General features: G+C 40.2%; 5 protein-coding genes across 10 annotated transcripts; 2 read left to right on the top strand and 3 right to left on the bottom strand.

Annotated features, from left to right (window-relative positions):
• Nucleotides 1-2,055: 2,055 nt before the first annotated feature.
• Nucleotides 2,056-15,063, top strand: LOC115798895 (protein phosphatase 1 regulatory subunit 1B-like). Of its 4 annotated transcripts, none has more exons than XM_030755893.1 (5): nt 2,056-2,368; nt 8,809-8,940; nt 9,754-9,832; nt 11,616-11,739; nt 11,841-15,063. In XM_030755893.1, exons 1-5 carry the CDS (start codon nt 2,273-2,275, stop codon nt 12,052-12,054), a joined length of 645 nt encoding a protein of 214 aa, XP_030611753.1. In that variant the 5' UTR covers nt 2,056-2,272; the 3' UTR covers nt 12,055-15,063. The 4 variants fall into 4 exon arrangements, with proteins under 4 accessions (XP_030611753.1, XP_030611754.1, XP_030611755.1 ...); XM_030755894.1 differs by having other exon boundaries at nt 8,809-8,892; XM_030755895.1 differs by having other exon boundaries at nt 11,616-11,735; nt 11,841-11,981.
• A 2,092-nt stretch (nt 15,064-17,155) lies between these two features.
• On the bottom strand, nt 17,156-18,846 carry pnmt (phenylethanolamine N-methyltransferase). The gene is made up of 3 exons (XM_030755808.1): nt 18,672-18,846; nt 18,031-18,241; nt 17,156-17,591 (listed from the first exon to the last, which is right to left on the bottom strand). Exons 1-3 carry the CDS (start codon nt 18,844-18,846, stop codon nt 17,156-17,158), a joined length of 822 nt encoding a protein of 273 aa, XP_030611668.1.
• Nucleotides 18,847-22,851: 4,005 nt separating this feature from the next.
• On the top strand, nt 22,852-33,261 carry aldh18a1 (aldehyde dehydrogenase 18 family, member A1). Of its 3 annotated transcripts, none has more exons than XM_030755497.1 (17): nt 22,852-22,922; nt 24,528-24,679; nt 25,101-25,250; nt 25,797-25,901; nt 25,985-26,143; nt 27,642-27,732; nt 28,361-28,485; nt 28,728-28,872; nt 28,962-29,035; nt 29,148-29,247; nt 29,594-29,814; nt 30,211-30,348; nt 30,467-30,662; nt 30,770-30,891; nt 31,083-31,269; nt 32,321-32,416; nt 32,571-33,261. In XM_030755497.1, exons 3-17 carry the CDS (start codon nt 25,107-25,109, stop codon nt 32,765-32,767), a joined length of 2,100 nt encoding a protein of 699 aa, XP_030611357.1. In that variant the 5' UTR covers nt 22,852-22,922; nt 24,528-24,679; nt 25,101-25,106; the 3' UTR covers nt 32,768-33,261. The 3 variants fall into 3 exon arrangements, with proteins under 3 accessions (XP_030611357.1, XP_030611358.1, XP_030611359.1); XM_030755498.1 differs by having other exon boundaries at nt 25,985-26,137; XM_030755499.1 differs by lacking the exon at nt 22,852-22,922 and adding an exon at nt 23,148-23,273 and having other exon boundaries at nt 24,536-24,679.
• A 5,489-nt stretch (nt 33,262-38,750) lies between these two features.
• Nucleotides 38,751-41,042, bottom strand: crygmx (crystallin, gamma MX). Its single transcript, XM_030754719.1, has 3 exons — nt 41,014-41,042; nt 39,517-39,759; nt 38,751-39,330 (listed from the first exon to the last, which is right to left on the bottom strand). The coding sequence occupies exons 1-3, from the start codon at nt 41,020-41,022 to the stop codon at nt 39,055-39,057; spliced, it is 528 nt and encodes a 175-aa protein (XP_030610579.1). The 5' UTR covers nt 41,023-41,042; the 3' UTR covers nt 38,751-39,054.
• A 517-nt stretch (nt 41,043-41,559) lies between these two features.
• Nucleotides 41,560-43,115, bottom strand: crygmxl2 (crystallin, gamma MX, like 2). Its single transcript, XM_030754977.1, has 3 exons — nt 42,999-43,115; nt 42,360-42,602; nt 41,560-41,884 (listed from the first exon to the last, which is right to left on the bottom strand). The coding sequence occupies exons 1-3, from the start codon at nt 43,005-43,007 to the stop codon at nt 41,609-41,611; spliced, it is 528 nt and encodes a 175-aa protein (XP_030610837.1). The 5' UTR covers nt 43,008-43,115; the 3' UTR covers nt 41,560-41,608.
• Between the last annotated feature and the right edge of the window lie 27,877 nt (nt 43,116-70,992).

Consider the following 70,992-nt stretch of genomic DNA (forward strand, 5'->3'; position numbering starts at 1 on the left):
AAATAGAAAGCAAGTACATGATGGTCTCGGCAAGAAGAAATAAAATAATGCCTTTTAGCCTTTCTAAAACAGGATGGAGCGACGTTTTTATTTCGCAGTGTGTGGTAAAAATATAGCTAAATGTTTTTCTTGCTTAGCAGAAGAGAAGACATCAGCCTTCTCCAGAAATTTACAGCTCTATTATTGCATTGAGGGTTCGTAAAATATATTAAAATGCTCGTATTTGTCTTCATTCCAATTAAACGTTGTTGTTATTTTATTATTTTCAACTGCAAATGGAAAACGCAATAGTTTAAATCTTGCTCTGGGGAAACCTCAGTCATAAAAAATTAGAAATACCTGCTTTTAGCAGTTTGTCGCCGCCTCCTGGTGGTTTCAGGAAATACACAGTGACACAGTAACGCTCATATTCTTAATCTGCAGTAATCTCGTGGATGATTCTTTGCATTTATCACAACACAATACTCTTATAAATAATTGATCTTCAGACGTGCTCATTTTTGTGTTGCTGGATTTTATTGTGACATGGACTATTGCATATTGACTTGCATGCAAACCTCTCTCCTCAATGAAATTATTTTTTCAGTTTTGGACATTAGATGGTGCTAACCTCTCATCCCACTGTTGTCTGGTGTGGTGCCACGTGTTTTTGAAAGTGCTTGCAAACATATATTATATTTTCAAGGACAGGAGATGAACTGAAATTGAACTGAGCTGCAGATGGGCTGCTTTAACAGTCCAAGGTGGAAAGGTCTTTTATCTGAAGACCTTTCCCAGCATGCCTGTGTTTGCTGTCATTAGCAACTCTTCCTGGAGCTGGCAGAAACCCAGAGCTTTTTCAAATCCACTACTTCAGTAGAGGGTGAACCCTTGGACTTGTGGCAATTGGGATCAAGCAAGAGGCCCTCTGCTTACAGGACAGTCTGGTTATTTTCCAAAATATACAACAAAATGACAGGACATAGTTTAGACTTCCTTGCCTTCATAAAGATTGTTTTTCACTCTCCCTTAGGATATATTTCACCAAATCTAGACTGCTTCTTTAGGTTTAGGAAAAGATCCCAGTTTGGGATAAAACAGACCTTTTTTCCCCACAACGCTTAGAGTCCCATCAGAGGACAGTCTTAAGAAATAGCTAGTACAGGTATAAAAGATAAATGCTTCCAACTGAAATAGCCTAGATCACTTTCAGTCGGGCTCTGTGTCACGACAAAAAGGGGGGAGAAAAATCGTGTCCACGACAGTTCGTGACTATTTCACCGACCGCCACTCATTGTGTTACGCGCAGGCAAATGCATTTGTCCTCTCTTACCCTGCCTTCCCTCTTCTCGAACTTATGCTGAAGCACACACTCCAACACACTTACTGCACTGCCAGCACGCTAAGAAAAAATGTTGTCATGGCAACTGACTGCCTCATATATTTGCAGTGTATATAGTAAAGCCAAGGTGGGCATAGACGAAAACAGAGGTTAATCTTTGACTCTGCCTCTGGGGGAAATGTTTAGATCTTCATTTTATGACCAAAAGAGTGATGTTTCCAGCTTGTAGCACTTTCCGTCCTCATCGCAAAGTGAACGCGCAAATTTGCACATTGTCCGTGCATAAAGTAGCCTACCTTATGTGCCCACCTAAGAAAACAAACAAACAAACAAAAAAAAAAACACAAAAAAAAAAACGTGTTGGCATTATATCAACATTCCCAATCTAGATTCGGTTCAGTTGTGCCAAGATAGCCATCAATATCCATGAGTAGCATGTTCCTAATATTTCTTCTCTTTTAGTTCAGTATGACTTAATGCTGACTTCAGCTGTTTATCTATTTGTGATATTCAAGCATCCCATGTTTCTGAAATTCTTTAACGTTCTGTTAAATTGTGTTTAAATTTTCCATTTTATCAGTCGATGAGGGAGATGTCTTTATGCGGTACTTTCAAATTGCAGATGCTCAAAGTTTCTTCTTTCCCCGTCACGCATTAAGGTCAGTGAACACAGTTTGTGAGGGAGGGAGGGACGGAGGGGAGACTGTCAGGGAGGCGGGGAAGAGCGGGCGGCCACTGCTGTTAAACGGAACTCCACAGACCAGAGGATCGTTGGGACAGAAAGATGCCACTGGTCACTCAGTAACGCTGCATTTTTATCAAGTATAAGCACCTCGCTGCGGTTTTCACAGGCAGTTGCACTGAAGCTGATTTCGTCTGGATTTTAAGTTTGTTGCGCTCGGCTTTGGAGGTGACAGGCTGGACCCGCCGCTGCCCGCAGAGACGGAGGTGATGGACCGAGATGCAGACGCGGATGCGAGGAGGAAGATACAGTTCTCCGTGCCTTCCTCCGTGCCCACCCAGCTGGACCCGCGACAGGTGGAGATGGTGAGAGCGAGGGAGTGTGGCTGTAGCCTACACAGACGATGACAATGGTTGTGGAGTTGTAGTGAGTGTGTGGAAGGAGGTCAACCCTCAGTTATATACCAAACCTGTTTTGTTGTATGGTTGGTGATTGGACTGATAAACTCAGGCTGGATAACTGCATCTGTATATTTTTAAATTAATGGCAAACATCTAAGATATGCTTCTGAGGCATCAGTGCTGAGGTTGGCAGACAGTTATGTAACTACTCTAGCAAGACTTTGCAAAACTGTTTTGATGTTATATATCACTCTAGGCAGCGGGGTATGGGCAGTGCTGGGATTAAGCTGAGCTCTGCAGCTTCATTTTTTTTTGGAGCCCTTAAAAGTGATGAGACATATTTGCCTTTCAGAAGGAGTGGAGGAGGAAGAAGAGGAAGAAGTAAGAGATAAAGCACCATTTGTAACATTAAAAATTAGATGCGCCTGAGTCATAGATCTTTTACCACACACATGAAACAAAATGTAGAAGGTATTACTCATATACTCGTGGAGGTGGTGAGTGTATTATGTAAAGTTAGATCAGTTATCTGTTTCTTATGCTGAATCATCCCAGAGCGAGCGCTGGTCATGTGCTGGGATGTCAGGGAAACAGTGCAGTGTGAGGAGGGAAAGTATTAGGCTGTGCAGTGTGAACACAGACGTGCATTTTGTTGTGGTGTTAATGACAAGAGCCCATAAAGGTCGTGGAGTTAACAATGAGGTCATATTTGGACAAGGAAAGCAGCAAATGACAGGCTTATCCATTCCTTCTGCTTTTAAGACAGGCGATGTTCATAGCTTAATCACAGGCCGCTCCCTCGAGGGAAATTTTGCTGGAGACCAGGTGCAGTGTCAGGAATTTTTTTTTTTTTCCTGATAGGAGATTTGGAAACTTTCAAATGGCATCTGTTTGGAAAGCTTGTTTCAAGCTAATAAATCAATAAGTTCTGGGCACAGAGATATTTTCCCCCCACATCTGCTGTTTACAGCCCACTTGCAGTTTTTTTTTTTTTTTTTTTTTTTTTTGGGTGATGGTGCTGGTGCTGGTGGTGGTGTCTTAGTCTGTTCAGTGAAAAAGGGGTATTTCATTTGATTCTCTAAGCAATCCCAAGATACTGATTGGGATGACACAATTCTAAGTCATATGTTATTTTAAATACAATTAGTTGCTAATTAGTTGCTATACTTTACCTAATTTCCATGGAATTGTTCACATTAATGCACTTCACTTCTTCAGTCTTTGGTTATTATGACTCTTTCTCATATGATTTCAACAAATGCTCACTGAAAACATCATGAGCTAAATCACTTTTCTCTATATCAGCTCAGATCCAAGTAAGATTACTGCAAAGCTTCCTCCACAGACTAAATGCAAAGGCAAGAAGTCAGAGACATTAAATATTAGGGGGGCCTTGAAGAAGGGCATTTCCTTTAAAGTAGGGGGCTACAAAAGGTTACACGGCTTTATTTTTTGTTTTGTACGTGCTTCTGAAACCAGCAAGCCACCAAAATGACCAGAGCTAATGTTTGGTGGAACAGCATACAAAAATAATAATGCTCAATCAAACCTGTTGCTGAAAATCAGAATGATCAAACTGAGGAATTCCTGCAATAAATAAGATGCAAGGAAACCAGCTGAGGGGATAAACACTCATCCACCTGCAAAAAGGACTTTGTAATCCATAGTTCAGAAACCTGCATGATGATTTTCCACTTTCTTTTTCCAATGTACCAAAAATGCCCAGTGGTCACTCCATGTGCAATGAGACTCATACCCACAACTCTCATGGGTAACTGAACCCAACATATTGCAAGTCCTTCTGGGAATGGGTTCGTAGTTTGAAAGACTTTGACAGAGCCTCATCAGCTGAATTCCTTGTTCACATCATCATCAGCACACGCACATAAAAGGAAATCATTTAAAATCCACACACACAGTAACAGTGGTGATGCAAAAGGTTATGAAGAGGAGATTCAAATCCTGTGAGGCAGATCTCAGTAATGACTTATATTCAGCAAATTTTATCTATAAGGAAGTCTTGCACCCTGGCAGCCATCCTAGTAATGACTCAGATATTTTTTTAAGCTCCCATGAGTGAAAGAAGAGAACAGCAATAATGTTAAATTCAATAGTCCCTGGCACATAAAAATTGCAAGTGCATAATAAGTAGTCAGAGCTCATTAAAAATTCTTACAAACTGTGGTTACTTTGCCTCAAAACAAGATTTTAAATGCATTTTGCTTGTAAGTTATAGCACAACCACACATGCACAAAGTCAGGTGACACTCTGTCATCATTAACAGCTGCAGAACCAGGACTGAAGTTTATTTTTTCTTGCCTTTTCTTGATTTCTGTTTACTGCAGCTTAAGTTGCCAAGAAGGTCCTTGCTTTCACTTTCAATAGCTACCATCCCCTACAGTCTTGTCTTTTCATGGCCCTTGTGAAAGGCTAACCCTGATGCCCACTGATAGTGACTGAAATGTCTAGAAATGAATAGAAATAAAGGCAGGAATAAACCGAACAAATTGAGCTGAAAAACAGGGGAGGAAAAGAAGCGACGGTAGCTGACAGAAGCTGAGCAAGAAACGCAAAAGGGGAAAAATCATCAGCCAAGGAGACGACTGATTAAAAAGAAAGAGATTAGCTGTGGATGACTGAGGAGTGAATCAAGGGCAAGGACAGCTCATGCCAAGAAAGCACCACAGCACAAATAAAAAGCTCTCAAGTCTAATAGAGTCTTATTCAACAAACCCACCGAACTCTCCTCTGTTCTTGTTAAGTCATTAATGCTATTTAAAGAGTGGGCGGATGGATTGATATTGGTTTGATTGTAAATCATCAAACCTAGATACAGTGACTATAGTTAACAACAGAAGATGATAGCAGGAAACATTCAACAAGACAGTAACTCCAGTCTCCCACTAGGAAGTTTTCATTTCCACCAGTATGTGTGTGGGTTCAGCTCCCAGTCTCCACTATCCAGGCCACTGCTACAACAAGATTACACAATTTAGAGGTTATTTAAAAAAAAAAATTTAAAAAGCCAAAAAACCAATTTAAAAAAAAAAAAAAAACAGGTCAAAAGTCATCAGTCATGTTGTGGTCAATTCATGTTCTCCAAATGATTATTCCCTGAAAAGCATCCTGTGAACACAGAAAGAGCTTTATGCTTTTATTGCATGGTCTTAATTGTGAAGTAGGTAAGTTATTTTTGTGTGAAAGGCTTTTTAGGTCACTGCCCCCACCTAGCACTGTCACTGCTCATTTAGACACCCGGTATGACGCATTGGGGTCGAATGTTATGCAACTAGAGGTCATCCTACCTACCAAAACTGAGGTGTGGGATTAATGATTTACTACATGACCACTATACTTAGAAGCCATGCGGCTTAAAGTCTTCTTTCTAGAAGTGTCTGTGTTTTGTTAATAGCTGCAAAATAAAGAGCTCTTTATCATGGCTTGGTATAAATTTGGTAAATGCACAGATAAAGTGTGCATTTAATAATGCAGCATGTATCAGTGAGCTCCAGTATCAGTGAGTTCCAGTAACATTTAAACTTTAATATCAAACATACCTTTTCTGGATATGGAAAAGGACGGAGTAAAGAGTTATTTAAGGAGATGTCAGACATCATTCATTTTCTAAAATACCTAAAGAGGTTTCTATGATGTTTTCAACTGCAGCCCAAACTTCTTTAAAGCAGTCTTCATCATATTGTTTGCCAAATTTATTTTCATATCAGATGCCTCAATCAGCCTTTGTGTGTTGTTATCCTTTATTGTCCCTGTAGTCTCAGTATCCTAATCCCCATCCTTGACCCTTTGCTATCAGAACATCCCAGAGGGACTTTGTCCCTTGAAAATTGTTCTCAAAACTCTCAAATGGCAATGAACAGACAAAAAATAAATATAATAAAACCAGCAACTGACGTCAGAAACTAACCTTATATTTTTTAGGGTTATCGTTACTTCTAATCATTGAGGACAACTTAGACCTCACAGGGTTAAAATATTATTGGACCAATAAAATAGATTTTAAAAAAGCTTTTTTTCACAAAATAGGATCCAGTAAGTATCATAATACCATATTATAAAAATATTTAAGGAATCTAGTCTTCTAAAATAACAAAACAAAAGGTAATAAGTCCAGCATGAGCTATCTGCATGGGAGGTGAAACATAAAACTATGAATCTGTTACCAATAAAATCAGACTTCCAGTGCAGCCACGCTGAGCTACCAGTGGTATTTACAGGCATTTCAGACACACACAACAAGGACCTGATGAAAATAAAATATGTTCCCTGTAGGTGCTTGACCTTCTGGTTACAGTGTTAACAAAACGTAGGTCGCTATGTCTGAAGAGGCTCTCAGACAGGTGCTCAAATTGTCTTTTGGTCCTTTGGCCCCACATGCTTCTTTTTTTTTTCCTGAGAGCTGCATGAGCATGTTTTATGTGAAACTGCCTGTGTTTATTAGATTGCCACACTCATATTTTCATGTTAATACATTTTTAACCTCTAATAGGATGCCTTGTGATTCATATTTAAATTTGTTCCCCAAAAAGGGCTGCATATTTAATTCTAGTGTGTGAGTAATGAATATGTATGAATGCCACACACAAAGGGAAGCAGAAGCTGTAAGAGTTACTCCAGAGTGAAAGCTGCCCACACATTTCAATGCCTACACTCTTTGCTGTGATTGGTTTGGCGGCCGCTTGTATTTCGCAACAATTGTATCACCATAACACATTACAAAATAGAGATGGTGGTGACTATATTGCACGTTTTCCATAAATAACAAGTTATAAATGTAACCAATCTAATAAAAGTAAAAATGCTCCAAAAGCACACAGTAAGAATCCTGAAAGCGTTATATTACTGGATATTTATATTTCTGTAATATGAGTTCTTTTTTGTACCTACTTTATTTAGTATGGAGCCAGTTTAATCATGTTCCAGTGGAACTGGTTTGCTTTTCCCTTTCTCCTGTGGTGTTCATACTCTTTCTCACTGAGGATGTTTATGCTGTCCAGTGTCATATTCTAGATCACATGGATTAATTTGTGAATCTAGAATAAGTAATTATTTCACCCAGTTGAACCTTCTCACCATCATGAGGTTTCCAAAAGGCCAGCAAGCCATTTGGCATGGTGGGGGTCCCAAAGAGGGGCAGCGTAAGGGCCAGGATAAGCTTTATTTTTTAAACTGTGAACTGTGAACCTAATAAATCTCCTTTAAATAAATCTAATAAATCTCCTTTATTGCAAAATGTTGTCCTGTGGCCTCAAATTGCATCTATGTGCATGAATGATTTAATTTTGTAAGTCATATTACTGGCAAGCTTACTTTTGTAATGTTCTTCTTTTAGAGGAATGTGATAGTTTAGTATATACTGTGGATATACACTCACCAGGCACTTGCTAGTACCAAGTTAGCCCCCCTTCCACCTTCAGAACTGACTTAATTCTTCCAGGCATAAATTAAATAAGGTGCTGGAAACATTCCTCAGAGATTTTGGTGCATATAGACATGATATATTTTTTTTACCCTACTATCCAAATGTTGCAACAAAAATGAAGACTTCTCAGATCAGAACAGGTAATAATTTTCCAAACTTTTATTGTCCAATCATGGTGAGCCAGTGCAAATTGTAGACTCAGTTTCTTGTTCTTAGCTGCTGTAGTCCATCTGCTTCAAGGTTTGATGTGTTGTGCATTCAGAGATGCTCTTCTGCATATCTTAATTGTAATGAGTGCTTATTTGAGGTACTGCTACCTTCCTTTCAGCTTGAAGCAGTCTGGCTATTCTCCTCTTACCTCTGACATCAACAAGGCCTATTTTCTGTTTTTCTGACCAATCTCTGTAAACTTGAGAAAGAGTTCTGTGGGAAAATCCCAGTAGATCAGCAGTCCTGAAATATCAGCCTGTCTGGGACCAACAACTGTGCTGCATTCAAAGTCCGTTAAATCACCTTTCTTCAAGAAAGGTGAGGAAAGGCGTGGACTTCATCTATGCCTTCATTCCTAAATGCACTGAGTTGCTGTCGTGTGACTAGCTGATAAGATATTTGCATTAACAAGTATTTGAACAGATGTATCAAGTTGCTTTGTATAATGACGAGATAAGCACATGACAAAAGAGCAGAAAAATCAAAGAGATTTAATTTAAGAGAGAGGAACATGTAGCAGAAGAAGAAAAACATTTAAATAATCCATCTACCTTCTATGATAAGATGTAATCCTCATTCACAAGTTGGACAGTCTCGTTCATGTTGTTATGTAATGATATACATGCATAGTTTTCAAAGAACAAATTTTCATATATGGCATATGTGACATCAAGCTCCACAAACTCAAATAAATTATTTAACCAACAAAAGCCCTAAAGAAAAAAACTTTTCTCTCTCTCTCTCTCTGCTAAGATTCGACGTCGGAGGCCGACACCTGCCACACTGTTCAGACTGACAGACCCACCATCACCAGAGGAAGAAAGCAGCCCACATCAGGTAGATGTGCACGTGAGCATTCACTCTATGAGAGCTAAAAATCCACTGGTAAGGGATCTGCATCAAATTTTCTCCATATTCACAAGTCCCAATACCCCACAATACAATGCAATCATGGCTACTGAAATCATTGGAAAGATTTGTGTTTTGATTTTAGTGTGTATTCTGTATGTGTGTGTGTGTTTTTCTCCATCATTAAGACCTCACTTCTGCTATCAAGCTCTATAAGTAAATGCAGTAAACTGAGGCCTATATGGAAGCTGGTTTCCAACACTTGAATAAAACAAGTCAAAATTTCAGGTTATTATCACAAATTTCAAGTTAAATTGAAGTTTTTTGATAATAACTTGAAATTTTGACTTATGGATTACAATATATATATATATATATATATATATATATATATATATATATATATATATATATATATATATATATATATATATATATATATATATATATATATATATATATTTTTTTTTTTTTTTTTTTTTTTTCAGTGGTGGAAAAAAGCTTCCATGCTCTCAGGCTGCATGAAAGTCTTCATGAGAAATGTTAAATTACATTTACATTACGTTTTGTAAATTACATTTACATTTTCCTTGATTTACATCATAAGTTGCTTGTTACAAGTATGAAAGTATTTTTATATCTTGACTTAACTTTTCATTGGCTTTTGCTGACAAACCTGTACATTTTTCCCCTCTTCTCTTTGAAAACAGTTGCTGCTATAATCCCAGCAACTGAAAAAGAACAATTATTAAATTTATGATATCATGTTATTTTTTGAGACTATAATAAGACAAAATAGTGTTGCATACTCCATTAGCTGTAAACTCTGGTTTGCATTTTTTATGTCAGCAGTGGGCTCTTGGGGAAAATGGAGCTTTGAAAGCCAAACTGGTTCACATGTCAACCTACCAGCCGCCATCTCTTAAAGGTAAATGAACACTGACTTAAATCATTTTGTGTGTGTTTTTCCACTTGTACTCACACACTGTTTATATAACAAATGACACCAAATGAAAGAATTTGGGAGACCTAATTCCGCTGTGGCAGCCACCATGTGGTCTCTATCTGTCGGGACTACGCGCATATCCAAAAACCACAATGAGAGTGTGTGTGTGTCATGTAAGATTAGGAGCAGTGGCAGCTGTGAGTCTGTTCTGGATCATCCTGGATTATAGAATGGGCGCACAGCTGTAACATGGTCTCACACACCCACGAGCACATGCAAACACACTATCAGATATAACTGGAGTCACACAAATGTAAACACGCACAAAAATATGACTATGTTGTTATAAATATTTATAGAGTATAGGGTTTTTAGACATCTTCTGTTTTGTGGAAATCGTGGCTTGACACTTGCCACTCATAATATTAACTGGGTTTTATTGGTGTGATGTATAGCATTTACATTTCTACATAAGAACAGTTTCTTCATTTCATAAATCGTGCATACATTTAAAAAAACCCAAATCTAAAGTGAAAAAAATCATTAAAAAAAATTTTTTTTTTTTTTTTTTTTTTTTTTTTAGTTGAAAAATGTGTCACCTAAGTCATATCAACAACTTTTTGAAGTTAGGTATATTCTCATTGCTTTGTAGAATGTTGTCTTTATAGTTCTTTATCTTGGCATTAAATTTTAGAGGCTGCTTCTGGCCTTTAATAGGCATAGCAAGGGTCTGCTTGTCCCTATATACAGATGATATTGTCCTTTTTAAAAAAAATGTAATTTAACTTTCCTGTATATATTATTTATTAGACAGATGATCAGACAAGTGATCCGTAACACGACTCCAAATTGATTACACCGCCCTGCATCAAAAACTAAATTTCAGCTGCTTTCCAGAACATACTTGATATTACCTAATACAATAATGCCGAATTCAAAAATGCCCATAAAAATATTCAGTTGTATACAGTTTTGTCACAAAATGTAAATCAATTTTTTTCACATATGGTCCATTTGTGCTCATTCTATTTCAGCTTTTCCAACACAATTTGCATATTTTTCATGGGTTTCTTTTAACTGGACAGAATGACTAACTGACACTGATGCAAAGTAACTGCCATTATGCAGTAGGACACATTTTAGGCTGGTTTTTTAGCTATCAAGGAACTGCCTCCTCACACATGCATCAAACTCACAACCAATTGCACCCAAAAGACCTTCAACATTAACAAACTAGACAACCAGACAAAGGAGGTTTCATCTCACTAAGCCTACACCCAAGCAACTGAGGACCTTCCTTCGGCAGAGGTTTTCGACACACCCAGCAATCCAAATCAGGTGCCTATGGTTTGTCTGAGTCACCCAATTTCATACCAAATAAGCAAAGTATGCCTTTTTACACAAAATGTGATATGTTTTGTCACTGTTTGGTTGTAGTGTAGCGGCCACAGATAAAGCAAAAAATGTCTGGATCATGCTTAATTGACACTCATGAAATAATGTAATGTGATAGAGCAAAATGGATATGATGCAGTATTATTAATGGTGGGAACTATTGATGTGTAACGTTACAAGTTTAGATACAAGTTTGGATCCAAACTTGTAACGTTACAAGTTTAGATACAAACACAATATTCTTTCTTATCCACTGGTTTTTTATCCTCTAGAAGACAATGGACAGATGAATGGAAGAATAGGTGTTTTTTTAATCTGTAAAAATTTTTGCAGTGCAACTTCATGCGTCACCATTGATTTGTATTTTCAGCTGTCCAGAAGATGGCACAGGCCCATTTGTCCTCCCTTGACATGAGGTCTGTAGACATAGAGTCGTCTTCAGGGGAAGAAGAGGAGCAACATGACGAGGAGAGGCAGCAGAAAACCTCAGGTGGGTAAGATAGGATAGCCTTTTAACTTATTCACTTTTTAACATTTTTACCGGCACCTATACCAAGCATGGACACTTACACTTTTGAAATTCCTTTCGTGTCAGATCCAAAAGAAGAAAGCAAACCACAGAGGGAACGTTGTGGTCGTCTGGACAGTCCAACAGAAAGTCTCTGTCATCACCACAAAGACAAAGAGGAGGCCAAAGAAAGACAGGAAGAAAAGGGAGAATGACAAAAGAAGAGGGCTGTGATGGAGACAGAATTAGTGAGAAATCTATATGCATAGCACGTGTATGTACCATACATATGTGTGCATGAAAAAGTGTGTAAGTGTGTAGTATTTGGGTCTGTGGGTAAAAGTGTAAAAGAAGAATGTAGAAAAAAGAAAAGCACAACAGAGATTCTTTGACAAAGGTCAGACTGTTATTGAGCTGACTGAGGAAACATTTAGCCTGAGACTTGTGAAGTAAATCGCATCTCCATGAGCCAAAGAAGCGAGGGTGAAATTCCAATCAGAGAACGACACTGCACAAGACATATGAGAATAGCTAAGAACTGTTGTATTTTCATAAAGCATTCATAACATTTTCAAAAATGTGTTTTTTTATTCTGTTGTGTGAAGGTGTGTGAAGACTGTGAGACTCATTTCATCTGTATTTGAAGAATTAGAATTTACATTGCCTTTACTGACATCACGTTTAAAGGGGCATGAACCAAAGTGACACGGGTGCTAAATCTACATTTCACGTCCAATTAAAAGATGGCAAATGAAGTGCGCAATTTACGAAAAAGCCAAATGTCACAGCAGGTAGTGAACACAGATTTGCAGCAAACACGTTTTCCTGTGTGTATTGTACAAATGCACAAGATTACATTTTGTATGTAGTATCACTGAAAACAGTAACAGGCTGTTATTTTAAGGAGTATCATGCAATGTGGCTTGTGGTAGATGATGTGGTTGACAGACATGATACTTTGTGTTAAATAAAAGTCTCCAGTGCAGTAAACATAGCCAGTCCCTGCTGAAATTTAGCTCAGAAATTGTGGGACTTCTTCCAAAGTCATATGCAACTCTGAAGTTTGCTTTTCAGTTTGCTTTCCTCAGTCTTTCACATATTTGTCTGCAAGGTCAAGAAATCAAAAGACTGAGGATTACAGACGAATTCAGCACAATCACAGCCACAGTAGACCAGATTATATCCTAACAGATTAATCCAACTAATCACGATAATGCAGCAGTGTTTCTGGCTAGATATTTTGAACAGTTTTTTTTTTTTGTAAAATGGAGATTAGCAGACATGATATGTTTGGGATGGCACACGTGTCAGCTTGATCCTGCAAGAAGACTTACCTGATTTTCAGAAACATCACATATAACAGTTTATTCATGACCCTGTACATAAACACTGTTTTGTGGTGATTGATATTAAATCATTTATAATAGGCTGTGTTTGTATATTTTGGTCATATATTCTGAGTTCTGAGTTCATATGTTCTGCTGTTCTGAGTTTTTATTATCTGAGAGCTCTAAAACATTTTTTAAATGTTTGCAGACAGCCTTGGATTTAACCAAGGATATTTGTGTTCTTTATCATAGGTATACACTCACCTGCCACTTTATTAGGCACACCCATTCAACTGGTTTTGCAGTGACTCAACTTAGCTCAAATTTAGCCATGCATATGTGTTCAAGAAAACCTGCTGAGGTTCAAATTGAGATTTGTAATGGGGAAGAAAGATGATTTTAAGTGAACATGGCATGGTTGTTGGTGCCAGACAGGCTGGTCTGAGTATTTCACAAATGCTGATCTACTGGGATTTTCCCACACAACCATCTCTAGGGTTTACAGAGAATGGTCTGAAAAAGGAAAAAATATCTTGTGAACGGAGCTCCTCTGTGTGAAAATGTCTTGTTGATGCAAGAGGAGAATGGCCAGACTGCTTCAAACTGATAGGGAGACAAACCAAGGTTTATTGAATGCACAACACGTAGAATGGGCTACAACAGCAGAAGGCCACACCAAGTGCCACCATTGTCAGCTAATAAACAAGAAACTGGGTGTACAGTTCGCACTGGCTCACCATGATTGGTCAACAGAAGATTGGAAAAATGTTGTCTGGCCTGATGAGGCTGGATATCTGATGCAACATTCAGAGGGTAGTGTCAGAATTTAGCATAAAGGCATGGATCCATCCTGCCTTGTATCAGTTGTTCATGCTGGTGGGGGTGGTGTCATGGTGTGGGGCACACTTCCTTGGCACACTTTGGGCCCCTTACTACCAACTGAGCATCATTTAAATGCCACAGCCTACATGAGTATTGTTGCTGACCACGTCCGTCCTTCTATGATGACAGTGCACCCATCTTTTGATGGCTGCTTCCAGCAGGATAACACACCATGTCACAACCAAAGTTCAAATCCTCAAAACAGCTATTTTAATCCAGAATTTCAAACACTGGATACATTTCTAAGGTTTTATTTCAAGTCAAATTTCCAACTTAAAAACATGACAATGCAATGACACAAAGATTTGATGACACTTGCAGCTACACAGTGCTGTGCAAGTCGACGGATTACTCTTTTGTCCTTTTAGCATATGACGCAAACAGCAAAGTTCAGACATTTAACATTCATTCATGCCAACTGTTTCCTATGCAATTCAATGTGTGAAGACTCCTTTAATCCTTGGCTCAGCTCTCTCATCCTTGCACACTCTGTCATTAATCTTTATTTTTATTAGTAATAGTAGTATTAACAGACTAACTCAGAGACACAGAGATGCATTTACAGCCACTTTCGAATCACTGATTAACCTGAGAAGCAGGTCTTTGGAAAGGTTAAAAACTTTCTTGCTGGGAGGCAACTGATGCACCACTACTGGCTAACTCGTGTAACTAATCTGACTGCACTAAGTTTTAAGGTTAGTTAGTCTTCTCCCCTCACCTAGTTTAGTCCACTGTAACTTAACTGAAGTTTATATAAGGTGTTTTTCATTTCATTTAGCACTTAAAGCACTTTTTATAGTCCAGCTGTCTGCAAACAGATTTTTTAATGCTTACACACACATGCAAACCTAGATGGATGCATCAGGTGATGCGTGGGGTTCATTATCTTGCTCAACAACACTTCAACATACAGATGAAAGAAGGAGACAAACCCTTCTAAATCCTGAGCCACCATAAACTACATTTTTGGGGCCATCGTTCCGAATTGTGAAACCAGTGAGGAGTGTAAGGGGAGATGTGATAGAAACAAACAACATACAAATGATCTGAATGTAAGATTGCATGTTGGACCAGTGGTTCCCAGTGTGCCGTGAAATATGTGAACAAGACATTCTGAATAAACCAGTGTGTTCAGGCTTGTGAAATAGTATTTTAAAATATCACAACACTGTTACTTAATTTAAAAATAAAAGAACAAAAAACAGGCGTGCATGTAGTTACTTATACAGGGATGAGTGCATTTATTTAGCTTTTGTAGCACACCAACATACCTGTGTACATTCTTGCAAATGGTTTCATGTATTACTAAATCATCCAGGATCCACAAGACTGTCAGACTACTGTATATAACACTGCCATATCCCTTTTGTCCTTTTTGACTCATAGATTATAGTGTTTTAGGGTAAGTGCTGCAGTATCATCTATTATTACCACTAACACACACACACACACACACACACACACACACACACACACACACACACACACACACACACACACACACACACACACACCGGGGGAGTGTTATAGCTCCAGTTTTATTTACTTTGAATAATAATGAATGTAGAACTAACTCATCTGATGAGCTTAATGTTAAATTTGCTGATGATACAGATATGCAGATCCATATCACACAAGTGTCATTTACAAGAAAGGGTTCAGAAGATTATACTTCAAGCTGTGACAGTTTGATGTGGAGAGATACGTTCTGGTTCTTTTCTTTGATTGGTACTAATATACGAAACTTCTCACAAAGTTTTGCAAATTTTTCATGCCCAGAAATCTTTTATTGAACAAATCCAGTTAATATGATATCACACGGTTGTCACTTGCACATAGCTTTGATTTTGGGTGATTTTGGTTGTTGTTAATGTCTGTAGTGTTTGTAATTGTGACGTGTTTATAGGCACAAATGGAATCTCCAAAAGGACGATGAACATGACTGCTGCTACTGTATGACAGTTTGTGTTTGTGTTTGATAACACTGAACACTGACAGAAAATAGCTATTATATTAAAAAAATAATAACAATAATTTAATGTAAGACATTTTAAAATACTGCTATTAGGCGTATTCAACCAAGTTACTGTAATTTTAGTGTTATAGTTTCAGAAAACAGAAATGCCATATACAGTTGTTGGATCAATTACTTGTTCCAAAAAAAAAAAAAGAGAAGATGTGTGAGAGATACAGATTAATAAAGGAAGATCCACAGAGATTGCTTATGTATAGGACCCAGAATTCTGTGCTACTGCCTCTGGGATGTGGTAAAACCAACCCAGTAATAGCAAAGTGGCCAGTGAATGTAATATTTACAAAAACAACAGAAAATCCTCAAAGATCAAATAAAGTTAGTTTTATTAGGCTTTGTTTAATGTTAGTAAAACACAAAAGAAAGTACCGTTTTGCAGTGCTAATAATATATCTTTACTGAAGAGATGCCAAGAATGAGATTTGAGAAGCAGTTCAAGATGGCCAGATAGCGACACCTAGTGTTCACGTCTTCTAATTGCATAATGATTCCATAAAATTGCACATAGTACCAACATTAAAGTTAAACTATGGAATGACGTGGAAAGATTTTTTTTTTTTTTCCTCAGGTTCCCTCGCCTGCAGCCAGAATATATCAGCTATATGTGAAAACAACATGATGAAATAAGCGTTGCATTTTTCATTCATATGATCATGATCAAAAATCAGTTCAACATTTTGGGTAATTAGCAGCTGAATGAAAATGATTTTATGTGATATGCATATACACAGTAGCACTAATATTTACAGTCTTGATGCCGTAGGAAGTGCGTTTGAACTGCGGGAGGCGGCTAAATTTACAAAACCAGCAAGTGCTTTTGCAGCAAACACTGTCACTTTTAGAAAGAAAAAAATGTGATGGAATAAAGTGAAAGATGCCATTCATGTGTTTGTGTTTTAGCATTATGTTCCTTGAGAGTCAACTGGAATACTTAAAAATGAGTAAAGATCAAAATTGATGCAGTCTCTCGCGCAAAACAAAAACATGCGTCTGTTTTATTCTTAGCATCATCAGCAATCCACTTTTTAATTTAATTGCTAAACCATGTGTTTACCGAGGATTAATTTATATTATTTCAATTTGAACAGTGCCTTTTTTAATTTCTTCTTTGAGATTTTTTTAAACTGCCCTCTTTGCTTTTGTCTCACTTGTTTACTTTCTCACTTTCTTGCCTTTACAAAAAACACTCCAGTCACATCATCAACGCCCACCCTCATATCCTGAGTCAGTGTGTAAACCTCCAGCCGGATCAGAGTGTATCCACTCTCATTTAAACTAGCACAGACCTGGGCCTCATTCAGTGGGACCACCGGGATCCTCACCCCAGGCCCCGCAAAATAATAACTCTCCCCCAGGGCACCAATGAGCAGGAGGTGGCCACCAGGGCGTAGGAGCTTTCCGATGTGGCCGAGGGCCCTGGTGAAGGTAGCGAGGTCGGGGCTGACACTTTCCAGGCAGAAGCAGGACACCAGACAGTCGGCCCCTGCTGAAGGAAGGGTGTCAGGAGCCAGGGGCTGAGAGCAGTGCACGTCAATGGGGAGGATGTCTGCGATGGCCCGACGTAGCTTGGCGGCTTTCTCAGTCCATGCTGAGGGCCTATTGGAGTGAATCGTCAAGCTATATCAAAACTGCTCTGTCAGTTTTGGACCATATTCCTAATGTGTGCATGTGTTTTTCTCAGCAAACATCTGCTAGATTATCGTTCTATTTGAGTCACTTTTTACTTCTCTTGCTATTAAGAAGAAATGCACTATGACAAGGCCAAAATGAATTGTTAGGAAAGAGAAGATAACTTCCTTCTTAGGACTGTGCAACAAAAGTGTCTCACCTCAAGAAAACTGAAAAGAAAAAAGGAAATCTGAAATAATCTAAATGTTGTTTTTTTTCTTTGAAATGCCATAAATTACAAATATAAATAATTTGATGATTACACAGATCTAACAATCATCGAATGTGAAAAAGTGACCCTCTCAGTAACAAAAATTTTAAGCTGTAAAAAGTCTTCAATCGTAGTGCAAATTAATCTTTTCCATACCGTCGCCCCTCCAGCTCACAGACGTGCTGCAGGTACGGTGTCCAGTCAAGACTGCATCCTCCCTCATCCTGCAGCCAGCGCCTCAGCTCCTGCCGGTTCACCTCCAGGAAGTCTGTCAGGAGCACTTTACTGAAAACCTCACATCCGCTCATCACCTGGTAGAGGGTGGGACCTGAACCTATGTCCACAAGGAGCTCACCACTCACATCACCTGGGTAAAGAGGAGAAAAGGGAGGAAAGTGAGACCCTAAAAGAAGCGACTGTTTGATTAAAACGCGTCCACATGACTTGTAAGGATAATTTGGATTAAACTGTTTTATCTTAAACTGGTGTCATTTCAGAGCAAGCACAGAAATTGGCTTGATGTTGTGTATGCTATGTATGCTCCATCCATTCTCACTCCTAACACTAACTGACTGTCAGTGTCAGCAAAATGAATGTGACCCTTGACAATTAAGAAACTAAACAACCTCCTAGTATTAAAAAAAAAAAAGGTTCTATTTCCAGGCCCACCCAAGGCTCTATTTCTGTTTTCAGCTACAAACTAAAAGAAAGAAAAATAAGGAGTTGTTAAAGCAAGTTTTTATTGCATTTCAGAAAGATAAGTTTTTGCTTTGTAAAACACAACAGAACCTCCTCACCTTCAGTTAAAGCTCTGTGCAGGCATGCCAGTTTCCAGGGCACGATGCTGTCTTTTCTTGTGAAATCAGCCCGTGGTGGAGTGTAGTTGTACTGCAGATAAGCTGCAGGATCAAATCTCCGGTAACAGGCTTTCATGGCCGCTACTCCGTTCTCTCTTCCCTTTTCTTCCATCATGCTGCTTTCTCTGCCGCAGTACCTTGCACTTCTGTTTTGGCTGGTCAGTCTTCAGGTAAGCTGCTGACACCCCCTGAGCTGAATTATATACCTGTGTGTGTGTGTATATGTGTGTGTAGGTGGGTGTATCTGTGGTATTATACAAGTGCTTTTGCTTTAGGCTACCCTGAGTTTCATGGAGCGATAGTGATCCTCTTTTTCAGACGATGCTGCCTGATAGCATTTGTTCTGTTCACTTTCCCTGCCCTAAGGCACTGATACCATCAGATCAGGGGGCTTCCTCCAACACTAGACACAATAATGGACTCCTCATATGGCTTTTAGCTCCTTTGCCGACCTTTCAAAGGCCTCTCATATCTACACAATCATTCCAAAGGGCCTTTTGCAGTTAAATGGTGCAGAGCAGGTTTGTCTCAGGCAACCCCTTTTGAAGATACAAACAGGCCTATCTTAAAGACAAACAAGTTTGTCTCTGGCTTCGATGGCCATTTCACCTGGTGATTTTGGTACTGAGTTGCAGAGATAATGAATGGTAAGTGGTCACAGGGTAAAGGTGCAGGAGTCTCCCTGCCTACGTTTGCCTCCCATAGCAAGTCAGAGATTCAAAAAGTTTCCTTTTTCCTTTCAAAGATAATGTCATTATAATGCTTTTCCAACATCTTTAAATATAGACAGTCGTTCTCTCTCGAGCTGACCTCAAAGGACACCCTTGCCCTGGGTTTTATTAGATCTTCCTGTTTAAGGACAGTTGTTACTTTCAGCCCCCTGATTGTTCACAGATATTTCCCACTCTTGAGACAATATGGATTGTTATTGGCACTAAACAGGTAATTAACTGTAAAGCTCTATTATTGTTGTTAGTTATGCTGAGTATGTGATTCCATAGTGTAGCGGTTTACACATTCACTTAACATGTATAAGAGCCTCATTCCAGACTGGGAGGAGATGCAAATTCCTGGAAGGGTCATGTCAGGAAGGGCATCTGCCAAGTTGAACATGTGGTGCTACCTGCTGTAGCAACCTCTTGTGAATAAGGGAGCAGATAAAAGTGTCCTTAGTTATGCTCCTACTTTTTAAATGTTTATTTTCCATGTTAATAAAACAACTACTAGAGCCTAAAAGGCCACACTCCCCAAACCTCTGTGAGCATTAATCAGTAATCCATACATTTTCTTCCACTTATTCAGTTTGGGACAGGAGTCTATTCCAGTCCCAACTGCTCACAAGAACACAGGGAGAACATGCCCCTCTACACCAAAGGAGGGGCAGCCAGCTGGTGGATTCAAACCCAGGACCTTCTTGATGTGGTGCTAACCACTGTGCTATATTAATCAAGTTAGTTAAGTTTGTGGGTATTAGTCAGTAATGTAATGAAAACATTTAATAAAATGCTATTACTCTGTATTCTGAACATGAGAGGATTCAGCCATGTTCGTGTGCACCCATACTCAAGCTGTACTCAGTGTTTAGAGGTAAATGTGAATATCTGTGAGCTGCTAACAGCTCAAATAAAATCATGTTGATATTAAGCAGAGATAATGTGACCTTTGCTTAGAAGCATTAAATATTTCAGTATGCCAGGTTCAGTATGATAGGAATGTCCTTAGTGCTGTAGTCATAAACTAAAGTATCAAATCTACTCAATAATGGCACTATATTAAAAAAAACAAAAAAAACAGCATCATCAACATCCCTAATCTTTGTCGTGAGGGAGGCCTGAATGTGTGTTTCATCATAATCCATAAAATAGGTGTGAAGAAACTTCACACTACGCCGCATATGTAGCGGAGGAAAAGTTAAAAAGAGCCAAAAATAAACAGAATTAAAATGTTGCACAGATGCACACACACTCACAAACAAACACGTGTTTGTGGATCAGTGCAGGCAGGAGTACGGTAAGGGTCAGTTCCTTCCCCTGAGTCAGATAGACAGATAAAAGAGCAAAGAAGAGGAGGAACATGGAAGAACAGATAAAGGGCAAAAGCAGACAACAGAGAAAAGAACAGGACAGGTATAATGGAATAACACACACTTAGCCGGAGCAACAGGAGTCAATTTAGTTATCTATAGTCCCAGGGGCAGTGGGGGTTCAACGGTGTGACTCAAGTCTGCTGTGGGTCACTCTTCATTTTGTCCCAGCAGGATAGTGTAGATACCAAAATACTCTTCTGCAGCGCTTTGATTGTTTTTCAATCACACTGAGTAATTGAAATGTAGGCAACAAGGTAATACTACAGGGCATGATTTCTACACCCACTGCTTCCGGTTAGTTTTAAATTGATCAACTGAGAATAATGAAGGAAGAATTGAATGGAAACTATTTGGGTTTTAAACAGTTCTGTATGCTCTAATGGCTTGAAAATGCATTTAGAATCTATTGTTGCTGTAAGTAACCATCAACACTCAAGTCAAGATTTTTATTAAACAATAAACTGCTTGCTACAAAAGTACTAAGTTATTTTAAAAATTTTTATAAAAAAGAAAATCATGGAGGGAAAAATTGGCTTGTAGTTAGTTAGTTTTATGTTTTATGATCTTTTGTTTTCCTAAAAACCTTTAAACCTACACCAGCAGAGGCACGAGTGGTTTGAATGGGTTTGCACCAGCCCTCCCACCCCCTGAGATGTGATTGTTCCTCACCTCTGGTGCCTCTCCACCAGTGCCACTGGGGTAGAGTATTGTTAATATTACAATGCCCAACATCATTGTATGAGAGCATGGTGAGTGTGGTGGAATTTAACTTACTACATTCAGTCAGGTGAGGTCTCCAGTAAAGAACCATGCTATGTTGTTTTCTGTTTCAAACTCCACTATATTTTGGCTGCAAATGTTATAATTTCTACTCCATATTTTAAGATTTATTTACTTATCAGTTTGCAGAATTTAGAAATATTATTTTAGGTAAGTTATTATATATATATATATATATATATATATATATATATATATATATATATATATATATATATATATATATATATATATATATATATATATATATATATATATATATATATATATATATTAATAAAAACATTAATCTAATAACATGTGATGCTGTATGTAATTAAAATCTACTCATGGGTGTTCTTGGTTTGCCCTGTCCCACCCCATTAAAACATCCTGAAAATGTTCACCCTTTGGAAGCTTGTTTCCGCCATTGAAAGGGGGGGGGGGGGGGGGGGGGGGGGGGTAAGTTGAAATGTCAAGTTAATAACTTGAAATTAATTTGACCTACTCAGAAGTAACTCTAAATTTAGAGATATTTAGCTGGTAAATCGAAATTTTGAGATAATAACCCGAAGATTTTAGATAATAACTTCAAATTTCTGGAAACTTTTTCATTTCAGTGGAGGAAGCAAGCTTCCATACACACAAATACATTCCACGTGTTGCAAATCCTAGTTGTTTGGCAAACATTGAGCTTGTAGAGCATTATTTCTCATTCTATTTCTCAATAACAGGCTAGTAAACATGTCAGGCTGCACTTATGAGAAAATATAAAGCATTTAAATAGGTTTAATCTATTTAAGGTAATGTGTTTTTAAGTTACTTGTATTAATGGTGGTTGCACAGTTTTACTTTGGTGCATTTTATATTTCCAAATTCTGCAGAATAGAAATGTTAACACTGTTATATGTATCGTTAACTTTATGAATTCAACTTGGTAGTTGAGTAAAATAAAATAAAATTTTTTTTACATTAGGCGAGGTTTTATTTTGAAAAAATGAATATGCAACGGTCTTCCGCTCTTTTTCCGCATTTCGCCGGCCGGCTTGACGTCAGTTCCTGCCACTTCACCATCAATTTATAAGTCAAAGCTTTATAATTTAATATCAGCCTACCAAGTAAGAGTTAGTCATGTATTGTAATTATTAGTGGGATTTTTAAAAGATTTTTGTAAACGGCAGCTCCGTTGTCCTCCTGTTTTGCTGTAAGCTGCAGTTTCATCAGGGAGGGGAGGAGTTCAGAGTTCTGCGGCTGCGATAAATGAAAGAATGAAAGGTTGAAGAAGATGAGCAAGACTTAACAGATAACAGGGGCACACAGGACAGCATATGCTGAGACTTCAGGAGGTAAAATAAGAAGAAACACTTTGATATGCAGGGAGCCGGAAGCTTATTTATATTTTGACTGTACACGTGGATGCAAGGGATCAGGTTTCATTTTGCATATTTAGAAGACTTACATCTTACGTGAATAGCAAAACTAGATGTTTTTTGTTTTTTGTCGTACTGTGCATTTGTTTTTGTTTTTTTCCTTCCCCCGCGGTTTGCATTTCTCTGCCTTGTATTAAACACTATAAAATGACCATGCTGCTGCAGAGGCTCGCCCTGTGTTCAAAGATCCCCTTGGATTCACCAAGACCCTTAAGCCAGCTGCTCTCCAGTCCACTGACACAAGGCAAGCAATCCAGCGCTTTATCTGTTATTATAATCATGCAGCAGTCTGGATTACAGGCAAGTAAATCTCATATGCCAAATAATGAAAATTAATTAACTGCTTTACGTAATCCCGGAATGGAAACCTTTTGAGATGTGATAAATCACTTCAAAATAATAACTTTTCATGAAGATGTGATATGTTTTATTTATTTATTTATTTTCATAAAATTGTCTGACAAAACAGGCTTTAGTGAACTGCGGTTGCTTTTTCCAGTATTCGCATTTCTGTAGACCCAGGCATTGATCTGTAATTGAAGAAATAATCACAAAACATCTTCAACATCTTCAAAAAATGAAATAATGTGCTTTTTGTACATTTAATATCACTATATTTGTAATTGTCTAATGAGCAATCACCCCCCAAGTTGGGTTTCTCACTGACTTCTAAATGACTAAATCTAATGTGTGTGGGCGCAAGGCACATGTGGTGAAAACTGCTGCAGTAACATGCTGTGAAAACTTTGTGCCTGCAGGGAGGATTCTGACCTGCTCTACTCTGTAAAAGATGTCACAGCTCTTTTTTTTCTTTTTTGTGCTTTCTCTGCCCACCTCTCTCATGTGCCTCATTGCTCCACAGAGATGTGTAATGTCAGCACAGGCTTTCTCTGAGTGGCCCTGCTGATTTGGCAGTTTGAAGGCTGTGATTATCTGTTTCCCAGGTTGCAGATGGATGTGGCGAAGGGCCTCATGCTTTTTGCCTCGTTCATGCAATCAATGAAACGAAAGCCCAGCAAAACATGCTGGTTGTTAAAAGTGTTCAGTTAAAGAAAATGCATTTATCCAAATAATGATTCATAAGCAAATGTGGAAGGGTGAGATTTTTAAACTGGATCCAGAATGCAACTGGGATCTAGTGAAGAGACCTACACTCACTTGCCACTTATTAGGTGGATCTTGCTAGTATCTGTTCCACCACATTTCTGCTGGATTGAGATCTGGTGACTGTGGAGGCCATTTGAGCACACTGAACTCATTGCCATGTTCAAGAAACCTGTTTGCGATGATTTGAGGATGGTGAGTGTATCAGTGTAATCAGGTGTTTGACTTAGTATGTAGTCTAGCGAGCAGAATTATGAACAATCTGAGCAGCTTATTAAGTGAAAAGAACTGAAGAGTGCAAATAAACGCTTATATAAACATCTCTCTTTTTCCTCTATTGAACCTATACATCTCAGATTAAATGTTCCTTTCTAATGTTAGGCTTGATTAATAATCAGAAAAAAAAATATTTTCCAGTTCTCCAGGGCAGGGCCCACAGCAGCTCCTTTGCACACCGCAGTGAACTGCGTCAGGCCAAGAGGATCGTAGTCAAGCTCGGCAGTGCCGTTGTCACACGTGGCGATGAGTGTGGCTTGGCTCTTGGGAGGCTGGCCTCAATTGTGGAGCAGGTGAGAAGCCAAATAAAAACAAACATTTTATACACTGTGCTTTGTGTATAGGCATCTTTGTAGGGCAGTGGAAATGATAATCAAACTGAATAATTTACAAAACATAGGGCAAATTGTTGTAGGGACGAGGATTGTGCCTTTGGTGTAAAGTGGTTCCAATGAAACCCATTTGTGTTCTTTTTAACTAAAAATACAGATTTAGAAGTAGCCTTTCTCGCTTTGACTGTCACAAGTGTGATTCCAGTCACTCCAGACCACAACAAATAAAACAAAATATCAAAATGGACATTTACCACCAAGTGGCAAAATGTATGGTTTTGTAATTTGGTTAAACTGACCTATATACATCAAAACCATGAATGAGTCTGAAGAGGGGAAAAAAAAAATATGGGCCCAGTTATGTGTCTAATTGGTTGTGCAGGTGGCTATGCTACAGAATCAAGGCAGGGAGATGATGATTGTCACCAGTGGAGCTGTGGCCTTTGGCAAGCAAAGACTGAGACATGAGATCCTGCTGTCCCAGAGTGTTCGGCAGGCCCTGCACTCCGGACACAATCAACTCAAAGACATGGTAAGAAAAGATGGGGCTTAAGGGAACACTGAAGTTTACATAAACGTGGTGATGTTGAAAACTTTGCCATTTTCTTGCTGTAGTAAATCACAAAAATTATCACCAAATGCTTTTTTTTTTCTTGAATATATAGTGGATAGACTCAGCACCTGTGATACCTGTCCAGTATAATAAAATATAATATCTCACAATAACTTCTAATATTGTGAAGCTCATTGTTTAGAGTTTAGTAAAACTTCAGGTTTATTTAGATAGTGCCAAAGCACAACAACAGTCACTTCAAGATGCTTTATACTGTGAGTTAAAGACCCTACAGCATTTAAAACCTTTGTATACTTATGTAAGGGGGTACAGATAATTTTGTCAAACAGCTCACGCGAACAAATGTGATAGACTTCAATAAAATTTCTTTCATATTGTAAAGAGTGTGTAGATCACACTTTTCTGACTTGCTTATTACTGATAACTTGCACAGCAGTGGTATGGTGTACATGAAATATGTCCCTGAGGATGAAATATTTAACCTGATGTCTATTTGTATTGCAGTCTTTGCCAGTGCTAGAGGCCCGAGCCTGTGCCGCAGCTGGACAGAGTGGCCTGATGGCCCTGTATGAGGCCATGTTTACCCAGTACAGCACTTGTACTGCACAGGTGCTTGGCAAAATTATTTATTTTTATTAATTATTACTATTTCAATTTCTCTCTCGCTACATTTTCTGCTTTTGTGCCATCAGGTCCTGGTGACAAATCTGGATTTCCACGATGACCAAAAGAGGCAGAACCTGAACAGCACACTGCAGGAGCTCTTGCGCATGAACATTGTGCCAATCATCAACACCAATGATGCCGTGGTGCCCCCTCCGGAGCCCAACAGCGACCTGCAGGGGGTAAATGTGGGTACAGACAGCATGGGGGCGCCGCTGGTCGTGGTGATGGTGGCAGCAGGGGTGCTGAAGGGGTTGGCAGAGACAGTGTTTATATGATCTTTTACATGTACTGTTCATTAACTACACTATTTTCTATCATATACACACACACATACACAAACAGAGACATGCTGAAACAGCTCTGCCACCCTACCTCACCTTGTCAGCTCTGCACTCAACCATAAAGGCATGTGCATGCCATGTTTTTTTTTCTTTCAGATAATTCAACTTTATTTACTGCTGGGGAATTTTTTTATATTGTGTTAGTTTGTATTATTACTGCAATTACTGACTTCACACCTCTAAAATAGGGCAGCACAGTAGCATGGTGGTTAGCACTATTGCCTGACAATAAGAAGGTCCTGGGTTTGGATCCACCATTTGGCTGGGGCCTTTCTGTGCAGAGTTTGCATGTTCTCCCCCTGTGTCTGTGTGGGTTTTCTGCTGCCTCCCAAAGACATGCGGTTAGTGGGGTTAGATTAATTCTAAATTGCCCACAGGTGTAAGTGGTTGTCTGTCTGTTTGTATTGTCTCTGTGTTAGCCCTGTGACAGACTGGCAACCTGTCCAGGGTGTACTCTTTACCTATGGCAGCTGAGATAGGCTCCAGCCACCCCCCCAGGTACTTCCTAACTGCAAACCCCCCCTGAAACCCTATGTCGTGATTTGACATGTACCTCCCTAGAATTTTTTTCCCCCCACTAGAAATGTAACTACATGTTTGTGTCAACGTAGCCCACATTTACTGTGATTGACCTCTTCAGTACTGTTGATTCCTCCTGTGCATTTCCGACTACTTTTTTGCTGAGTTTTTCCAATTTATCAATGCGAGATAACAATCGTCACCTCAGTATAAGGAATAATTTTCACAATATCAATGTAAGGACTCACAAATGTCAGCAAATTCCTGGAGGAAGTTTGGCAAAACTGTTTCTGAGTGGACATGAGGGAATGTGCAAAGAAGTGGAAAAACTTAAGGGATAAATATGTTTGCCCTTGAAAAAAAACCGAGCACAAAAGTTGGAACGCAGGTGGGGAAAAAAGTCCCAGCATTTTATTTGTTTCTGTCGTGGCTGGCACCTTACGTAAAACACCACGACGCAACCACAAGGTAATTAACACATAGTGCACCATGCATAACCAGAAATGCTGGCACCGGCGTCGGCCACTTGTGCTGTAGTCTCTACAAAGTTTCACAGCAGAATCAGCCGCTACAGTGACCACACTGACTTGCAGTTCTCCACGCATCTATGAGTTGATCATTTGTTTGACATTTTCCAGATGTTGTTGCCTGTAGTTTCTTAATCAGCCAGTACATAAATATTGACATATTTGTTTTTTTTAATTTATCTGCTTGGTTCTGTCTTTAACAAACGTGCTCAGATGAGCTAACGGCTGATGGGTTACTTTCTGCCACTGCCTTTTCTGCCTTTATGACTTACATCAGCAATTTTCTGGTTCTGTAGGTGATCAGCATCAAGGACAATGACAGCCTGGCAGCACGGCTAGCTGTGGAGATGAAGGCTGACCTGCTCGTCGCACTCTCTGATGTGGAGGGTATGTGTGTCACCACAACAACACTCTGGGTCAGGTGTTGGGTAACAACACCATCTGTCTGCTCTCTTCACTGAGGGGAAAAAAACATCACTCTCAGGGTCAATTGAGAGCCATGTGAGAAAGACAAACACAGACCTTCTGCCTTCAAGTTTGAAACTGATGCTGATGGGGCTGACACATGGCGCCCGTGTGTCCTGTTATGGATGCAGTCATTCAGTTGGTTTTTCTTAGAATATTAAAAACTCTCACACAACTTCACCATGAAAAAGTGATCATCATAAATTATCATATGATTATGCACAATAAAGGTATGCTATGCAGGATTTTCCTTTGAAAAAGGCACGACTTATGCCAAAATGATACCTCTCAATCATCAAGTAGGGCTTCCTTATCTTCAGAGATTTTATCATCTTTTTATTTTTATGTTTTTGGGATGTTTCTGGGGGTGCAACCTTTGCTTTGTTATTCCTAACTTTACTCTTTATTCATCACTTTTGAATGATATGCTATGGCCTAAGTACTGCGTGTAATGAAATGCATGTTAGAATAATTTAAGCACATGTGTAAATGCTGATTATCTTAATCTTTCATCATCCAAATAAGTGATATAAGAAATGTTCATTTGTAGGACTATACAACAGCCCCCCTGGAACAGATGATGCCAAGCTTATTGACATCTTCTACCCTGGAGACCAGCAGTCCATCACTTATGGTACAAAGTCTAGAGTTGGGATTGGAGGCATGGAGGCCAAGGTTTGTTAACTCCTCATTCTGTCCATTAAGGAAAAGTTTAAACTTTTATTACGTGTAATGTGCTGCAGTCAGCAAAAATAGTTGACCCAAGTCTCCGTGGGGTGGTGTCTTACAATATGTTAGTGATTGCATGCATAAGGCACAAAACATTGGTGTTTAAGTGGGTTGAGTATCAAAATTAAGTAAATCTTACTATACTATGAGTTTTTTTTTTCTTCTTTTAATTCTCTGCATGACTGCAGGTCAAAGCTGCCCTTTGGGCATTGCAAGGTGGCACTTCAGTGGTCATTGCAAATGGCACCAATCCCAAGGTAACAGGCCATGTCATCACTGACATTGTGGAGGGCAAGAAAGTGGGAACCTTCTTCTCTGAAATCAAACCTGCTGGTGAGTTTACCTGAATGATTTTTACTGCAGCCATATTGTAGCTGCAGCCTCAGTTGTTTACGTTTGTCCTGTCCCTGACTCTCCTTCAGGTCCATCTGTGGAGGAACAGACAGAAATGGCACGTAGTTTTGGAAGAACCCTTGCATCTCTGCATCCAGTCCAGGTGACATGTTGTTTTAAATCATTTGTTTTTAATGACTTGACGAATATAACAACTCTTTGGGTGCCTTATCACTTAAAGAGAAACACTGAATTATTCGGTTGACTGTTGTCAGAGGAGTGAGATCATCTGCCATCTAGCAGACCTGCTGACTGAAAGGAAGGAAGACATTCTGGCTGCAAACAAGATGGACATGGACCTGGCTGTCAGTGCGGGTAACAGGACATCACATCATGTCAATCTGGTCTAAAAAAATGGACTATGCTTGCAGAAATTCTGTTTGATATTTTATGTTAGTATTGAACTAATAGGGTTTTTTTTGTAGGAAAATGTTCGTGTGTTGTGTGTAAATTCATGTGTCATGTATTTAACACATTTTTGGACTTAAAGAATCAAATCAGCAGTTTTTGCATGTATATTGCAACAGAAACTTAGATGTTGAACCTAAGAGATGACATTCTCATATATTGCCACCAGAGGGCGACCTTTACTTTCCCCATACATGAATGCTATTCTAAGAGTTTTATCAAAGTGTTAGTCTGCTGTCTCTTCTTTCTGTAGGACATTTGCCTCCAGCCATGCTGAAGCGGCTCAGCCTGTCACCAGCCAAACTTAACAGCTTGGCAGTAGGTCTGCGCCAGATAGCCGTGGCAGCCCAGGACAGCGTGGGTCGAGTGGTGCGCAGGACCAGAGTGGCTCATGACTTGGAGCTGGAGCAGATTACTGTACCCATCGGGGTTCTTCTGGTCATCTTTGAGGCCCGACCTGATTGCCTGCCCCAGGTATTGTTGCAAAGGAACTGTTTATTATTCTTAAAGCTTAAAAAAAGCACATGAAACCCAGGTTGTTGGTAAACAACATGTGAGACAATATTAAGACAGTCAGTAATTTTCTTAATAAAAATTAATGATTCATAAGCCTGACATTTGACCTCATCACCTACATGTGCTAGACTGGGATAAAAGTCACATTTTGGTGGTATGCAGTTATAAAAGTCTATATATGTTAGTGGTTATGGGGACATTGCTATGAACAGGTGATTAAAATACAAATGAAAAAACTTGTATCGCTGCAGGACTTGCCATAACATAAGCAGACTCTGTGGATTATATACATGTTGGTTTGCATATTTATAAATTCAGTTTGTCACTGTTTCCTGAAACACCTGTAATACCCAGGTATCGGCCTTGGCAATAGCCAGTGGCAATGCTCTGCTGCTGAAGGGAGGCAAAGAGGCAGCCAACACTAACCGTGTCCTGCACCAGCTCACCCAGGAAGCCCTTTCCATGCATGGAATCAGGGAGGCAGTACAGATGGTAAAACTGATTTCCTACATATTTATTAAAAGGCAGGACAAACCTTGTGTCATCTTTGTAGCACATTACATCAGAAGCTTCTATCTGCTGTGCCTGACAAACCTGTATTTCTTACAAGGTGAGCACCCGTGAAGAAGTGGAGGATCTGTGCCGACTGGACAAGATGATCGACTTGATCATCCCCCGAGGTTCATCCCAGCTGGTGCGGGCCATTCAGCAAGCGGCCAAGGGCATTCCAGTGCTGGGTCACAGTGAGGGAATCTGCCACGTCTATGTTGACGCAGATGCCAGTGTTGACAAAGTCATAAAAATCGGTCAGTCAAAGCAGTTCCCCATTATCAACGTCTGTATGCACGTTTCTTCTCCTAAATGCCTGTCAGTCATAACATGCCAGTGATTGACTAATATTTTCCTCTTCTAGTTAGAGACTCGAAGTGTGGCTACCCAGCTGCATGCAATGCCATGGAAACTCTGCTGATTCACCGGGACATCCTCAGGACCCCTATGTTTGACCAAATAATTGACATGCTTCGCAATGAACAGGTAAAATGCCAAACACATACACTTAGTCAGATGTTCAGATAATAAAATCAAGATTACTTTATTGTAGCAGACTTAAGCAAAAACTAATGTTACTCTTTTTTCTTTTTCTTTTCTTTTCTTTTTTTTTTTTTTTTTTGCTTTACTAGTCATCCAACTACTAGTCATCCATTTTTTTTGTCTGCTGTGACCAGGTGAAGATTCATGCAGGTCCTCGGTTTGCCTCCTACCTAACATTCAGCCCCTCAGAGGTGACGTCTATGCGGACAGAGTATGGTGACCTGGAGTGCTGCATGGAGGTGGTGGACAGCATGGAGGAGGCTGTGGAGCACATGCATAAATATGGCAGCTCCCACACAGATGTTATAATCACGGAAAATGGTAGGTGATGCAATGTCTTGCTGTTAGTACTTTGTTCTTGCCCCCCTTTCCCTCTCCCTCTCTCTTTAAATACATAATTCCAATTGGCTTTTTAATCCCTTTTGCTTTTTAGTTTCACAATCTCTTTCATATTTTACCTCACCATGACTGAGTAGTACCTGTCAGATTGGTCGGCATTCTTTCGTTCCATGCCTCTTCATTTAGGTGCCTTAATATTCATCAAGATTTCCTTCTCTCTCTCTCCACTGAGTCCACCTTACATCTCTCTTTCTAACACATCGATTAATGAGCAGTGACACCTTGTTGTCAGGATGAGTGCACACCCTCCCTTTGTGACTCCAGATTGTGGACGGAGCCCATTTAAAATGTAGAGCAGCTGATTAACAGTTTAAAGGACTTATCATAACTTTGAAACATCCTCAGACATGCTTCTCTCTTTGAAGTGAGCCATCACACCGTATGTTCCAAACTCATTTTGACAGAAGCTATGCTGTACAGTTTCCACTGCACTTTGTCACTTTAGGGCTGTGGCCATTTCCTTGTAGACAGAACTGATGTCTCATGTGTTATAATTTTATGTTCCCATGTGGAGAAAGTTTTGAATAAATGGTGATTTTAAATGGTGGGAGGTTAAGTGTTTCCCATAAGACAAAGAAACTGTGGTTCACCCTCCTTCCAAAATAGTCAAAATATTTTTGCAGCTTTTATTTTGGCAATCAGAACATTTCAAAAATGAAGGGCAGTGTTTCTACCTTGAAGATTATCTCACCTGGAGTCAAGGATGTGTTGCTGCCATCTAGTGACCACAGAAGGTACCTCAGTGAATTCCAGACTGATCAGTTTGTATAAGTGTTAGATACTGTCAGGGAGAAAGATATTGATTATCATGCTAGCAATGGATGGATGGGTGTTTAGGAATACAGGTGCAATTAAAGCATGTTCTTACATTAATGTATTATTTCAGCTCACTTTCTATTTGCATTCCTTTTGATTTAATGCCTAAAAAGGTATACAGACACAGTAGTACCAACAAGATGCCTTATTCTTACAGAGGACACAGCAGAGAAGTTTCTTCAGCAGCTGGACAGTGCCTGCGTTTTCTGGAATGCTAGTTCACGTTTTGCAGATGGCTACCGGTTTGGACTGGGTATGTGGTAGCCTTGTGTTGGCATTCCCTATTTTGTTGCCTCTAATCCTGCCTGCATATTTTTATTCCTATCTGACACTTTATCTTCATATGATGTTTTTTTTTTTTTTTTTAAAAACCTTATTCCTTGCACTCTTTCTGTCTTTGTCTCTAGGAGCAGAGGTAGGTATTAGCACAGCTCGTATCCATGCCCGAGGCCCTGTAGGCCTGGAGGGCTTGCTCACAACCAAGTGGGTCTTGAGAGGTGATGGACACACAGTAGCTGACTTCTCGGAGCATGGTACCATGAAGTACCTCCATGAAAACCTGCCTGTCGGGCAGCCTTTAGCTGGACAGAGGGACAGCAACTAGGCCAGAGAATTTGACAGCATTCCTTTGGTCTTATTGCAAACATTGTTTGCATCACGATCCAGAAGCTCCTTAGGGTTTTGCTCAAGATGACGGCTGACTGTTTTCATTATCTTCAACCTTTGAAGCACACAGCTGCTCAGTACAGCAATGGTTTATTTTATTAGCACATTAAAAAAGACGCCCCTATTCACTTTATTCTCTTATTCAAAGACTAATGGTCTAAAAACATTCTACCTCAACTTATGACATGAATGAGTTGGGTAAGTCACTGTAGCAGACTCCTGTAGGAGGCAGTGGGCCTAATTAATAAGCAATGCATAACCCTGTGTTTAAACCATGCATGAAAAGACTTCACACACAAATTAAGATTCATCCATATTTTCTCATCTGAATTTGTACTCGGCAAACAAATTTTAGGAATGGCATCTTTTAATTAAATTAATCTTTTAAAGGTTTTGTTAGCGAATAATATTAAAACTGTGGATTTACTTACACATCTATTCAGTAACCTTCAAAAACCTTTCATTACTTGTTTGATATCATCTTTCTCCTTTATTTCTTGGCAATATCTTACTTTAAGGATGGTTGTTGTTGATTTTTAAAAAATCCATTCATATATATATATATATATATATATATATATATATATGTGTGTGTATATATAAAATGGCTTCTCTCTAATTATGATGCTAATATTATCATAATTTAATTTATGTTTAATGTTATATCCTCTCTGTGACTAAGGGCAGAGTGGGTTATGTTGGATCATTACCCACAAGGTTCACATTGATTGGACTGTAAATGCTTTCTTTATTCAAGCAACATTTGTACCCCTTGCTTTAATTCTGGGATGAACTTTCTGTATGTTTCTGAAATTCAGGCATTTTGCTAAAATGATATATTGGAATAGGTATTTTTATATATGAGGTAACAGTATCAGTTTGTAAATTGATTAGTAAAATTTTAACTAATAGGATTAAAAATATACAATTCTATGGCGTATCGGAAACTGTGATTTATTCTAAAATAATCCCACTTAAATACACTCCAATTTATATGCACCCATTTATTTATTTATTTGATTATAGTTGCATATTGTGTTCATTTTTCCATGCTTTGTTGCTTTCCTGCGTGTTCCTTTTGGCGCCCAAAGCTTCTGTCAGAGCGGGAATCGTAATTGACAAGCTGCCTCCTTCAAGCTGGAGGGGGAATGCGACTGCCTTTAAATTAAGCTTTGTAACATTCCAGCCTCTGAGCTGCTATCTGATGTCTTGCAATGCACATTTAAGGATTAGTTTCAGTTATTTAATAGCGGTATTGTAGAATAAAAGTTGAAAAAGAATATTTGGATATTTTTCTTTCTTTCTTCTTCTTTTTTGCAAGTTGAAATGTTGAGCATTTTTACATGTATGTTCATCTCTGTCCTGGCACGAGTCTTTCTACTTTCACAAAGAACACAAATTAATGGGGAAAAAAGTCATACTGATCTGAAAAACAGATGTCTAAAAAGGCCCTTTTTAAAGTTGCCCATAGGGGAATTCGCATTGCTGGAAGTGGGGCAAGTAACATGGAAGACAATACTATAGAGGTTTAATTATCCAGCCATCAGAAATGAAAAGGGAGAAAAGGAGAACTGAGACTAATAATGGAATCACAGGCTTATGTTCTGGGTTTCTCTGTTTCTTCTTCTTTTTTTTTTTCCTTTTTTCTTTTCTGTCATCTAAAGAATTCATTCTCCAAAACGCACTACTTACCCTTCAATCAGCTTCCCATCATCAAGTCCAAAGGGTTCAGAGATGAAGAGGAAGACAAAACTCGGATCTCACTCTTTTGTCCTTTTCATGTGTGAAGCGATTGAAAATATCATCTAAATGACTGGAGGTAGAGACGGAACAATCTAGGGACATTCAGTATTGCCTCTTTGATACATAATGTTTGATAGAATTGTATTTTACCATCTCTTAAGTGTTAAGAGTTGTTTGCTACACTTACAGTAGCTACTGAAGTGCAGGTGCATGCATCTAGTTTCTGTAGTAACATAAGGTTTCTACATAACAGGACACCGAGGAGTATTTTGTCATGGAAATAGGAAGCTTCCATTGCTGGGTTACTGACTGAAATTGTTATTTTAAATTTAATGCCAATTTTGTATCTATATAAACCTTTGTGGGACTAGTTTACCCTGCCTGGGACAGAGTTCATGAGGGTAGCGGCTCGAGGGTGAGCATCTAGCCTGAAGCAGCTACATGGGTCTGCCCTACTGTAGGCCCGCCACCGGGGCTTGTGGATTGGGTGGCAGTCAAGAGCTAACCCAAGGATCCCCAGCTTCCAAAACTGGGTTGTGGTACATGGAATGTCACTTATCTGGTGAGGTCAAACGATATCGATTGCATATAGTCAGGCTCAACACATAGCTTGGGATCTGTAACCAGTTTTGTGGAAAGGGGCTGGGCTCTGTTCCATTATGGAGTTGCCCCAGGTGAGAGACGGCCGGCAGGGGTGGGTGTACTTTTGTTCCCCTGGTTTGGTGGTTGTATGCTAGGGTTTTCTCTGGTGGGCAAGATGGTTGCTTCTCTGGGCCTTCAGGCCATGGAGTGGGTCCTGACTGCTGTTTGTGCGTACCTACTGAATGACAGTTTAGAGAACCCACCCTTCTTGGAGTCTCTGGGTGGGGTGCTGGAGAGTATTTAATTTGGGGACTTTGTCATCCTACGGAGAGACTTCAATGCTCACATGGGCAACAACAGTGTGACCTGGAGGAGTGTGATTGGGAGGAACTGCCTGTGGTGTTCTGTTATTGGACTTCACAGTTTGTCCATAAGTACACATGGCACCAGGACACACTAGGTCCCATGTCAATGACTGATTTTTGTGATTGTGTCATCAGATTTGCAGCGATATGTCTTGGACACTCCGATGAAGAGAGGAGCTGAGTTGTTACCTGATCACCACCTGGTGGTGATTTAGATCAGGTGGTGGAGGAAAATGCTGGTCAGGGATGATGCCCCAGTCTGCAAGATCTTCATTTCCCACATTCATCAAAACTTCAACAGTATTCTGAGGCAGGCTGGGGACATGGGGTTCAAATTGAGTTCAAGTTCAAATGGTTCAAGAGTTACCTTTTTGATAAAGCTTATAGTTAGGGCTGGATCAGGTTACCCTGAACCACCCGTTAGTTATGCTGCAATAGGCCTAGGCTGCTGGGGGGTTCCCATGATGCACTGAATGTTTCTTTTCATTCACCTCTTTTACTCTGTTTATACACCACTCTGCATTTAATCATTAGTTATTATTAATCTTTGGCTCTTTTCCACAGCATGTCTTCTTGTCCTGTCTTTTCCCTCAGCCCCAACTAATCACAGCAGATGGCTGCCCCTCCCTGAGTCTGGTTCTGCCGGAGGTCTCTTCCTGTTAAAAGAGAGTTTTTCCTTCCCACTGTCACCAAGTGCTTGCTTGGAGGTAAGGGGAGCCATAAGGATGATAAAGGAGTCCTGTTGGGCTTGGTTAACTTGTTTGGGGTTCAGTGCAGTTCAGTTCAGTTCAATTTTATTTATACAGCGCCAGATCACAACAACAGTCACCTCAGACCCTTAAATATTAGAGAGAAAATCCCATCCATCAGATGACCCCCCTTTTTGAGCAAGCACTTGGCAACAGTGGAAAATAAAAACTAGCTTTTAATGGACAGAATTTCTAGGCGTAGCCAGATGGTGGAGGGTCTCTGCTTCAGTGGCCTCAGAATCTTATCTTTGGTTTTGCAGATGATGGGGATTCAGTTGGCTTCATCAGGTGGTAACTTCCAGCTCACACTGGAGCAGTTCATGGCCGAGTGTGAAGCAGCAGGAATGGGAATTAGCACCTCCAAGTCTGAGGCCATGGCTCTTAGCCATAAAAGGGTGGGGTCCCCACTCCGAGTCTGTGTTGAAAGCCTACACAGTAAACTACACAGTAACCTCACATACACCTCCCTAGAAATTTAACTGCACATCGCACTGAAGCAGCCCACAACTATTGTGATTGACCTGTTCCGTACTCTTGATTCCATCTATGCATTTCTGGCTACTTTTTCATCATAGTTTTTGAATGGATTAGTGAGAGAATAATAATCATAGCCCCAGTATAAGGACTCACAGATGTCAGCAAATTTCTGGATGGAGACTGCAGAAACAATGGATGTGAGGGACTGTATGAAGAAGTGGAAAAGCTTGAGGGATAAATATGTTTGCTTACAAACAAACAAAAAAAACTGTCCACCACAAAGAGTGGAGACCCAGGAGGGAAACAAGTCCCAGCATTTTATTTGTTTCTATCATTGCTGTCACTGCATATAAAACACCAGGACACAACCACAAGGTAATTAGCACATAACGCACCCCCCCACAATCATAAATGCCAGCAACAGCCTCGACCACTCAGTAGTTACCTAGGTTACATTGTGGGCTCTGCAAAGATTCATTGCAGAAGTCTGAATCGGGCACTAGGGTTTCTGAGGGGTTTGAAGCTTTGATATTTCTACAATGCAGATTTCCTGCAGTAGCATAAGTTAGACTGCTGCCCCTGTGGCCTGAACCCAGTTGAGCAGCACAGGCTGGATGGATAAACCTTTGCCCCTTGCATTTTACAAATACCTGGTTGAAATGTTCCCAGTGGATGCGTTTTTTTTTTTTTTTTAATTCCAGCTTCAACTTAGCTGAAGCTTTACAGGGGAAAAAATATTAGGATGATCAACCATGAAAATACTGAGGTATCACTGATAAGGATAAGTGGAAGAAAGTGGAAGGATGGAACAGTGAAAATACAGAAAATCTGTAAAGTAAAATTTACTGTACTGAATATTATAAAAGGTCATTTTTAGGGTTTTTGTTTTTTGACTGCACTGTTTTTTCATGTAAAGACTGCAATGTTATACCCATAAACTTTAAATAAAAATGACCACAGATGTTTTTTCTGTAGTTCTGTGCAAGTCCGACATGCTTTCCTTCCTGAATTTTGTAAATATCTGATGTCACCATTCATTTTGACCTCGGATTAACTTCCAGTTATGTGTCAGCCTGTAAAATTTCTTCTCATCTTTTATCAGGCATTGCCCTCAGACCCTGGGTGATCAGATCCCATGCTGCACCCTGTTGATGTTGTGTTGTCTGCTGGGCATTGTTGTCCACAGATATAAAAAAGATGATAAGGGCAAATCACTGGACTTGAACAGCAACGCTGACAGTCCTTTAATTGGACATTACTCAAGGCCAAAACTCATATTTCTTGTTGTGCTTGATCTTAAGAGATTCTCAAATGCACTCCCTGCTGGGCTTCAATTTTTTTTGAATCAATAATTAACCGTCAGAGTTATTTATTCATGTGTATCTTTGCCAATTGCGTAGTGTCTAATTAACAATTTCAATAATTGATATTTATTTCTGAAAGGTTTCAGTATCTTGGGCTGATGAAAAATGCATGAGCAGGGATGTGGACTGGGTTTTGTTTTTTGTTCTGAAAGAGCTTGATGCTCGGGGCTAATACCAGGCCACTTTGACTCCAACTCTTTGAGTTGGCACTGGCCTTGTGATGTGGATCTAATATGGGCATCTTTCATGGACCCAAAGAGCTTACTCTGTACCATGTGATCTCATAAAGACTCCAACATGCCCATCCTCAGATACTCTTTTTTTTTTTTTTTCAGTCTTTAATATTGAACTTCAAAGAATAAGCTTCTGTTTCCTTGATAATTTTTCTTTGTGTATGTGGATCTGTAATATCACGAAAAACTGTAGAAACTCTTGGTATTGTTAGGACCTCAGTGATTCCACTACTATATCTAACTCTGTGGCCTGATGAAACTAAAGTTCAATCACCATATTAAAGAGAAAAATATCCCTCAGATTTATGACAAGCTATATCCCCCTGATCTTTTGATAGTGACAGCTGTAGCAGTCAATAGAAAATTAACAAAGGCTTCCTTTAGTTGACTTTCATCAAGTTTTCATTTATTGTGATTCCAGCAGGACAGGAGGTTAGGGACCGGCGAGGCAAACCACTTTGCTGTGGAACAACCAAAGCATTGCTTGAGCACCAATTTGGGGAGGAACTTTACCCAACAATGCAAAGCAACACAACAAAATGAGAACCCCAACATCTGACGCATCAAAACCCCCATCATTAAAATGCATGATTTCAGGTTTGGACACCACAGTGTTGAGCCACACTGAAACAGTGCTGCCATTAAGGGAACAAGAGGGTGGGATTTTTAACAGTGGGATTTAAATAAGGGTAAAAAATAATAGTAATGGGAATCAGTTGAGCTCAGTGACACGTCTCAGAGAACCAATGGTGGGACTGGTGCTTCCCCACTCACTGTGCCTCCTGTATTCTCCAGGACGCAAGAAGTACTGGCGTCCCCTGTAATTGGGGTGTTCATGCAGCATCCAGTAGCCCTCCATGACATTGACTGAGGAGATATCACGGGTGTGGAAACGCTCATTCAGATCTGGGCAGTCTTCCATCAGCTCCATGTTTTGGCCCCCAAAGTCAGATCGCTCGAAGATCTTCATCCTGTAGTTCCCATTATACTAGGGAAGAAATGAGAGAATAAAATAAAACCACCTGTTACGGTCAAAACAGTCAACTTTTCTGACGCAGTCAACCAGCATAGAGTATCCTTACTCATTACCAAGTCTACAGTTCAAGATGTGCTACAATAACCCTGGCATAACCCACTGACACTGAATGGTTCAAGAAACTGAGTTTAAACTCACAGGTGGCACCATACGACAGGAGCGGATACAGTCATTGAAGCCTGCCCAGCGCTGGTAGTCGGGGTACTCTCCCTTATGCAGCATGTACTGGTATCCAGCATAATTTGGCTTCTCATAGGCCACCCAACAACCGCTTTCAACTCTTATCGAGTTACAGCGGCTGAAGTGGTTTTGCATCTCAGGGCAGTCACTACTGCACTCATAGTGACGACCCAGGAAGTTCCTGTCTTCATAGAAGATAATCTGCATGTGACAGATGGTTCAACATTAGTGGATCACCACGGAGCTGTTCCAAAGACAAACTAAGACCACGGCACATGTGTAAAAGTAGTCATCTTAGACTGTCAGGCTCTTAAACACTAATTACATGAACTCCTAGTCTTCATAGTTTCGCTTACAACACTATTCAGTATTCTGAGACAGATTTTTAAAGTTTTATCTAACAAAGTTTCTGAATAGAAATTTTGCAAGTGGAGATTTTTGAAAAAAGATAAGCTGAAGGGAGTACAAAAAAGTCCCAAATGATGTGCTAGAAGCAAAGCTGAATAAAATAAAGTATAGCATTTGGTACATTTTAATGAATAAAGTGTGAAACGCTTTTCTGAAGTTCTCTGTCTGTTTTCACAGGAAATAGGACTATAAGATCAGTCAAATAATTGAGGCTTATACTATCCTTGAGAGAAGATAAAGCCAGAAGACAAAGTATTGCTTAGTTATTCATGCTGTTTAATTTTATTTAAGAATTATGACATTTCCTTGGAGTTTTAGCATTTTTTTTTTACATCAGTTTAGAGGTTATGAAATTATGGTAAGCAGTTCTTAGGAACTAATGACATGTTGAACCCAGAAAGTAATACATTGTTACTCTTTAAAGGTATTTAACATTTTTTATGACCAAAAAAAAATGTTTTTGACTGCCTTATCAGCATTTATTAGTTCAACTTAATTATTTATCTGCAGCACTTAACGAATTTATTAGGTCACCACACAGTGTAAGGTTTATGCCACAGCTGCCCTAAATTGACAGTATTGGTAATTATCAAACTCATGATTAATCATCATGGTTAATCCACCAGTATGCACAAGCTGTTTAATCAAAAATGATATTTTTAAAGCTAAAATATAATTATTGTTGTTATCCATGAATTTTCAAATTTACAGAAAAAATATGAAACTACTTTTTTTTTTTTAAAATTAAGATACAGTTATTTGCTTACAGAACAGAAAAACTGGTTTTAATGGTTGAATGTTATGCTTGATTATTTTTTGTCTTCTCAGAGAAGCCCAGTGAAGGGATGGATTCACTTTGATATTTGTCTAATAAATACCAGAATTTTTTTAGTTTTAAACAAGTTTTTGACAGATTTAAAAAATATTTTTGTTTTTCTTATGACAGCTGATCTAATCCATTTATTAAGCGCTGTATGTCCTACCCAAATCAGTATACCACACATCAAACATCAGTGAAACTGTATAGTTTTTAAATTTCTTCCTTACCTTGCCCATTGTAACTGTGTTAAGTTCAGACCAGGCCAGATGCTGGACTCTCTCAGACCTCTTTATAAACCCTGCTTAGGTCAGGGCTTTGCAAACATGAAACAAAGCTTTGTCGCGTCAGCACAGTGTGCTTTATAGACGGCGGAACACTATACCGCTGTTGAGCTGCCGCAGCCGCTTTGTCTTTGTCAAAGCTCTGTCTGTCTATGGAAAATACTGTCCAACTGCATTTTCTCAAAGGCCTACAATAAGAGTTGCAACATCTGCCTTTAATGGCATGAATGCTAGAAACCTACATGCAGACTGTTAAGCTGGACAGGCCAGCAAACAGAAAAGATTCAACTTGTTTCTATAGGTGTTTGGCATGGTCATAGATAACTGCTTCCTGCTTATGTTGAACCCATATAAGTAGCCGGCTTTGTGAGATCAACATAATCAGGAAGCAAATTTGCTGCTTTGACAGAGTTTTATTTTAGTTTTATTTTAGTTTGCATTCATGTGTATGTTCCAAAAAAAAAAAAAAGAAGCTCACAAAACACATTATTATTTTAAAGTTAGGTGTTTAATGTTCATTTGCTACGCACATGGGTGCAGTTTACATGAGAGTCCTCATTCTCCTGAATGAGCCCACCATAGGATTGTGGCAGCCCCAGTCACCACAGGCCCTGTACTCTCCAGGGCGCAGGAAATACTGGCGTCCCCTGTAGTTAGGGTGCTCGTAGAAGATCCAGTAACCCTCCATGATGTTGCAGGAGAAAATGTCACGGTAGCGGAAGCGCTCATACACATTGGCACAGTCTTCCATAAACTCCATTGAGTGCCCCATCATGTCTGGCCTGTTGTAGATCCTCATCCTGTAGGATCCTCTGTACTGCATGTGAAAGGAAACAAAGGGTAATCATGACTATTGTGCTATTTTTGGTAGGTGTAAGCTCTAGAGACCTCTTTCTACACCAAGCTAACTTTTTAATTTAGTACTTGCACTACTTGGTTTCTTTAACTACAAAACGAGATTGAGCAACAACTCTTTTGGCGCATGACAGAATTAGATTTTTTTTTTTCCTCCCTGAACTGCCAGAAACACTCAACGTGACAAACAGAATTAGAGTGAAGGCACCAAGTCTTATGGGGGGTATGTCATATTCTTTTTAAAGGCTGACTTGGTCTCCTTGTGGGCCTTGCAGCAGAGACTTTTATGCTATGACCTGTGTGAGTATCTGTAAATGACATCAAAAAGCTAGTGATTGACATCCATTTCCAAAGCAGCTTTTGATGTACAAGGTGAGTGAAGGGGGGTGGGGGTGGGAGGGTGCTACCAATTCTATCTGTCTGTTTGACTGACTTACAGGAGGGAACATCTGGCAGGAGCGGATGCAGTTGTTGAAGCCCATCCAGCAGTGGTAGTCAGGGTACTCGCCAGGGCCGAGGATGTACTGGTATCCCATGTAGTAAGGCTTCTCATAGAGCACGCTGTGACCTCCGCTGACACGGATGGAGTTGCAGCAATTGAAGTGCCTGAAGGTGTCCATGCAGTCACTGCTGCACTCCCAGTGGCGGCCCTGAAAGTTGCGGCCCTCGTAGAAGATAATCTCGAGGAGAGAAAGGCGAGAGAGACCAAATTTTGTGTTAGGCATAAAGACATGCTATTGGATATACTCATGAATAGACTGCAGGGGATGCTGCAGTCCTGTGAGCAAGTTCAAATATTTTTCCTGAGTCCTTTGAGTTTACGAACCTCTCCACTACTTTATACTTAATAGATGAAAATCGAGGTAACTGAAACCACTATTTGAGCTGATTTTTTTTTTTTAATTTGAAGAGCATTTTCTGCTTGTCCAAGCCGAACACATCAAAACAAAATCGAATGAGTATTTTTGATGCCCTGTCTTCTCCTCCACTGAATCTCCTGCATGTTTTCAAATAATGCCATTTTTCCTCTTCACCACCTCACTAAAGGTGATGCCTTACTGCCTGTGAGCTCATACCTTTCCCATGGTTGTAGGGCTGTGGATGTTTGCACACCGTAGAGTTAGACACACTTACAGGTCCTTTTATACTCTCCTGCTGATCATGAGGCCTCTGACACATTGGGGACTACTACTCTTTACCTTTTCAGATGCCAGCTACTGTTCTCTTTGTCTCATAGCCTATGGGTATGAGACAAAGTAACTTATCTCCTATCTGCTAGAGTTTACCCATAGAATTGGGACCCCCCCCCCCCCCCCCTCACAAAAATGACAACTACACAAGTGCTATTCTATGTTTGCGTGGCCCCTGTTCCGCCATGACCTTGTGATGCAGCCTTTTCAAATATGGCACAAAGGCCCTTTGAGTATGCGGCCCCCCTGACAACAAAGCGTCTAAAGTGTATAGCAGCAGCTCAGGTCATTTTTGTGAGGCACTCATTAAAGTTGTACTCAATTAGGTCATGGTTTTCATTTTGTCTTGCTTGGATGTCAAATTGTAACAGTTCATTTAGTCCCAGCTTAAGTTTAGAGCATTACTGACATGGTTTAGGTCACAATTTAACTGTTGTTCAGGTCCCATTAAGGGAAGGTGATGTTGATAGTGAGTTGAGCTTTTGAGCTGATATAATCTACAGTGATTTGTTGTCTCTTTTTGCTTCCATAGCCTGCAGTTGTGCTGTGATGTCAGACAGGACTGGTCTGTTTGCAGATGAACAGACAGGACTGTGTGTGTGTGTGTGTGTGTGTGTGTGTGTGTGTGTGTGTGTGTGTGTGTGTGTGTGTGTGTGTGTGTGTGTTTTTATGATATAAAAAAGGGGGTTCGGGGCATGTGTGTGTTTGAGTCTTTGTATAAAATGATAGATGTTTGGATTTGAGTCTTTGGCATGTAAGCATTGCCCAGAGCTGAAGGGGAAAAGGCCAGAAAGAGTTGCCACCACGTATTGTGCTCCCAAAGCCCAGCTGATGCCAGAAAGGTCAGTTCCATCCTTTAGCCTTTCATGAGGATAAAGAGCTTGTGCCCCCTCTCCACTATGTGCACTTTTTACAGCTTTAACGCAGTTAAAAAAAAAAGGGGGGGTCTAATGTTTTCATAAAACACAATAACCATTATGTTTCTAGGCATAAACACTGCTACCCTGGTAGTATATCCAAAACCACATGACACTGTTTCAGTGCTAAGAAACGGCACTGATAAGCTTTTGCTCCTTTGATCACTGATCGACTTGAAACTCTCATAGGCTTCAATAGGTTTCATGTTTGAAGCTCCTCTCTTTTTCTATGACATAAGTAGACCATTGATATCCTTTCATCATGCTGTGTAGTGTAATTGTGGCGGATTATCAGATGGGATGTTGTTTTGTTTTGTGAGTTTCTGGAGCAAATGTTTACTTTGGGAGAAAGGTTTTTATCAGAATGTATAAGAAACAAATGTTTAGATTTTTCTCATATGTTCATAGATTAATAATTTCTTTCATCATCCTAATTAAATGTAAAGTCTTTTTAGCTGCAAGACAGTGAGAAATTGTACTCTGTCAAACACTCATTTAAGCTTTAAGACTGTGATATAGTTGCAAGAATTTTTTTTTATGTGTGTTGAGGTGTCTTTGAGCTGGACTCCTCCACCTTCCAAGGATGCGGCAAAGCCTGACCTCTGACCTATTTGCAGAGACAAGTGTGTAACTGAGGTGCAATACAGTGTCTAAACCAAGGGAAAAAAAGTGATTGCCACTGTCATTACTGTCATTGTTCTCATTTTCATCATTGAGGAACATCAGCTAACCCTAACTCATTAGTCGGGACCTCGCCTTGTCTCTGTGGCACCTTGTTTCACGGGCTCTCAAATGATCATCTTTAGCTGTGCTACAAGACATCTCCTCCCCACCCTGAAGGGAAACTAACATCACAGAGACCCTTGCCTGCTTTCTTAGTTCCCCCCGGAGGAGAAGAAAGCTACCCGCTGCGGAGCTTTCCACTCTTCATCTTAGAATGATGGAAGAAAAGGAAAGAAGAGGGGAACAGAATGGGGGTAGAGGTGGTGGTGGTGGTGGGGGGGGGGGGGGGGGGGGTGCTAGATTCACAGCTCCATTGTGTCCGAGGAGCTCATTGCGCAATCTGTGTAATCGCATGGGAGATGACGACACCATTAGCCCACAGAACGACTGCCAGTTGGGGACCTCTGTGAGTGATGTGCACCCCACGGATAGAGGAGAAACTTTGACAGATAGCAGCCCAACACTAGTTAACTTGCAACCTTTTTCATCTATCTGGCTTCCAAAAGCAAAACCCATTCGTGTTGCTGATACCTAATTAGAATCTGAATGAGCAATTCAGTCAGTAAAACACATTTTTGAGTCAGAGGAGACTTCTTTCAATATGAAACAAATCATATTCCCTTAATCCAGACCATAGTCTCTCTGACCCTGCTACATACAATAAGTGTCACCCCTAAAATGTTGCTGGGAGAGATAGGAGAGCAGCTGTGCTCGCATGCCTCCAATGTGCTCTTTTACTAAGCAGTCATTACAAAAACACTATGGTACAGAGGTGTAAACAAGGGTTCTATGTGAGTTTTGCTCCTGAGAACTGGCTAATCTGGTGCTGAAAATGTGGTATGATGGGAAAGCGCTTGCCAAAATGCCTCCCACGCTGGGAGTAGAATGAGGACCTCTCTTTTGCTGAGAGATCATCCTCTCCATTCTTTCTGTCAGAAAATCTCCAGGCATCCTCCCTGTCTTGTCACTGCCAGCGCACAGGCTCTATCGGGATTGCCAGACGCAGGAGCCACTGTGAGCCCGTGCCAGGGCCAGGATTTACCGCGATGCGTCTGATGTGCTCCATCTTTTTTGCTGGGGGATAATTAAAAGAGGAAATGGTGTTGGAAGAACAGAGTGGAAAAGCAGGAGGGGGGGTGGGGGGGGGGGGTGCTTGGAATGAGCAAATGGATGCAGCTGTCAATTATGTTGAATTGTTGATATGTTTGTTTTCCTTTCTGTGAGACTTTGTGTCGAACTGTTCTCCATCAGGATTTAGTTTTAAAGTTTGTAGTAAATCTTCACACTTTACATGTAATTTAAATGTAGGCTAATTAAGAACTTCTCTCAGCAATAAAATCACCATAGAGATTTCTTTTTAGTTTGATTCTGATGGCCTACAGGTGATTTGTAAGTTACAACTGTAAAAGAAGAGGTACTGTACAGTATTTTATGCCTTTTTAATGACCTTTTTTATGACCTTCTTCCATCCACTGTGGCAATTCTTTTCACACCTGGGTCACACTTGAACATTTATACCATGTTTCTTTTTATCTTGTGCTCATACATTAAATTTGAGCTCAGAGGGTTTTTTGTATCACTTTTCTATTATCTATATATTTTACTTTTTTTTTTTCAGCAAATCTGTTCTGACTAAACCAACCCAGCATCTTTCTTTATTTGACTAAATCACGTTGAGATGCTCCACCATGACCCAAACTCTGTGAAAAGCAGGACAACTCCTTCGTCTCTCAGCAGACGCACTTTGGGGAGTGATAGCTTTTAGCTGCTCTCACTCCTCATCTCCACACTTTGTTTTTGACGTGGCATGTCTCCCGTATCCCAGAGCTTTAAAGGTTTAAAGAGCAACTTTTCACCCTGTAATCCAGGTGCCTTTCAAACAAGTCACGCTGTTTACTGACACATGACAAAAAAGTTCAACCCCCCTCTCATCTCTTTGCTTACAAGACTGTAACTCACCTCAGAGCTTGGTAGTCATTCCTCCAGAGCGCCCTGAACAAACAGAGCCTCAGCGAGAAGGCCCCCGTGCCTTTCACCAACTCACTAAATTTATAATAAGATGTGATGCTGTTGTTCACTTCTTCAAATTTGTCATCAAAGCAAATGTGTTCTGACAACAGCTAGTGACAAGTGCACCAGAGGAGAGGCAGCAAATCAGCTTTTTCACACCACATATCAATTATTGATCATTTTGCTCCCCCTCTCTCCTCCAGCCCTGCTACCCCACCAAGTAGACACCTTGTGATAATGAAATACATCAATTTAGAAAATAAATAATAAAGTGGGGTCAGCTCCATTGTTGCAAAGCCTTAAGAGCTTGATTGACTGCCTGCACATTTTCCTCGTTGGCAGTCAGGCAGATCAAAGGAGGGTTCCTCTTATTGCCCAAGGCCACTTGCAATTTATTTAGAGGAGCAGTGCTGCTGTCCCAGCAGGTAACATTATTGGGCAGAGGCACTCAGGATAATCATAGCTTTGAGGTGCCTCTCAAATCCCACCTCTGCCAGCTTTATCATGCATGCACAAAAATACATGCATATCATTTACTAAACCCTTTCATTACTATTATTATTAAATTAGGCAGTATATAAAGCTACGTCAATATCCTCACATGGAGGATCCAATTGCTGAAAGGTGGCAGCCCCAGCTGACCTTTAACATATTAGACTATATTTGCTTTGGCTATTGTATGTCAAGTTTAATGAATCTGATTTATTTAAACTTCTGAATCGAATTACTTTTTGGCTTATATAATGTTACGTCAAGCAGTTTAAGAACATGTTTTAACGACCTAACAATCTGTATACCTGCAATAGAAATGTGTCAAAAACTAGGACAGACTGAAGGAATTCAATCATTTCAAAGGATAAAGAAACTGAAGACAAAAAGAGAGATACAACTATATAAGTTTCATGAAAACTATTAGAAAGAAAAAAAGTATAAAACTATGAGTTTCATGATCGAGCAAATAACATTGCATTTTTGGGCACCTTGATTTTCTTTTAGATATTTGTGCGTATGTGCATGCGCACGCGTGCGTGCGTGCTTGCGTGCACATGAATAAGAGACAACAAAGAGCATAATAACAGGGTCTATTTTTTTGTCCTGACACACTCGTTTGCTTAAGAGCTCATGGTTTAAAATAACCCAAGTCCTAGATCACTGTTCTCCATTAAACTCAATTTAAACAAAGTATTGTACTTAGTAAACACTTTTCAGAGTGTTATTGTGTTACTGCTTACAGCTATGGGTGGCATTTAAGTTACTGAAATCTAAACGAGATTCGGGCTCATCTGATTAAGAGATTTTCTCACCCTAACATATAACAAAGAAAGTGAAAGCTTATTTTGATTATTTTATTTTCTAATGCTGCAGTAATCGAAACCAAATCCTGTAACAATCGGCCTTTTTGAAGGGTAAATATAAATTAAAATTAGTTAAATCTTGTAAACTGAATTGATGGACCAGGTTTCTTCATGAAGAGCCAGCTTTTTTTTTTTGTTTAAATTACTAATTTGTGTTTTTAAAAAAAATAAGTTTGATTTAGAAATTCAAAATCATTTGTAGACCTTAGACTATTAATTTTATGCAAGTAAAAAATGACTCTTGTAAAACTTTAAAAAATATTTTACATACTAAAAGCCATTAAAACAATTGACACAGATGTTTTATAATATTAATCTATTATTAATCTGTTGCTTGAAATGTGGTTATTAGATTTAAATATATGTACACTGACCATATTTATATATACATTCATTGTTATTTGAAAATCCTGCCTACCTTCCCTTGTTAATGGCGTATTTATAAAGGAATTGCAAATTGCCATTTTATCAAAAGACAACATATTTCTAAACTATATTAATATATTTACAGATACATAGATCTGTTTTTCTGCTATACTAGGACTTTTCAGTAGGGCTCAGTTTGTTTTAACAGTTGGCCAGTTTCAGAAGATATTTGCCAATCAGTTCCAAGCACTAGAGGGCACTGGAAGCTAAAGCATTATCTGGCTGCCTCGTGGCTGTTTTAAGTCCTTTATACAACAGCCATATCTCAGAGCTGCTTCTATGTGTGTTTGTTTGCTTGCATCTATACATTAATAGGTAAGCTTGGACTCACAAGTATATACACATGAGTTAGACAATGGCGCAAATTCATGTGTGTGTCACTGCCACGACTCCTGTCTGTACTGACGCCTATCAGTGGTCCAGCATGGCTCTACCAGGGGAGAAGTTTATAAAATCACTAACAGGCTGACATGACCTGTGTCCCAGCACACTTGCTGCGTGTCCGCTTGTTTGTAGAAGTAACACACATATTTGCTGTACACACACACACACACACACACACACACACACACACACACACTGTAGAGTTGTTTTTAGAATGCTAGTTTCAAACAAACTTTGACTAGACGCACACAAACACACACATACGCGTGCACTCACACACACCCACACAGCATGGTCAAACAAAGTCTCAGATAGACAATGAACAGTTAGCTTTGTAGCAGTTTCAAGCCACTGTGTGTTTTTGAACTGCAGATGTGGATGCTGACTGAAGGATCAGTGCAAAAACTGCAGGACTGCAGAGATGGCAGTTCTCCCATAGGGTCTGGCACAGCCCGGGCCTTTGTGTTGTAGGCCATTTACACTGTTCATTTAGCCGTGTTAAAGAGGTTGGTGGTGGCTTCTGTCTGTGTGGTGTGGCAGGTGATCATTTAAAAGTGCATCCTTAAGCTCGTATGTGCACATTTTACTCCATATGGCATTTGTTTGCTCGTGAGCAAAGGGTTGTTACAGATATGTTGTTTTAAAAGGATTTTGTCCTGGTGATTTTTGGGATAGTGGAGTAAGAATCCAAACTGAATTGTTTTTTTTTTCTAGTCTGTATTGAAGGTTATATGTTTCAGATTTATGAATTCTATACATATCTCAGTGAAAAACACTGGTTTTTCCTTTTCTACTGGGAATTAATTGCAGCCACGGAGAGCATGTATGTGAGGTGGAATCAAGAATATTATTAAGATTCGTGCACAGTTGTTTTGTGTTGAAGGGTAGCAGTGAGATGCATAAGAGGCTTGACTTGATCTGACTGAGGCCTCAGAGGAGCAGGAGAGAGACGCTGCTGTCCCTGGACTGCGGAGAGAACGGGCCCTCAGCACGGTCCCTGGAAGACCGAAAGCTCCACTCATGGGAGTTTCAACCAAATTAAAAAACAATGATACACTAAGGGAGAAACTAATGCCAGTTCCCATCATCAAGACCCACATTCTTCACTGTTTTACTTTTAACTTTTGTTTTTTTTTTCCTTTCCCTCTCAGTCTCTGACTCTCTTTCTCTTTTCCCTTCGCACTGTTGTTTTCTAGTTTGTTTTCCATCCGTACTCCTCTGGCTGTCGCCGAGCGCTACAGCCACTTTCAAAGGCTCGGCTGTCACGCGCCGCCTTTGAGTCCCGTTTGAAATTTTAACGTACATGTTGTCAGGGTGCCGTCAGGAGTGATTGACAGGTCCGTCCCAGAGCAACACCGGGCTTGGCAGGCTGGTTGTCTTTTGTCAGAGGCAGCCGAGGAGAAGCAACAAAGGAAAGGAGCAGAGGAGGAAAAAACATACATAAATAAAACAAAACTGCTCTTACCCATTTCTCAATAAAGACCAAATTAGATTAATCTTAAGGCAGAGCAAGGCAGGGAGGCAGTTGTGGAAAAAGACTTGATATTTTCTCTAGCTTTGTTCCCTGCTATTGATGGTACACTGCTTAGACACTCTCTCAACAGGACACCAAAGGCAGCACAGCAAGAGTTGTATAAAGAGCCAGCTGTACATATTAATGTTCATTATCACCTCCCTTCAATGCAGAGAAATTCCAAAGTACAGAGTTTGTCCTGGACTCACCTTTGTTTGAAATTGAAGATGTGATGCTTGCGGCCTTGTCTGCAGTAGTTTTTTTTTTCTTTCTTTAAATAAAAGCTCGATACTGCCAGGATCTGGTGGAAGAATGCAAAAAATCCTCTTTCTTTGCAGTGTTCATAGATGCAATAATGGATATGAGTCAATTCAAGACTCAACAATGCCATCTTCAGAAAGAAAACTCTTCACCTGGTGTGATGCACCAGCTAATAGATGGAGGAGAGCGTGACAACGAACCTCCATCCTCTTTCTCTCCTCTGTTTCCATCCCCAGCGATGCATTTTGTTTTGAAGCCAAAGGGATGCACAGAAATATTGTTTTTTGTTGTTTTTTTAAATACTTGGCAGATACACGAGATGCTTCTGTTGGCTTCCTTAAGTAATTATCTCGCTCAAGCTATTGTGAAGCTGCATTGCAGGTCAGATTAAGCATTTTTAGGGATGTTGTAATTTCCTATTCAAAGATTAAAGTCACTGATTACTCTGCCTTTTTATAGAGCCCAAGAATAAAAGTACAAGATAAAAATATTCAGTCTTTGAGATTCATATTCAACTGCCAGTGTTGGGGTTGCAGGGCAAGTACAGCTGAGCTTAGGGCCCACAGCAGAGCATCCAGTCTGCTAAAGTGTCTTTGAGCAAGACACTGAATCGCTGCCAGCTCCAGCCTGATCTCTGACCTCCCTGTGCAGCGAGCACAAAGCGCAGACTTTCTCCGAATAAAATCAAAAAATAATGAGAGCAGAACTGTAGGTTCATGTGAAAGTTGTGCAGAAGTTTGTTTGAACGGTACAACAGAGCGATGATGATTGATTCAGTGGTTTACATAAAAACGAGGGCATTAACAAGTCTCACCGCTTTGAAAATCAAGGACAAAAACGTCCCATCTCTCTTTTCATACAAGTGCGGCTCCATGCGAAGGGAGTTAAACAACGTCAGACGCAGGAACTGGAACACCAAAATACAACTGTATATGCAGTGTTAAGCAAGTTGTTACTGTCAGTCTGGGTCGTTGATGGTGCTGTGAAATCCTGCACGGGCCGTATTGAGATGTAAACATGAGACAGAAGAGCAAGCGCGTCCTGCAGTAAGGACCTTGCAGAATTTTGAGATCTAAAAGTGACCTTGAATTGAGGGAAACACTTGAGTTCTGTGAGGGTTACTTACTGTAGAATGACTTAGGAAAACTCCTTTTTTTTATGTGTGAATGTTAGTTTGGCCTCTTTTTTTTTGTTGTTCCCTCGGTTGCAAGCTACCAATAAATAATTCCCCAGAACTGGGTATTTTTAGAGTTCCATTTATTTCAACCATCGACAACTTGTGTCAGCAGCCACGGATTTGAATCAGAGGGGAAAGTGTAAGCCTTGTAAAGAGCGAGGGTTTTGCTTGTGTAGAGTACCGCACATGATGGGCTGAGTGACTTCCACTCACTTGCTGAAAGGTTAGGCTTTTCCTTCTGCTCATATCTTTTTAAAAGAAAACATGTCTCCTGTTTGATAACTGCTTGACATTTGACAGTCTTTTCAGACCAATCAGACAAGGTTTTTTTTTTTTTTTGTTAACCGCCTGGAAGAGCAGCAACAAGGAAAAAACATACTGTATTGTCACTTCCCTCAAGCCTTTCAAAGATAGTCTTTCGCCACAGCTATCAACATCAGATACGGTGGGTGCTGTGCTGATTTTTTTTCCTTTCATTTGTGTTTATTTTTCTCTTCTTTTGGCCTAACCCATTCCTCTGAGACCTCATCGCTACCATCAGAGCAGTGTCAAAGTGTCAACCACCTAATCTTATTGCAGTATTGCCACAATATGAACTTTCTGCTTCTCCTCTTCTCTGCAGCTCTCACAATCAGCTCAGCTGGTTGCACTGAAGCACTGTTTTGTTCTCTGTGGGGCATTGTCGCTATATCTTTCTTTATAGTTTCAGAATGTGTTCTACTGTAAATTATCAACTGTATGTTATCTTGGAGGAAAAGCGAAGAGCAAGAGGGAAGCAACAAAGCCACCAGTCTCTATGGTTACATAATTCATGTCAGCCATATTCAAATAAAATTTATCACATTGTCAATCATCGAGAAGCAAACGTGTTCCAAAGTGTGTGTGTGTGTGTGTGTGTGTGAGGAGAGAGCACAGATAACTCTGAAGTGATAAATTAATAACGTCCTACCATGGGAGCATGTGAATGAGCATGTTTAGTCATTCTGTTTGACAACAGAAGGAAACGGCCTATTCCGTGGGGTAGAAATCAAATTTCACACTTTTCATAGATATTGTTTCCTCCTCCAAATGTTTAAAATATGGAGTCTTGCTCTGGCAGGGAAGTGGCTCAAACAGTACTTTGCACCGAAGCAACTTTTGTTTGGCCATAAACCAGGAGAACATTCTCTCAAGGAGAAAACAGTATGTGGTCTGAATGTCCTTGGTTTTTAGAGGAATCCACCGGTTCATAAGTTCTGTATAAACCTTGGAAATAAACACACTGCCACATGCACTTTTTGTTGCAACTTGAAAGATTTTAAGGAAACAGTTTTCCAGTAAGTACAGTGACAGTCCTTTAGTATTCACACTTTAGATCTCCTTTTAGGACTATAAATTAATGGCAAGCATTCAAGTTGCTTAAAGAAAAAAGAGAGGCCGTTTTAATCACAAACATACAAGTAATTCGCATGTCCCCAACCTGCCCACACCTGCTTTCCAGTAAGCTCTGCATCTTTATGATCTGTCTATAGAGGAAGATCTCCCCGAATGCATAGGCTTGAACATGTGAGGAGTGACTGAATGGATGATTAAAAAAAAGACTGAGACACGCAGACTTCTCCGCTGATTTCAGCTCTGAAGTCAGCCAGCCAGGTGTCGAGTGTTTGGGAGATATCGTTTGAAAAACTTGTGAGAGACGGAGAGAGGGAGTGACTGATTGAGACTCTTGAGCGATTATGAGCAAGAACAATGTGCCGCAGATAAACAAGCCCTCACATCTCAAAACTGGAAGTCTAAAATGTTGAACGTTTGAAAGTCTTTTTTTTTTTTTTAAATAAATAGGACGAGCCTCCCTCTCATCGGCATAGAAGGCATGTGTTTTCAGCATGTGTATCGACACAGACAGCCTACCACCATATGCACCTTCTACCTACTCCATTCTGTCCTGCTTTGCACAAGTGCGCCGTTAGAAGCACTGCTGCTGTCTAAACGGAGGTATGCCAAACAACTCATTCTCTTTTTCTCTTTCGTTTCCTTTTGTGTAGGGCCAATCTGACCCCTGTCTTGCACCAGGTGTGCATTTCCTTGATCCCGCTCTCCTTCAACCCTCCCCTTCATATTTACACCCCTGCCGCCCGCAATGAATGATTCACTTGGAGAGGCTCCCTTCCTCCATCAGAAAGCTTTGCAACTATACACTATAGCCCAGCCTCCATTTCTCTGATCTCACTATGTTGTGTAACGCTTGAAACACCCTTGCGTTCTCGTACTTGTTTCTTTTTTTTCCACGCTCCCTCTCTTGCTCTTTCTCTGAGTTACATTCAGTATTGACTGTTTATGCTTTTTAATGTTGTGGAGAGGGCCCGGGGCTTGCGGATGGGGGAAAAGCGCTCTTCTTGACACACTTACGCCCCCGTAGTGAACTCTAGCTCCCAGCACTCTAGCAAGTACACAGACCTTCTTCTTTTTCCTCTCCCTCCCTTCTCTGTCTCTTTCGCTCCCTCTTTCTTTCTACAACTGGGAGCTCCTCTGAACATCAGCACCCCATGTTGCTCCACTCCAAAGATCACCTTATGGAAGATTAAGATGCTCAAATGCTCAAGCAAAATATTTACACAATAACCTCCCCCCCACACCCCCCCTTTGCATCAAAGTAGAGGCAGTGGAGTTGAGTGGATGGATCTCAGGGGGGTGTTAGAGGGCACCAGAAAGTGCAACAGTCACCTCTGAGCAGAGAAGGCCTCGGTCAAACCTGACAGAGAACAAAAGTGATCTCTCCATCTTTCGGTCCTCCATGTGTATTGCATCTGTCAGCCCACCTTCAGATCCCCTTTTGACTCATACTCTCTTTCACACACTTACTTTTACCGATCGATAGGCTGAAATCTCTCTAGCTCAGCTGTGATGAGGAATGACTACCACAGATGATGCTTAATATGAACATGCAGACTTTAATAGTTATTTGTCTGCTGGTATATTTAACTCACTTTTTTATCTTATCTGGCTGCCAGAATATATTTCTCACTTAGTCAGGCAGCTTCATTTTGTGTGGGTATTCTCAGTAGAACAGTGCAGAAATAAATTGCAGCATACATAATAAACAAGACAATGCCAGACCAGGGAGCCATATGTTGCCTGCTGTAGGCAGTGTGGGTCAGCCAAGTATCTTGAACAAGTCTCTGGTCTCTTCCTGCTCAGCTACGTGACAAACAGGATCTCAATTCAATGTAAACTGTCGTCGTATGCCTGCAGCTAATACAGAGCGACAGCTAGCTGCTTGCTGAAAGGCCGATGTCTGCTCTTTGTGTCGACGCTCATACTTGTGATGGCCATCTTAGCAGGCTTCAGTGGGTGTGGGAAGCCTTACGTATTATTATCACTGGATTTTCTTGTGCGTCCCCCCGCTGCTTTGATATCCAGTGATTGACTCCTCACTGGCATTTTCAAAAAAAAAAAAAAAAGGAAACTTCAAGTCCCGCTCATCTTTCAAGTCTCGTTCATCTGCTTAAAGAGCATTTCATGGTCAAAAATTGCATTCAGACGCCTCTTGTTCTAGAGGCAGCCACTAATAGAGTCGGTTTGAAGGCCGTTTGGAGTGTGTTTAATGAACACTAGTACACAGTCAGATCCATCAGTGCTGCCTCTTTGGCGGTGACAACCGGATCCTGTAAAGTCGATGTTTTGAGATAATGCTACAAATTAAACAAGCACATCTGTCCAATTGTGCCCACAAGGGAATATGCGTTACAGTTCACGAAACAATGAAATATAACTCTATCCCAACATGTGACCAGATAGACGCCTATGATAAGAACCACTAAATGGGATTCTAATGCGAAAAAAGCCGGGGTCTGTTTCTACTGCTTAATCACAGAGCCTGGTGACAGACCAAAGAGGATGCTTTCACCGTTCAGACAAAGGAAGAGAGAGCCTAAATCTGCAGTGTCTAGTGGAGGAGGGGGACACTGCCCCCTCCTCCATCCCATGCACCCCTCCCTTTTCAACCAAAGGAAGACATCATTATGAGTAAATGACATGAGGCGGTTGGTTCTGTTCCACTCGTGGCCCCCCAAGGACTCTTTTGCCCCACTGTGTAGCCTGTTCCCATCCTGCTTTGCTGCTGGCCACAGGTCTTCAGAAGCCCAGGCTCAGGCTGCAACTCAAAGAGATGGACGCTCGCACATTATTGATTGGACACTCGATAAAAGGTCATGGGGGCCCTCCTCTGCTATGGGGTCCAGCACTGCGAGTAAGCCCCTCTCCATCCAGCCACACACACACACACACACACACACACACATACACACACACACACAGCACTGTCCCCTGCATCAAGCCACCTGGGGGATAAGCAGAGCTTGCAAACAAGCTAATCATTCTGTCCTTTTTCCTCTCTTTTTCCCTCTCTTTTTCTCTCTCTCTCACACACACAACAGCTCCTGAGTGGCTGACAAATGTCAGAATGGCTTGTATGGGATTTTTAAGAAAATTATTTATTAATTGAACTGGTTAATTAGGTCCCTGAGGCTTGCACGCTAATTGAGAGCCACAGAGCTGGCGAGGCAAGAAAGCCAAAACAAAAGCGATGGCTCAAACAAATAGACAAGCGCTCAAGAACTGCTAACTCTCACACTCAACACACACACGCAAATGTACACATACACACTGTCACCCATAAATTAACGAAAAAATAAACAACTGTTTACATTTTTTTTTTCTCGGGCTTCCCCTTTTCCTCGCATAATTTCGTGACCTGCCAAATGTTCTCCTCTTCTTGATGTTCCAGCGATGGAGAGAGACGCGCAGCTACTGAAATCTGCCACATTGCACAAAGCATCTGTCTCCACACAGCACCCTGCATTCATTAAGTTTGTACCAATTAGCAGCAATAGCTTATAGCACAAACATCCATTTGTGCCTCCCACTTTGAAAAATCTTCCTAAAGTGAGCGTGTCCCTCAATATGCCCTTGTGTCACCCAACTTTATCTTCACAAAGTCTCTTTTTCTTGCATAATTAGAGAAGAAATCATTTCTTCTCCTATCTTCTCTCAGGCTCTGTCTTTGTCCTTTTTTACATCGCTCTCGAGTGCACCTTGAGAGCAAGCGCGCTTTTGTCAAGAAATCACACCAAGGTTGTCTGAAAGACTTATGAGATGGAGTCATAGGCGGAGGTTGGTTCGGGGACCAGAACACAGAGAGAGGCACGCTGACACTTCGACAGCTACACCTGTTTCAACAATTATCCTGCTCTCTGATAAGAGCTGAACTCCTTGGATGTGTGCTTCGTCGAGTTAACTGAAAGTTTTCATTGGTGACAAAGTCTTGTGTATTCTAACTTCCAAGCCCCAGTTTCATAGCATTTGAAGGCTGGATTACTGTGAAGGGAAAAAAAAAAATAGAGAGAAAGAAACAAGGTGATGCTGAATATTATAAATAGATCTATAACTCTTTTTGTATTTTAATTTAAAGTGCAACATAGCAGCATAAGATTTTGATCTGTTGAGCAAACTTTAAAGACACACGGAGCTTAATTGGTAACCTTGCGACAGTGCTGACTCTCCATGTCAAATGAGAGATAATTTAGTTACTTCTGGTTAACACCCATGCTGACAGTGAACGTGTGTTGATGTTTAATGGGGTATATCTTTCCAACTACTATCACAACTTCTGGTACATCCAGTTCTATCCAGCTATCTAGCTTTCTATAGATCAATATCTGTATCTATACATCTATATATAGCTATAGATTGTTTTTTGTTTTTGTTTTGTTTTTACATGAATAGAGGGCAGTTTTGGGGGGTTAGCATTTCCTGATTTGAAATTTGGCAAAAACTGCACACATTGTAATTCTAATCATCATAGCATGTTGGATACTCTACAAAAGGTCAGTGTTTGATATCAGGGGTAATTTTGAAGGCCTTTAAAACAGTCCTCCTTAACATTCATAAGCATACATGACCCCAGCAGCTAGAGCACTATCACATTATGATTACCCGCTTAACGCTGGCACATTTTGAAAATTGTGCCCCCCCACCACCCTCCTTCCTCCCCAAGTATACGCTGCCTCTGACCTGCATTCCCTCACTCTTCAGGGACCACTTGTGCTCTGTCTCGGAAGGGAGAGTTGGATGGTGGGGCACCAGGGTCAGATGCTGTTGAGCGATGCTTCAAATAAATGTATGAATAAATTACTTGATAAATGAATGGCTGGACTGAAATCACAGGAGGAAAACCAAAGATGTGAACTTGACCGAGCATGTAGAGGAAAGGCGGGGAGGCACGGGCGGGGGGGAACAAATGTGCTCTTGTTTCAGTTTGGAAACTTACAATTTAAAATTCAAGAAAAGCAGAGTTTTGATTGATTTAATGAAAAGCTGCACTGAAATTACGAGGAAAAGTCTGACACCGAAGTTGAAGAAAAGGCTAAAATCTTGAAAAACTGGTCTTTAGTTTTTCAACTAAAAATTTCATTTTATAGCAGAGAGGCAAAAAAAAAAGAAGAAAAAACAAAATGGCACCATTACTGCAGCAATGTTTTATGACATGTTAAAATACATAAATTAAGATCCAGGTCAGATCTTTGATAATTTATCATATAGCAAAGTATTATATGTTAATATAGTGCAGTGTTTTGTTTTTTTTTGTTTGTTTTTAAGCCATAATACAGTTTTGTTTTTGTTTTTTTATTTGTTTGTTGTTGTGGGTTATTGTTTTTTTTTTGGGGGGGGGGGGGGGGGGGGGGGGGGGGGGGGGGGCTTTAATTTTATAAACCTTCAGGCTGAATAAAAATGTTATCAGAATGTATTTGCCAAATATGTAACTGGAGGCCTATTGAAAGGAAAGGAGGACAAGTATGTTAGAGCCAGGACACTTGCACAATACATCTCTCTTTAGCCTTCAGAGCTTTGAAGTTCTGAAGGTTAAAGGCTGCTATGTATGATGTGGAGGCTGGGCTCTGGCCGACACAGCTTGCAGTGTGTGTTGATCATGGATGTACGCTGTTGATTCGTTCATGTGACAGGCAGGTGCACATTGTGGTGCATCGAATATCAAAGGAACTCTGCTCTTTTCACAGAACCGAAACAGCCGAGGAAGATGTTTACTCGTCAGAAGTGACAATTGACGATGCATCAAAGTAAAGTCCAAGAATTTCAGTAAAAGCCAAGCTGCACACCTAACTTGTACTATTGTTTTACTGTAAATTGAGTGTAGATTGACTCCTATCCCTGCCTTAAACTATATCCAAGTGCATTGCATGGCTAATGTAGTATACATCAAAGGGCAAGGAATAATGTTTTTCAGTGGAGCAAACAGCACTGGCATACAGCCAGGTCTCGTGCTGGTTCAACAATTACCATATGGGTGATAATTTCAGAAGTGCGGTCTCCTATTTTGGACTATTTACAGCCTTTAAGTCAGAATTTAAATATCCTTTTCTCTATTTCTCGGTTCACTCTGTGAGTACACTCTGTGTATATTTTACACTCTCTGAGTTCTCAGTGTAAAATATACTTCAAAATCTGCCTGCTCCTCTTCATCTCTGAGAAATTCAAATTTAAAAATAAATACAAATCACATAAGACCAGAGGATTTTACTTCGAACGAATGGGGGCTATTATATCAGCTATTTATATTAAATATCCTTGTAGCCTAATTCAGACTATTAAGACTATACTTTTATGTCTGGGACTTTTATTTTATATTTAACATTTGCTTGATAGGGCACTCAAACCATCATTGATCATGGTGGAGCATTTTCATTGCTGTATTTCGTGGATAGACTGTCTAACAGTTCATATGAAATTTAGTCTAGTTTTCTAAACAGAGGCATATTTTGTGGACTCGGAGAAGCAGTAACTACCTTTACACATCCTGAACCTGAGAGCATGGCCCTCACTGAACTCAAACCGACCCAAACTGAATCAATCTGAGATTACATGAAGAGACAGGGGCCACTGAGATTGTGCAACTCCACAGAAAATGTGGGGTACCATTTTAAATGTTTTTTTATTATTATTATTTTGTTTGCAGATACTTTGCAAGTTTAAATCTTCTTGAGACCTTGAACAAGATCTTATTGTCCATGTAAGCAATATTCAGGGGCATAGTATGGATTATAGAATTGTAATTGTGTGATCCTAAAAAGGTCTTATTCCTGCTTAGACCTCAGTCACCACAGTGAAATGAGAAGTCCCACAAAACCTTACACATCTGTGCTGTTTTAGCATAACAATAGCCACATTGTCATCTATGCGTCCATGCAGAAAATATTTAATGGTGTGACTGTGGCTGTGCCTCAGCCTTTAGCTGATGAAAATCCCCCCTCCACACCTCAAGGCCCTGCTGTCCCAATCCCCCTCAGATGGCCACTGATCGATTGCTGGTTGTTATTGACATGACACCTGCTGAGGCGGGCTTTAAGCCATCGAAAACCGATGTGGCAGATCAAAAATAGGACGCCAGCTTTCATGTTTGTAAACAGTATCGATTTGCATAATAACCTTAAAAATTAGTTCCCCGGATTAGGCAAGGACAAACCTGTTTCAGTGTTTGTTATGATGCCTCCAGCATATGCCTAATTAGTGAAAAAAAGGCAGAGGCTGTGATCGGCTTGAAAAACAGGCTGTGATCGGCTTGACAAGTCGGTGCATTGCTGTCAACACCTTTTGGTTTGCCACTGTTAATGAAAGCCATTTTCCATTAAATAATAAAATAAAAACACACCTCTAGACTTCTTGGCAGACAAAAGCGCTGATGCGTCACTTTTACACGGATGCAAATTATTGCTGCGTGTCACAATCATTTATTCATGAGGGGGGCCTTCTATCTCTTGGCGGGTTTACCTGCGCCATGGAAGTGCACTTTCCTCCATTGTGCCACGGTGCTGAGAGAGATGTCAGACTCCCAAAGTGACGAGGAGACAGATGTACTGAAGCAACAACACAGGCACTACTCACTTCACCAGACAGGTCCAGTTTAAATGCACTGAATTATGCATCTTAGCAGCTGACACAATCACAGAATTACTTGTCAGCACTGAATATCTCCATTTTCTATCTCACACAAACAGTGACCTAGTTGGCTTCCAAGGAGCACTGATTAGCTGCAGATTCATGACTAATTATGACATTTACCAAAAGACTGCTAACTGTTAGCACTATCAGCTGCATGGCGGTGCCTTCAATAAAGAGATTACTTGCATTACAGTACCTGACATTAAACCTGCAGTTCTATAATTCTTGTGTATTTTAATACTTTTGCACTCCAGTGCTGCAGCGCGCAGGCATCACAACAAAAAAACGCTGCAAGGCAAAGATGAAGGAGGCTTCTATTTCAACTCCCAGTTGTGGACATTTTTCGTATAATCCGTTGCAACAGTATCCCAGCAGAAACAATCCCCCAGTGTAAAATGCAAAAGATTAAAAAAAGTTTATGGAAAAATAAAGGGCTAGTGGTGTCTGACAAGCCTTTAAATCTAGGACAGTCATCCCAAAGAGGAATGCACATACTCATTGTGGGAACATAAAAGCAGAGTTTTAACTGTGCTACAACAGACATGGTGATGGTAGGCCATTAGCTGGATGCCATTCTTGCAGTCTGTGAAGACTTCTTTGGCACCCCACATGTTTGAAAAATGTTGCACTGGTTTTTACACCAAAAGCTTTTCTTACATATAAATAATACACATCTGGACAGAAAAGAGTGGGGTAGCTAAACATAAAAGGAAAAAAAGGAAAAGTTGGGGCAGGCAGATTTTATTGATTTAATTTATGAGAATTTCATTATCTTATACAGGTGCTGCTTTCAGTATGTTCACATTTTAAGACGGGACAAAGATTTGCTCTAAATCGGTCTTAGCGAGACCGATCCACGAAGAAATTGTGAAGGATGGATTGAAAATAGAAGCAGACAGGTGTTCACAGTAAGAGAGACAGTTTGAAGTAAATAAAAAAAAAGCCAAAGCAAGAACCTTAGCAACATTCAGAAAACCTCATGGGTAGATGTGGCAGATTACAGCAGCCAGAATGGTTCTCCCAGACCAACCTTAAGAAAACAATACCATATGTGCAAGCTTATTTATGAAGTGTTGACACGAGGGCCTGAAAGAATTAGTATTCTGTTAGGTAAATGTTTTCCTCTGGGCTCTGTTTCTGCAACAGCTTACAGATGTTTCGGCCATGCAGAGAACGCGAGGTTTTCCCACCACGCCGTGAATGAAAAAGCATGTTGAAGGTTTTACCCCAGCCAAGCTCGGAAAGTGATCTACAACTTATACTTGGGTGCACTTTTGCTAAGTACTGCTTCCTGCACTGGCCAAGGTTCCATCTGACACAGACGCTATTTAGTGCTGCTTCCATGAACTCTGGTGCATATTGTTCTGCACAGATTTGTAAAGCTGGCGACTCTCCAGCGACAGATGTACTGGCAGCAGCACAGCAAAAACAGAACTTAGACTACACTGCACAGGAGTGTAAAAATAATGTTGAATGAATTATAAGTCAGTTCACAAACTGACTAATTTGTGTTGGTGTTGAAAAAGTGTTTATTCTGTAAAGTATTTTTTTTCTTTGCTTTTTTTCTAGTTTCTCTTTTAATCTCTTGTTCACTCTGTCTCCCTCTCTTTCTCTCTCTCTCTCTCACACACACGCACACACACACACACACGCACACGCACACGCACACGCACACACACACACACACACACACACACACACACACACACACACACACACACACACACACACACACAAAACACAGAGTCGTAAAAGCAAACTGAGCCAATCTTGTTTACAAGAAGTAGCGTAGGACTGCAGACTGCTGCTGCAGCTCAGCCCCAGCCTTGACTCCCATTTACTAGTGTAACAAACCATCAGGGAGGGGAGGAAGGCAGGGGAAAACATTGTTATCAGCAGGCCAGATAAACCCCCTCCAGAGGTAGCGCTGATAGAGAGGCAGCCCTGCCGCTGGGCAAATAGAAAGATCCTATCTGGTCCTTGCACTGAGCCGGCCAATCAGCCCAGCAGAAGCACTAGGGCTTTTTCGAATAGGGGAGATGTGTGGAGAGAGGAGACCGGATGATCACCAGGTCTGCTCTTTTTAGATGGACATTTAGAGGAGGAGCTGAAGCTCAACCGTCTACTAGAGATGGCTGAAAGAAGAGAGACCTCGGCTAGAGCTGAAGGGCTCTAGGATGGTGACCCTGGTGTAGATCAGGTTAGGGTTGAAGGAGGCTGCTTTTATAGATGGAAGGGATTGAGTGTGGATTCTCAAAACTTGTTCTGGTCACCAGGATCAAATGTTCATTTTGATATTATTCCTGATGTGTTGATTGACTTTTTGTGCAACATGAAGAATGTTAAGAGTTTATACTAATTCTTAACATTTGGGATTGCTATTTGTAATTACAGTAGGGCTTTCAGGCAATTGAAAAAATTCTCAAGATTAATTACATGAGCTGCATATTTAATCCCAATCACAATTTATAAAAATGTGTAATCTGCTGAAATTTTACAGAGGGGAAAGTTCTTTAAGAGTTTAATCATGAAAAGTTTAAATGAACTTAACAAGCTCAGGTATCATGAAAAAATTGTTACCATTAATTGCAAGAAGAGAAGATGATGAATCCATTATTTTCCAGTGAAAAAGTGTCCAGGGCTTTTTTTTTATGTGTAATATTGTAGGCAGGCTGTCCCCCAGTTATAACTAAACTCAACCAGACAGTATAAACGGACCATGTGGCAAATGGAACTTCTCATTTGAGAGTTAAAATCTGCCTGAAATGGAACCGGTCCCCTTCTTGTTCTTGTTCTTGATTTTTATGGCAGTTGAGAAACATTAGAGTGCATTACTGCCATCAGATCAGGCCTCTACCCATAAATGCACTATCTGTAATAGTAACAAAAAAGGATCAGTTGCATCAGCTGGACAGTGATACTGAGATATTAAATGTGTTATTATTACCTTAGCTTCAACAGCCCCAAATTATAATTTTGTTACATTATTCAAATGAATCAGGGAGAACTTTTTATCAACTAGTGTTGCTTGTGCTGTTGTTGGTCCATTAGCCAGCCACGAAGAAGAGTGAAGTTATAACATAGAAAGAGCTGTAGTGAAACTGAGTGTTAAAACAAGGAAAAGTGTCCAGCGTAGCCACTGTCTGTGCTTTCCATACTGTATTTATTAATCTTTGAATTTTTTTCACAGTTCTCCCTGGTGAACTCCCTTCCCTGTCCCAGCCCACTTGTCAACCAATCAGCATTTTACGAAAGCACACAATCATCCATGTAGAGCACTGTGCGCTCACGGTGGTTGAAAAATACCTCCACTGTAGCATAAATTAAGCATGATACAATTTTTAATTCTCCTCCAAAATTAAATTCCTTTCTGAGTTATGTAATTCTGTTCTTTAACATAACATAATTCATTGTTACCATGACTGCTATTATGACTGTGTTGCTGTAAGGAACATGCACTCTGAATGCAAAGAGTAGAAAGGGCTAGCACAGGGTTTTACCTGGGTTGATTGTGCCTTGACCCATTGGTCATGCCTTGGGGCTCCAGTAGGGGGAATCCCGCCCTTTTTTTATCTGCTCGGTGTTGATCTTTTCATTCATCTCCCCTCAGTGTTTCTCCTCTTTAAGGTAATTACTGCACATAAAGCCCTATAAACGTAGAAACACATGTTACTGTTAAATGTTATTTCACTGTGGTCACACATTATGAGATGAATTTTGGACTCTATTTTACTAAGCAGTTTCAGATGAACTCTGTCACTGTGAAAGCTAGCTTTTGCTATTGTCGCACTATATTGTATGATGGTTATTCCGCCTTTTTTTTTTTTTTTTTGCATTTAATTTAGCCACTGAAAGCTAAGATACACAAGTTAAAAAGATCAATTTACTTCATGTTACAGTTTATGTTGTGCACTGGCTAAGATATAATTTGCATCAGAAGAGAAAAGAAAGATAACTTAGTTTGGAAACTACTGAGACTGAGTGTATTCATGCAGAGAAAATATGGATTTGGTTGTACTGTTTGTAATTAAAACCTTGAACCAACATTCATCTCCCCCTCACTGTTTAAGGACACAACATTTGAAGGCACTGCTGGAATATTGGGCTTGGGGACCATCACTGACCTGTAAGAGAAATCGCCTCGTCGATCAGGACATCATAAGCAACTTACGAATGGATGAAAACTTCCTGGATCAAACTGAGTGGGAACAGGAAAGCACACAAAGGGAGGTATTATGGCTGCTATTTCAAGAAAAAAACAGAATGCGATGCATGATGAGGAATAACCTGAATCCATCTTAAGTCCTTGCACCCCAGTAAAAACATTGCTCCAACACCACTAAAAAGATATCGGGACAAATTTGGGAGTCCGGACAAAAAGACAGGTTCACATTTTCCTGTCCGGCTCCATAAAGGCAATCCAGAGTCTGAGATGCTGTAATTTGTGCCAGATTCACTTGCACTTTTGATAGAATATAGAAATACGCTGTCCTACTGCCCTAAGAATTTATGATGTTATTCCACCATCCTTACCAGCTGTAATTGTCATTTTCTACCATCTCACTCCTCATCGGAATTTATACTTCATTTCTGATGTCTTTTATAAGTGACCTTAAAATTCTGTCTTTCTCTTTGCTACAGGTATTGTAACAGAGCTAAAAAAAAAAAAGGTGCGATAAGTTGTTTTCACATCTTCACTAAACAACAAATCTAACACTTCTTATGTGATCCTTTCTTTTGCTTATAGCACGCTTTCTTTTTAACCGTATTTTCTGATGTGTGTGATCAGCATTCCTCACTTCCCCTCGTCCACTCAAGACCAAGGTAGAAATTAACTAGTTATTTCATTTCTTATTTTCCTTGAAAAGACATATTGAGAGTAACACAACCTTTTTTTTTTTCTACGTCTCTATGATTCATTTAAAAGCACTTTTCTATCATCTCATTCAGCTCTGACTGAAGCCAGACTTGCTACACCATTCAAAAGGGGCACTTCCTGAAGTTGCAGTGATTGTACTTGAGTAAAATATTGCTGCACTCTCTCCACCTCTGTTCAGCAGTGTGATATGTGGTAGTAGCGAGAGGCCAAGATCCTCTATGACAAGCAGGAGGCACATTTCGAGAAGCAGAAAGGAGGGCTGCAGGGTGAAGAGGCTACAGCTGTCATAGCTCATCTTAATGGCGTGCTGGAGTGCGCGCACACATGTGTACATCAACACGCGCAAAACCTACACACACCTACAAATATGGGGTAAATGAGGAAGCTTTTGGATGTATGGGACGGCCTCGCACGCATAAAACTGCAGCCTCTCGTTCTCACACGTATACAAAATGTGCAGGAAATGAGGAGAGGAGGCTTTGGAGGTACATGCACAAGTACCCATGCGTGTGAATGCATACTCCTGCAGACATTCAAATGGAATCACGTAAACACACATTTGCTGGATATGTACACAGATGTACACGCTCTCGCGCGACATGAATATGTATTCCTTCACATTAAGAAGCAAATACACAGCCATACACACGGATGACACATACTGTATAGCGCACAGACACACCTTCACACAGCAAGCATTGCCTGTGACAGATGTTGGCAGGAATATTGCCAGGAAGAAAGCTCTTTCATTTCTTTTTATTCTCTCTCTATTTTGGCATGCCTATCTCTGTACACAGTGTGGCCATGTCACCGAAGCTGTTTCTTTTTCTCTTCCAGTTCTTCTGTGCACATTTCTTTCTTTTCTTTTCTTTTTTTTCCCCCATGTTATCATCATGAAATTGAAGTCATTTGTGCCAAGAGAGATTAGAAGAGAAACGGGCAAAGCGAGGGGGACATTAGCAAAGATATTTTTGTCAGTAATGAGCTAACTCTTTGTTATGCGCTGGGCTAAGGAGGTCTAATGATGACGTTTGTACCAAGAGGAAGAAACTGAATCTCCAGAGTCCACACACACACACACACACACACACACACACACACACACACACACACACACACAAGCTTTGGTGCAACTCTTAACTATATTCAATTATGCAGATGAGCCCATTGGGCGAGTGTTGGTCGTCACTTTAATGATGACGTGGGTAAACAGACAGCTTCCTTTTCTGTCTTTAAGAGTCCCAACCCACCCCCACTGCAAGGCCCTTATTGCTTATTTTGCACCCACAAGAAAGTTAATTGTCTTAGTCTTTAAAGGGCTATCAGCTGTCATGCCACTGACAGAGACATAAAGAGAAGGGAAGACAGAAGAATGTGAAGAAAAGAGAGTTGAGAGGGGTTTATTTTTTTTTATTTTTTTTGCCTTCCAGGCTGATGGCTAAGAATCTCCTAAGATGCAATCATGAGATTTTGATGCAGGATGAGAAGTGATCAACCTCTCCAGGCAAAGCCTCTTAGGAGATTTTTCTCTGTTCTCCCCAGTGGCCACCGGGTGGCAGAAGAGCACAAGGAACACAGTGCTCTTTGAAACTGCCCGTCTTCTATCGCCAGAGACGGCTAGGAGAAGCTTTCTTTCCCCTATGAGCAAACCAACTGCAGAAAAAAAAAAAGAGAGAGAAAAAAAAACTACCCCAACAGCCCTGAAAATTATTGTTGAAGTTATAGATATGGTTCATGATCACATGGCTGCAGCTGTACACATGCAAGTGCATTAAAGGACAAACCCTTTAATCTTCTTAAAAGGGCTCTTTGTGAAAAACCAGTTGTTGAATTGCTATAATGAACTACAGTAAGGGCAGAGTCAAGTAAAACTGACTGAGATGATGAAAGCCATAATTTAAAGAATTTGCAATATTCTATAACAATCCAGTGCATTAAGGTGAATAGAATAAATACACTGGCTGGCTCATAGCAAATGAGGATAAAAGTTTATCTAAACTATCAAGTAGTTTTTCAGAAGCACACATTTCCATTAATTTTCTAACTACCGAGCTTTTTTTTAAAAAGAAATTTATTGCACTTTGCATAGGGTGTTTTGTTTGACAGTGTGTGGTTATGTGCACAGTTTGCAGCTGGGCATCTAGTTAAATGGCTTTAGATGCAACCTAAAATAATAATTCATCCACATATTTGTCTTACACATGTATTCAAAAAGAACTGGCAAGAATCGTATTGCCTAGAAATAAAGAGTTAAAAGCACAATTTGGAGACACTGACAACATATAGCTTGTTCCCTTTCACATAGTGTGGGTATAACATTTTGCATGCATGCATGCATGTGACTATTTGTGTGATTGTGTGTTTCCAGGAACAAATGCAAAGTAAAGACATTGAAGAATGGGTACACGTTGCATAATAATTGTGTCTGACTGATTCTTCATTTTCAGCCTCGCCTTTAGGTAGGCACTGATCAGCCAGCGTATCAAAGTGAGAACATTATTTGGAAAACATCTTTTTCTATAGTGATTCTTTGTCTTTCTACTGATTGCACACTAGATGCCCTGAGCGCTTGTGACTGAAGACAAATTAACTTGGGAATGATTGTCACATCAAAGTCTCTCTCCATGCTATTCATTTAAGACTCTGGGCATTGAGACCAAAGTTGTGTCCTCAAAGTGAGGAGGGAAAAAAAAATCTGGCTTTGGCATTGGCTTCATATTTTTGCAATTGTTCCAATTGTTTGCCCACTTGTGTTTTTCCAGTCTGCCCACAGGAACTAGGGCCACTGAATACCAGCGGTCACCACAATTCACCCCTTTTAGACATTAAGTAGTCGGATCAAGGCTGCACGTTTTCCCCTACAAAGGCGTGCTGTATCACGGTATTGTCAGTCTTTGTGTTCGCAGGTGCAGAGGATTCTGGGTAGAATAAACTCCTTGAAAACTGTCCTCATGTTGGACTCTGGTGTAGTGTCACATCATGTACAAGCGAGGAGTATTTTTTCAGATGGAAACAAAAATACCTCTTCTCTTTTTGGTCTGTTACCTCGGATGGACACTAAATTTTACACTATTCTTAGCTGGTAGATGTGAAGCCATACCTGGGCCCAGATTTGCATCACGCATACTAGCCACACAACAAAGCAAGTTGCCCCTGCCCAACACCCCCCCCCCCCCCCCCTTAATAAAGCAGCTCTCTAGGGAACAAATACTAAGTGAAAACATGTAGACAAGCTAGGCAAACTGTGCAGGAGAGTTATGGCCATTGTGAGTCTTTATTGGGCGCCATCTTCTTGTGATGTGACAGGGGGGTCCATGCCTCATCACTACACCGTGCATCTCAGCACACTCAGCGGGGGGCTCGCGCACCCCTTCTCCCCAGTGCCACTGCCAGCCGTCTCTGCCGAGGTGGTGTGCTAATCATTTAAACAGCCCAATCAAAGGCAATGCGATGTTTCACACAAGGGAGAAAAAAGGAAGGGAGGAAAGTGATTATTAGTGTTTGGGAGAGGCAGCCAGAGTGATTGAGCTGAAGGGGGACTTTGATTTTAGGGCCTCTTGTTGTTTTTCCGAATGGCATTGGGTTTAGCCACCAGGCTTCAGGAATCTGTTGAGCTGTCAGCGAATGATGGTTAACTTTCTTTCTTTTTTTTTTAAACAGACCGAAAGCTACGCACAAAGAGATTCAGTCTTAACAATTTATTGTACTAAGCAAGTCCCGAGTCCATTCTTTTGAAGGGAAGAAATTAGGTTTTGTCTTTTTAGGATTTTGTGTTCAAATTTTATTTTTCATTGTTCTTGTTTTTATCCGGCACTGGTTTGGGAAGAAAAGTTGGAATATTGGGTACAATTTGAAAGAAAAAAAAAAAGTCACTTTGAAAATCACTTCTAACGAGTAGTTAAAATAGTTAACGTTGCCATTGGTTTGTTGTTAGGCTACATGCAAATCACTATCTGCAATGAGAACATCCGCACATGCACGAATGCACACACAAAGACGCACACACACACACACACACATGCAGAGGCAGCACAGTAGAGATGAATCACCTTGGCTTGTCAAGAGGTTGGTTAATAGACACATTTGATGTCACTCAAAGCCCACTGGTGTTGAAAGGGTTTTGTTAGTGTGTTGATATCACCTCCTGTGCATAAAGCTCCACTTAAAACAATAAATAGCAATGAGTGCATCCAAAGCCCCTGCAGTTTAAACTATATTCCTTTGATATTGGATACCTATTACTGTTGGCTTTATCTAATGGATTGGATTCCCACACCTCATCCCTCCAGTGTTTCAAAGCACTGAAACCTTCAAATGTAATGTGTTATCAGCACATTAGCTGCTCTAAAACCACTATCAGTGGCTAATGTTTCTGCAGGGGACAATGTAGCACAGTTTGAAAAACAGCAGCGACCTATCAACTCTACTTACTGCCCTCGCTGGATTCATACCACGCACTTTTTTCCCTGCTTTTTTGACTCTCAGATTAATTAGAGAGTGCATCTTATCTTCTGCCGGAAAACATTATTCCATCTTGACTTTGTTTTACTAAAACTAGTAATTTTTCTCACCATTCCTCCATCATTTGCAGGTTGTGTTTGGTGTTGGACAATCTTTGGAAACATTTATTTTTTTTTTCCTGGTTTTCCAAGAAAGCTGCAGGATCCTCATTCTCCAAACTGCACGGTCTGATCGGAGAAACCAAATGAAGTCCCTAAACAGCAGTTTGACACACATAACAGATTCCTCACATAGTTGGAATTTCAGTTGCTTTTTGCTGGCCCTGCTCTGTAGTTTATTACCTGCCTGTCTACTGGAAAAGAAATGTAATCCAGCAATATCAAGATAATCATACCAGCTTCTCACTTTGACAGTTTATCAGTTAGTAGCTGGATAGTTGTAGCAAAATAATTTTTTTTTTAAAAATGCACATTTTGGAAGGCAGCAGCTTTAAGAATTCACATCTGCAGTGTCCATTCCCCAGGACAGTTTACAAAAGCTTTCACCGGAAAGCATCTGGATTAACTGAGGAGCAGCAGTAACTTTTTTATGGTCAGTCATGTCTCCTCTCCTCCCATATCTTTGATTAATCAGATAGTCATATGTTGGCTTGAGTGCTAGCAGCAATTACTGTTTGGTTTGACGATAGTTACTCAACTCTGATTTCCAGAAATTTGATTTCCTTTTAGTGCTTGCTCTGCTTTTGAAATGCCTTGAAAGAATCTGATTATTTTTAAAAAA

Source organism: Archocentrus centrarchus, chromosome 19 (assembly GCF_007364275.1).
Source record: "Archocentrus centrarchus isolate MPI-CPG fArcCen1 chromosome 19, fArcCen1, whole genome shotgun sequence".
Lineage (NCBI taxonomy): Eukaryota > Metazoa > Chordata > Actinopteri > Cichliformes > Cichlidae > Archocentrus > Archocentrus centrarchus.

Coding starts and splice junctions, on each gene's coding strand:
- crygmx (XM_030754719.1), bottom strand. Junction 39,331..39,516: donor CCTGTCGTATGGTGCCACCT/GTGAGTTTAAAC, acceptor TTTCTTCCCTAG/TATAATGGGAACTACAGGAT.
- crygmxl2 (XM_030754977.1), bottom strand. Junction 41,885..42,359: donor CCTGCCAGATGTTCCCTCCT/GTAAGTCAGTCA, acceptor TTTCACATGCAG/TACAGAGGATCCTACAGGAT.
- pnmt (XM_030755808.1), bottom strand. CDS start 18,846: ATGATGGAAGAAAAGGGAAGAGAGAACGGAGTAGCGGCCATGAAAGCC. Junction 18,242..18,671: donor GCACAGAGCTTTAACTGAAG/GTGAGGAGGTTC, acceptor CTCTTTACCCAG/GTGATGTGAGTGGTGAGCTC. Junction 17,592..18,030: donor TGTGAGCTGGAGGGGCGACG/GTATGGAAAAGA, acceptor TCACTCCAATAG/GCCCTCAGCATGGACTGAGA.
- aldh18a1 (XM_030755499.1), top strand. CDS start 23,154: ATGACCATGCTGCTGCAGAGGCTCGCCCTGTGTTCAAAGATCCCCTTG. Junction 23,274..24,535: donor AGCAATCCAGCGCTTTATCT/GTTATTATAATC, acceptor CCAGTTCTCCAG/GGCAGGGCCCACAGCAGCTC. Junction 29,815..30,210: donor GACCTGATTGCCTGCCCCAG/GTATTGTTGCAA, acceptor TGTAATACCCAG/GTATCGGCCTTGGCAATAGC.
- LOC115798895 (XM_030755893.1), top strand. CDS start 2,273: ATGGACCGAGATGCAGACGCGGATGCGAGGAGGAAGATACAGTTCTCC. Junction 2,369..8,808: donor ACCCGCGACAGGTGGAGATG/GTGAGAGCGAGG, acceptor CTCTCTGCTAAG/ATTCGACGTCGGAGGCCGAC. Junction 9,833..11,615: donor CCAGCCGCCATCTCTTAAAG/GTAAATGAACAC, acceptor TTGTATTTTCAG/CTGTCCAGAAGATGGCACAG.